We start from the raw sequence: 71,762 nt of genomic DNA on the forward strand, positions 1-71,762 counted from the left end.
TGGTCTGATAGGTTAATACTGAGTGGCTCTCCTCTTGTTCTAAGCCCAAAATAGCGGCACCATTTGATTATGTACATTGTCAGTGAGAGTTATTAATATAAAGGGATCTGGAAAGATGCTTTATAGACAATGAAAACACCTCTTATTATTGTGCCTGGAGAATAGAAAATGCTAAATTCAAGACTAGGATGAGCTGAGGAAGGTGGCATTGCCTTTCTTTGCACTTCATACTGTGCTTCTGTGTAAGCTGCAGATCAGGAGCGCACAAAGTTTGTGACAAAGAGGGCCACATCAGCAACTTGCCAGCCCCCTAAAGGCAGGCCCACGTTTGCACTTATATACCTGTAATACAGCGTGCACAGCCTCAAGGCTGCGAGCTGGATCTCTCTTGGCAGTTGAGTAGCAATTGCCTGCTGCTTGAGTTCCCCTGTCATAAACGCTAGAGATGAACAGCTGTTTCTGTTAAGTCTTCACAGGCTGCATTGAGGCCTCCGGCTGCACTTTGCAAGCCCTCGCTATAGACAGTGAATCTCTTCCATGGTTGTTTCATGAGACTGAAGAGGAGAAAGGAGTAAGGGCAGCAATAGCCCTTCCTAAGACCTGCCTTGCACGTCACCCCATAGACAATGCCTGTGGGGAATGAATGAGGTGGCGAGCTCCTGTTAAATGGTCTAAAACAGGGGCACATTTCACCAAATGTCTCAGTCCCCCTCCAGCCACCCCTCACCCCACAGGGTTAGTTCTACGTCTGTAGCATGAGGGGCAAAGTCAGGGGATCAGAAGAAGCTGGAGATGGGAAAGACCCGTGGGGACCAGTCTCTGAAAATGCCCCAGCAAAATGTGCATGTCTGTCCTTTCGTGCACTCCAAGCCCAGCCCTTGCACACACAAACCAGCAGCTAGACACGATTTGTCACAAAGTTTTCACAGGTGCAAACGTGCACCAGCACATTTTGCACGTGCATCTTGCGTGGGCACAAATTTAGTTCCCCTCAGTGACTGAGCTCATCCTCCCAGCCCATACAGGATTTATTTTATTTTCCCAGACTTGAATCAGTCTAATCTTAAGTGGTGCTTCTAGCACTTTTCTTGGGCGACTGTTTCAGTGGTACAGATGACAGAGCACACTGTCAGGAAACGTTGCCAGATATGAAGCCAAATGGTGAGGCAGCGAGGCCCTGATTTCCAGACCTCTGTGTTCGTTATCATGTGGCCAAAAATATGTGTGAATATGCACAACCAGTCTGTACCTCCACATCCTGTGAATGTAATCAGAGTCAAAATAGTTGCACCTACAGAAGGCCCTTAGATGTCTAGCCAGCCATTTACCTGAGCACTGACTCTGGCTGCATGCACAGTTACAATAATTACATATGAAAGGCATGTTCCCAATTTGAGCCATCAATTCTGTAAATAAAATAATTGTAACCCACATTTGTGAGCTCTTTGGGGCAAGGACTGTCATTTTGTTCTGTGCTGGTACAACACCTAGCACAATGGGATCCTGGTCCGTGACTGGGACCCCCTAGGTATTACCGCAATACAAATAAATCAAAATAATTAATTAATAGTTAATCGGAACATACAGAAACATGAGAACATTTGAAGAGTCCTTGCTTCTTTGTTCCATACAGGGCTGTAGGTAGGAAAGCACCTGCTGTTTTACAGATAGCATTTATTTCTGAATCAGTTTATCCAATATCTATCAAATATAAAGTGATCCAAATGTTAGTATCAATTGCAAAAACATTCCTGATGAGATGTGGACTTTGGAGTTGCATGTGGACTGCTGTGTTGGTAGCACCGGTAGCAGAGACTGTTTCTGATCTGTTCCAATGAAACAATGCATGCCCACTGTAGTATGTTTCAGTGGGAGCTCTGACATGAGTGTAAACAGGTTCTGATTAAACACACACAATCCCCTTCTTTTGTAAACTCAGACCTGATTCTGATTCTGCTCCCCTGCGTTCCCCACCTAATACTGAGGGTGTAATGAAATTCAGTCCACTTGCTTGAGTAATGATGCTGTTTCCATGAGCCCATGTGATGCTTGGATAGTGCAGCTGCCGCTGCTCTCTCCTTCCCCCGTTCTTCCAATCTCAGGCTGTCATGGCGACTCCCAACAATGCTACTCCCACCAACTGCAGCTGGTGGCCCATTTCAGCTCTTGAGAACGATGCAGGGAAATCTGCAGAGGTTGAGGACAGCCAGGACCCAACAGACCCTGCTCTCAGATCCAAGGATAGGCTGGTTTTGTATCACTGGACCCAGTCTTTCAGCTCACAAAAGGTAAATGCTGTGCTGGATTCCCAGGGAAGAATCACCTCCAAAATCCAGGGCATATCCCTGCCTTGGGAAAATGGCTTGGATGGGTGCTTTGTAGGATGAGTAGATTGGCTATTCCTCAGAGGTGAATAGGGGTACAGCTGGCAACCGGAATATTTAAATAGCAGTGTGTTTTGTGCCTGTATTTCTGCATTTTTGACAGAATCTGTCTGGGGTGGCGGTGGGGGGGTTTCTTTGTAATTCTGCCTTTGCTTTGGAGTCAGATTTTGTGCTGGGAGATGTTTCTGATTTATGATTCTGCTCCATCTAACACCTGAATCTTACCTGACAGGGAGAAGTGTAGACAAAGACAATTGCATTGAAATACTGGCTAGCTAGGACTGTCCTGGTGTTGGGGGAGGGGACAGTAGTCATACGTACAGTGGTCACCATTAGTTCCCATACATCCTGGCTCAGCACTGTGCCAAACAAATTTGCTCCTGATGCTGCAGCAATGCTATTGAAATCCTGTTCCCTCAACTCTCTGAGTCAGTTCAGAACTGCCATGCATGGATTTTGGTAACAAAAAACAATCAGTCATATCCTCCAGTCAATAGTAAATGTTCTTTTCTGCAGCTCAGGATAGCAGCCAATGTTCAACAAACCTGACCTTATTTTCATAGTCACCAACAGTCCCAGTTGTTCTCCTTACATTCATTAAATATGTGAGCTGAATTATTCATAGTGGAGAAGGTGAACATAAAGTTTTCAAGCTGCAAGGGCTCTGGGTTTCCATGAGAGCAGAATGTTCTCCCTTCACCCCAAGCACATTCCGGGAGGCTGTGGGGGTGAGGGGACGCAGGGGGAGGACAGGCTTCTGTGTGTGCACAGAGAAATCCTAGGGCACACAGTGCAGCTGGATGTCTACAAATGTTGAGTCCTTTCTTCGCACTCTTCTAACTAAGGTGTTTATTCTGCATTAGCAGAGCTGAGTCTTTAGGGTAAACAATCTGACTCCCATCTTTCCTTCCTTCCCTGCATTGCAATGTCCCTTTTGGGAGGTTGCTATTTGCATCCTTATCTATTGCTTTTCTCATTTGTCTCCCAGCACTGGGAGGGAAACAGTTAACCAGCCACTCACACAGGATTTTCTACAACCAATCCAGGCCTAGCCCTACCTCTGCCAGAACCACTCCATGAACACTATAGGGCACATTTAAAGTCACAGTGCACAATTTCATATTATTTATTGAAATCCCAATTTGATTTTTTTAAAGTCACTTGCAAAGAAATAACACCCTGAAACATGTTCACTGTAACTAGGGATTAACTAGCAAGACAACCTGTACATGTAAGTGTAATGGACACAGCCTGCTGGAGAAAGCAGATCTATGCCAGGTATTGAAATATCCTTCAAAGCCTCTTTCTGATAGGAAATTTCCCTTATGTTAGAAGTGTTGTTAAAAGTCCTCTAGGAGTAAAGCTGTTTCCAAGCCCCTGTCTCCCTGACTAATTGCACAGATCCATCATCTTGCTGCCAAAGTTGTTGAATATTGACTAATTGGGTGGGATTCCAGGGGCAAACCCTAAGACGTGGGGATCATCTGCTGAACCCCTGATTTGGCCCTCACTGCTGCGAAATAGGCTTTTAATTTGAAAAGGTTTCTTCTTTCAATCAAGGTGTCTGGCACAATAAAAGCTTCACATTTCTGTGCAGATGCCTGATGACAGAAGTACCTTGAAGTGCTATGCACAGCCAGGCCACCTGATCTAGCCACCCTGCAAAGAAATACCTGGGGTTCCTTGTTCTAGGTTTGGGCCCAGCCTCCCCATTCAGCACCATGGCCAGAGCATAAGATGGTCTCCTTCAGCCTTCCAGAAACAAGCTGGGGGAGACGGGGAGGGAAGCAGGGTTACCTGCACAAGCCAAAGAACCAGATTCATTCCTGTATAACCCAGTTGGGTTAGTTACCCTAGGTATAAATTTGGCCCAGTGTTTCTTAACCAGGCCTTGGACCTTCTTCCATTAATTGATGGTCCCCCTCAGACCTTGGGGGTGAGTTTGTGACCTACTGATGTCAATGGCAAAGCTCCCCTGGACTTCAGTAGAGCCAGGATTTCACCCTAGGTCTCTGGGATTCAGACGTATTGTCAGTGGCTCTCATACGCTGTGCACATCTGGAACCCAGACCAGTGATTTTTTTGTAAAGAAATAGTCTAGCTAAGCAAGGTCGCTGGATCTGGTGGCAGAATCCCTTGCAGTCTATTACCAGAGGTTTCTCAGAGGCTGACATGGAGATTCAGGGGACTGCTTTGATTAGTGAGCACTTCACAGCTTGGTTATCAGTTTGAATCCAGCCCAGGTCAGTTGTGACCCAAAGTAATTACCTTCCGGCAGCTCTTTGGAATCTCTTGTATGAAATGAGTTGGTGGGTCTTAGTCCAGTTCCTAGCAGATCAGCTTTCTATGTGATAAAAATTGCCATAGCAATTGGTCTGAACACCCTCCTTCTTGGCAGCCTCAAATGAGAGTTCAAGAAGTGAATAAGCCTGATAGAATGAATTCTTCTCTTAGCCTAGATGCAGTTCCTGACCTGTAGTCAGGGTGGAACTACACTGATGAAGGGTGCTGTGTGTGGGAAGGCTGCCCTGCTACTATGCTTGCTGTACGTGTTCTGTGACTAGAGGAGATCCGTCTCCAGGGCTGTCGAGCTTGCTGCTTCCATCAGAACCAAAATGCACCAAAGGTTATTTTGTAGAGAGAGGCTTGCCCCGGCATGCCAGTGCTTATTATCATAAGAATCCTCTTCTACTCCAGGCTCTGAAATGGAGTCTGAGCTCAAGGTGGCTCTGTCTTAGCTTGAGTGGAAACCTCTTCCACATCCAGGTAGGAAGCATGGTCTAGTGGTTAAAGGACAACTCCAGGAGGAGAATCCTTAGAGTCCATTTGTGGTTTTGGCATTTATTCACTGTGTGACCTTGGGCAAGTCACTTCCCCATTCCATGCCTCAATTCCCCACCTGCAAAACGAGGATAATCGCACCCACCGACCTACCTCACAGTGGGGCTGTGAGATTTCATTTCTTAATGTTTAGAAGATGCTGTGAGAGGTTGGGATGGGAGGTGCTACAGAAACACAAAGCACCTGATGACTATTGTCAGGCAATGTGGGTAGCAAATTGCTGTGCCAGGGATACACCGTACCATGCTGTACCTGCTGGACACGTGTGGTGACCCCTGCTGCAAGCTCTGCTTCTCCTGTCAGTTCTAGAACAGGCCACTGGCTCCTTAATGGCTCACTGATTAGAAAAGGGGACTGGGGCAATCGTCCTCAGTGGCAGGATCGGTTATCCCAGCACTGTCCCTTCTGGGATTTAATTCCCTTTCAGCAACACAGGGGCAGAACGAGAGGAGTCTGAAAACAAGGGGCACAGGCTTTGACTTGTTTTATGTTAAAAGGAAAAAATAAATTGTCGAGCCTATAAATAATGAATTGCTAGTTCTGCAAACTCTTTGTTTGGAGGCTCTAATAAAAAAAATGCTTATTTTTTAAAGTTTTATTTTTAGCAAATTCTAGTTGTAAGAAAACAATTGCTTGTTTGTTTTTAATTCAGAAGTTGTGTGTTAAGCACCTGTTAGGTGTCACACCAGTGTTTTTGTTTTTAGTCGTGTGCCCTACTTAAGTGATAGTGATGAACATTTTCAAAACCTATATGTCTAAAATTAGACTCCTAAGTTCGTGTTATGGATTCTAAATTAAGTGGCCTGATTTTTAGAGGTGCTGAGCACCCACAGCTCTTCTAGAAGTCAATGGGATTTGTGACTGTTCAGCACCTTTGAAAATCAGAACCTTAAATATGGGCTTGGAGGTCTAATATTGAACATGTGGGTTTGAAAATGTTAGCCAATGCATTTTATACGCTTTATACTTGCACTTCTCTAACGTTTTCCATGTGAGGATCTGGAAGCACTTTGTAAGTGTTACTAATTCTATCTCAAATCCTCCTGCCCCTGTGTGGTTGCTACCATTGTTCCAATTTTACAGACGGGGAAATTGAGGCACAGAGGTTTAGTTATTTACCCAAGTTCACATGGAAAGTCTGTCTCAGAGTCAGGGACAGAACTCACAACTCCCAGTCCCATGTCACAGCAAACCTGTCACTCCTGGAGTTATTTTTATTTAGAACAAGTAGAAAACAAACATCCTGGTATTAATACCATCCATCTGGACAATTTGTTGAGTGTCTGGAAAAATATAACTGGTTCATGTTCCATGTGCCTAGGAAGATCTGACAAATAACAACAAAAATCAAAGCTCAGTGCAATTTTGTATGTGAGGGTGCAAATGAAACAGGACTGGGTGCCTCTAAAAGAGCTGGATGGGCAGTGTGATGGGCCACGCTTTTGTGGTTGGTACTCCAGGCTCCCTGACTGTTCCCTACCCTAAGGATGAGGCCCTCACTGCCTGCCTCCCATTCAGCTGTACACAGTTCAACCTGCCTGATGCGTGTGCTGCTCACTGCATTGGGAGTCAATTTTGTAGCAGCCCAACCCCTCTGGCAGGTTAGAGCGCACACAGCTGAATGGGAGGCAATGGGCATTACTGGTACTGCCAAGGGCCTAGACTGGAAAATTGGCACAGCTGCCCAAAGAAGCTGGGATACTCACTGATCTAAACCCCTGATCTCCCTGACTCAGAAGAAGAAGCCAAGCCTGGTGCTCAAAAGCCATGTAAAGGGTGGGATACAGATATAAAGGAGGCATATACAGAACAGCTCAGGACAGGGAGTGCAAAGGTGCTTTAAGCCACCTATGTGTCTCCATAGTCCTCCTGGGTCAGGTGTGTTCTGGGATGGACCCTTTGGCTGATCCCTATACCACTTGCCAATGGCCTCATGGGGGTGATGTAGCGTTTGGGGGTCACTCACACACAGGTGGCATTGGCTGTTTCCCTTTTTCCAGGCCACACCTCCTCCATTGGCAGAAAGGCAGGATTTGGCATAGGAGCTATTAAGCCAGCTCAGAGGTGTCAGAGGATGACTCTAAACTGCACTGATCCTCCTAAGGCTTTGTATTCATGCAGAAGGACTCCATAGTTAGGGCACTGGCTTAGGACTCAGAAGAGCTGGCTTCTGTTCCCTGGTCTGCTGGGCTTCTTTCTGCCTCAGTTTCCACATCTGTAAAATGGGGATAATGATTCTGCCTTTCCTTTCTAAGGTGACTTGAGATCTCTGGCTGAAAAGTGCTGTGTAAGACCTAGGTGATATTATTTTTTATGATGCTGGGTTTAGAGCTGCTCAGCCCATGAAACTGGGAACTGGGGTCATACAGCAAGAATTTGGGAGCCTCCCTAAATGAGATCCACTGCGTGGCCAATAGCTCTGTATGTGCACCAGCTGGGCAGATGGAAGTAATATGGTGCCTACCATCATCCTAAAACAGACGTATGAACTGTATTAGGTATGGCAGTTTTTTCTCTCTGGCAGCTTTAGGAAGATTTCTAGAGGTGACTATCTGTAGATACACATAAGGAGCAGCGAAAGATGGAGAAGCCAGACAGAGTGCCTGAGTCGTGCTCCCCACTACTGCTGAGTAGTGAAACTGTGGGTGGTGTAGAAATGCACAGTATGTCTTTCTGTCTCAGCAGATCCCCGTGTTGGAAGGGAGTGGGGACTAGATTGGCTGATCAAAACACCACTCTCACAATGCGACTGGTAATCGGGTGATAAAACCATAAATCCAATCACACAGAAGCTTAAGGGCTTTATAAGCATTCACTGGCCTTTACCAGCTGATAGTGATAAGTCAGGGGACAGCCTGAGCTAAAGCACAGAGATCTGATTAGTCCAAACCTTTTGGTCCAAGAAGGAGTGCAAGTAGTGATGCTTTGCTTTAACACACACGGTATCTGCCATCCTCACAGAGAAGCACACAGAAATGTGCACACTCACAGAGACAAGCCCTGTTACACGGATACACACACAAGCACACTAATTGCCACACTCACAAACACCCACAAATGCACAGCATTTTGATTAAAAAACTAGAATATAAAATTAACATGGCACACAATAAATGGATTAAAAACTGGCTAACTGATAGGTCTCAAAATATAATTGTAAACAGGGAATTGTAATGAAGCAGATGTGCTTCCAGTGAGGTTCCACAGGGGTCGGGTTTTGGCCCTACTCTATTTAACATTTTTATCAATGACCAGGAAGAAAACGTAAAATCATCAGAACTCAGTACTCTTGGCTCACAGTTCCCTGCTCTAACCATGCAGCAGGAGCATTCAAGAAGCCAGACCCTTCTATAATATCAAATGTCTCCAGCAACAAGGGCCAGGAAAAAGGAAAGAAGGAAGTTACAGGCAACGAGGGACCTTTATGTACAGCATCTTCATCCAAAGTATATCACCCCGAATCTTTCACAGGGATAAACAACAGGAGCCAGGGAGCGAACAGAGGCAAAGGAGGAAAGAGATAGATAGATGGAGACTGTCTCACAGAGCAGGAGCTATGGGGTATAAGGCTGTCTGACCGCATGGAGTGCTAGGAAAACAAAGGGAAAGGGGAGGGGATTGCAAGACGTGGCAGGATTCTCCCTGTTGGACATTTGCATTCTCCTCTCACCATGACACTCCCCTCTGCTTTTGGAACCAGAAATGTTCCCAAGGGAGCACTGACTGGCCGGAGCGAGGAAAACAGCAAGCCTTCCCCTGCTATGGCAACGATACTCCATGTATAAGTGCCGTCAGCCACTTTGGCATGTAAGGGAGGGGCCCAATAATCACCTGATGCTGTCCTGTCCTAGATTTGCAACGTGTGTATCATGGCGTGTCATTGTGTCTCAAGGATATCGCGTTCGGAGGAGCCATTGTGATGAAACATAATGGCACAAGAGGAGGACAGCATGCTGAGATTATGCCTGTCTCTGAGCAGCCCGTGACACCACCTGCCATCACTAACTTGTTAAATTTTCAAACGAGCACCTTCGCACTTTCTCCCAAGCTGCCTCTCGTGCCTGGGAGAAGCTCCCCATAAACATCCGCAAACCCAACTTATTATCCACCTTCAAAACCCTCCTTACAGCTCTCCTTCATTGCCAGGCCTACAAAACACTTAACTGCTGGTGTGCAGAGACCACTGCCTATCATGCTGGCCAATATGGTCTCATTGTTTCCTTGTATTCCCCTATTGATCTGTATTCATCTGTTGTCTGGTCTTATATTGAGGTTGTAAGCTCTTTGGGGAAGGGGCTGTCTGTTCTGTGTTGTGCAGCACCTAGAACAACATGATGGCTGGTCCTAGAAATTATAATATAAATAAAAAGTTTCTGTGATTCTCTGAGACTGGGTAACAAAATATCACCTCTGCCTTCTACCTCCTTCTTGGCTTCTGGGAGAGATGCCAGAGACTCTGGTATGTTGGGGTCAGGGCTCCTCCTGATGTCCTGCTCCATAGGACGTGTCAGGTGGCATGAGGAATAATCCTAGGATGGGCACTCTACTGAATGCCCACTGGGAAGAGGAGCTCCAATCAGCCCTGTGCAGCACTGGGCCCCAAAGAGCCACAAGTGGCTGAGCATCACTGTCCTGTGAACTTTGTGGGTATGGGAGACCATATACAGAGCCTGGTGGGCAGCAATCAGACTTCTCTGCCCTGCTTCCTGCTGTAGGTCCGCCTGGTCATCGCAGAGAAGGGGCTGCCGTGCGAGGAGCGGGATGTCAGCATGCCCCTGACTGAGCACAAAGAGCCCTGGTTCATGCGTCTCAACCTCGGGGAGGAGGTGCCCGTGATTATCCATGGAGACAACATTGTCAGTGACTACAACCAGATCATCGACTACCTGGAGAAGAACTTCACAGGAGGTAAGGAAGGGTGGGTCAAAATTCATCATCAAAATGGGGTTTTGGTGGAAAATTGGGTTTCAGCTCAAGGAAGCTGTTGGTGAAAAGTGTCTGCTCTTCAAGGAAAATTTCAGCTTTTCTTTGACAACAAAACATTCCAAAGCCAAAACATTTTCAGCCAAAACTGAAAACTTTCAGCTGAAAACCAACCATTTCAATTGGGAAATGTCACCACAGTGCCTTATGGGAGTTTTAGTTCATGCTCTTCGTGTCCCCATTCTCCTTTATGAGTCAGGCTCCCCAGCAGGACTACTGTTTTTGTCTTTGGTTTGAGTTCTGGGCTATGTTCCAGGCCACTTCACCGATCCCCAGCTGTGACAACTCTATTCTTTCTATGCATCATCATTATGAGAGTTCATGTGCAGAGATGGGGTGAAACTGGAGCCACTTATTCAACTCTCCACCTCTACAACCTTTATGAGTTTGGATAAAATGAGGCCTAGCTCTGAACCAGCCAGGGCCAGTGAGATTTGGCAAAATCAGTGCCAATTGTGGTTTTTGCTCAACCTCTGCTTAGACCTAATAGTTCTGCAGGGTTTTGCCCCCTAGCAGGACGTCACATTGTCTGACGTGAAGCTTTCATAGCCTGCCAAAAGCAGCTTGCTCTGGCATCCTGGCCAGTAGCACCGGGCTCTGACATTCCTCTCTCTTGACTGTGCCCGGGAAGGGTTTTGCTTGTGCTTTTAGTGCACTGGGGCTGAGCTGGTGAGTGGCTGCAGTCGGAGGGCAGGTTGGTATATTGCCAGTTGGGAGGAAATGAAAGGGGATGGCAGCCGTTAAGGAGGGCTGGAGGGGAGATGTTTACATTTGGTGTTACATGAATGTAGTGCTAGTGAGCGGCACAGAATTGCCATCCCTGAGGAGTGAATCCCATTATTTATCCAGAGCAAATGCAGCCTGGTTAGTGGCAGGGCGAGCTCCCCCACACTGCTCTGCCCTGGTGCTTCACCCTACGGGTGCACAGAGAGAGGGCCCGGGTCTCTCTGCTGAGGCAATGACTCACCAGTGCTTTCCTGAGTTCCCTTCATTTGCCAGAGCAGAGCTGGCCAGTTCAGGGCTGTCAGACTGGGATGAGCAAGCCGGGAGACTTCAAAGGCTTAGGAGGGAGGTTTTAACTCTGTCATCATGACGTTCATCACACAGCCTGTCACCTTAGGAATGGAGAGACTTTAAAAAACATCTTAAAATAGATTCCGAACATAAGGGAGCCTTGGCGGATCAGCGGTTGCCCTCCTCTCCTTGACTCCAGCACTCCCTTCTCACATGGCTCAGAGAAGGCATTCAGCAAAAGCAGGAAGATTCCCCACCCAATTGGAGGCTTTTTTTAGGTTTAGTTGAACTGGCTGGTCTCTGCTGAATGCCCAAAGTTTCAACAAATGCATCTTAAACAAAGCAAAGGACCATTTGTCACCAACCCTCCCAGCTTCCCAGAGGTTCCTGCTTATGGACCAGGCCAGGACCCAGATTTTGTTCAGTCTGAAAGTCTCTTCTCAGACACTTGGCTCAGCGGGCCGTATTCTGCTTTATTAATGCAACCTCACTAATTTCTAATCCCCAGTGAGCTCCCCCTTACAGATGTGACTTTACATTGTCTCTATTAGGGTTGCACACATCTAAATGAGGGCAGAAGATGCACATGTGGTAGCATCCTGTCACCAGCAGAAGGCATTGACCTAGCCAGTGACATGGAACAGCTCCTAGAGTGAAAGATAATTACAGATCTGCCATGGTGCTGGGGAAGGGGATGGGAAGGGGAAAAAAGTGCTCTGACCCTGGTTAGCAGTTCTATTAGTCATATTAACAAGCTCTGGAATCATGTCCAGCCCATTCTGGCTTTACCTGCAATGCCAGTCTTTAGAAGCTGATGCTGGCGAGACAAATCACTCACGCCATAAAAATGTTTCAATCCTGGAAGTGCTCTTTATACTAAGGATAGATATCTGCAAGGCTTCATTTTGTTGCAGGCTTGAAGCAGAGCCTAGCTCTGTTAGTTACCAGCAATACCCTGTGGAGTCACGTATAACAGGGCATCAGCAGCAATCGGCCCAATATGTGGAGTTTGTTCAGTGACCAACAGGGAGAACCGGTGCCATTCCGGTGAGCTAATGCCTCCGACACCAGCTGAAGGGAGTGGGTCTACAGCCGGAGCTGTTGCGTTTCAGTGTGGTTACTGAATAGCCTTGCTTGAAGGGCTGGCTATTCTGAATGTGTTGGGTTCCAACCCGGGAAACCTCGGCATGAACTGGTACGATGCTGGCTGGGAGCCAGCGGAAGGCACATGCGCGCTGGGGATTCTATAGTAGTGTTATTTAATTCCATTGGTGGTTGGTCTCAAATGAAAAGTCCCCATTTGTGGCTGGGATCTTGGCTCTTGTACTTGGTCCAGGGGCAGCATGAAGGTGAACGGCAAACTAGCAGCCCCATGAAGGACTTTGGCTCAACCACATCATGTTTAGAAGCTGTGAAAATCTCTCAGTCTGAAAAATTCAGTGGGAAAGGGTTTAATTTGATAGAATCCCCAAAACTAACAATGGAGACACCTCACTTGGTCCCATGCAGTTCATCCCTGGGGGCCAGGCCAGGAATGTTCCCGATAGTGCATTTACTAGTACTTTATAGACTCTAGATTTATATTATCCTAGGGAATAGCCAGCTCACTTATCTCTCGGGACAAGCCTTTCCCATTGCTGCGGATAGCACTTACTTACCCACCTCAGAGGGAGGTGATGAGGTTTAATTAGGGTTTAAACAGGGCTTGAAGATGCAGAGCACTACATACCAACTACCAGGGATTATTTCCCTCCCAAGTCTGATGTGCTTTTCAGTGTGAGGATGTACCACGGCTATAGCTATAACCCAAATCTTGGGGCTCATGCTCAAACACCCATAGAAGTCAGTGAGAGTTTGCCAGAGTACAGGCTGAGTAAAACTGAGGACTTCCTGGTTTGACTCCATGCTTGGTGCAAGGAAATGGAAGTCCTGGGACCAGTGGAAGATTTCATCCAATCACAGCTGAGAAGAAATCAGATGTTCTCCAGGAACTGTTTAAATCCTCAGTGATTTTTTGGGGCCACATTTTCACTGGGTTTCCAGGAAGCACCTGCAAAATCCCCTGGTATGTACAAAACCCTGTATTGGTGGTACAAAGCCATTCAGATGCCATAACTAGCTTTCAGCGAGAAAAGGCAGGCACGATCCCAGACCTTTATTTAGCTATTGAAGATCCCTGAAGCAGGAATAGTAAGGTTTGCAACACAAAAACCAGCACTGTTGATTTACATATGTCTAAATGAAGCATTACTCTGTGAGTATTGGCGGCTGCTATGTGGCCTGTACCTGAACTGACTGGCAAAATGTACATCTGCAGTGAAAACACAGATCAGGTCGGATTCTGCAGCATGCCAGTGAGTAAGTCCTACTGACTTCAGAGGAGGCTGCATGCCATTGGAAGGGCTGTCAGCTCAGGTCCTTAATTAAGACGCAATGCGAGCCAATGTCTACAAAATGTCTCCCTAGAACTTTAATTTCTTTATCCCAGATCAAGAGCCAGGCCCCTTGAAGAGAACTCAGGAAGAGAGCACTGCACTGCAGACAGCAGACAGGCAGTATGGCTAACTGAGCCCCCGTGGTAAATTTACTTCACTGGCCATTAAAAGCGATCTATAAAATCCATAAAAATGGCCCAGAAAAATAATGTTTCCCTCATTCCAGTGTCATCCCCTCTGTATTTTCAGCAGTGAGTCTAATAAAAAGAATGCTACCAACTGGCCCCTATAGCTCATACTACCAGCGTGAAGCGAACCAGGAAAAATAAGCCTAGAAACAGCAAAGCCATAAAACATTGAAAGTTACAGAAGCTGAATGATTCAAAACAGACTGAGAAACTACATGTCCCGACTAGAGAAGAGAGGTGATCTTGTGGGTAATGCATTGAATTGGGCCTCAACAGAGCTGGACTCAATTCCTCACACCCCCACAGTCCTTCTGTGGGACCTCGGACCAGTCACTTAGGCTGAGATTTTCAAAGACATCCGAGGGAATTAGGTACCCAACCCCCACTGATTCAAGAGGTGCCTAACTCCACTAAGCTCTTTTTGGAAATCCCAGCCTTAATCACTCTGTGTCTCAATTCAGGAATATTTCCTACCTCGTAGGGATACGAAGATGAACGTTCACAGTTGTGAGGTGCTCTGGTGCTGTACTCAAACAGAAAGAAGCTTTCAGACATCGTGAGCCTCCTTTCTTAGAAACCCCGCAGCCAAGGGCTGTTGCCAAAGATGTAGGTGCCACAGTGTGCCTAATTTGTGTGCATAATTACTGAGACTGCTTGAAGATGATCAGAAGGGTCCGTTTGCATGTGATTTGCATGTGAACTCACAGTAATTACATGGATATATTAGACTTGCCATTGTAAACAACCCTGGTGGGCTGTGGCTTTGAAAATCAGGCCACTAACTCACACTTTTTGGCAAGAAGAGAAGGAACTGAATGTTGTTAGCCAGGAAGAGAAAGCTCTCACACAAATGTGATTGTGTCAGTGAGTGTGGGCTGATGACGCGCTGCATAACGCAGCCAGGGTTGACCTTACGGTAGTTAATATTAGAGCAGAACTATGAAGATGTAAAGTGCCATATAAGTACTAAGTATTGCTGTTATTATTGAGTGTTATGATTGTGGGTGCTTGGCAGTGCCCCAATTGGCATCCAGGAATTAGCATACAGCTAAAGCAGACGTGGTGGATCTGGTTTATAGAGAGGTGCTGTGGCTGTGCACTGATTGGCCAAGAGACCGCACTTGGAATAAAGAGTATCATAAAATAGTTCTGTTGCCCTAGAACTCCATACACAGGGCATTCAGAAAATGTCATCAATCCCAGATACAGAGGATTGGTGCCAGTTTGCTTTCCTGGGAACAGAACTCAGCACCTGATGTTTAGAGATGCAGAGAATTTGCAACCACCACTAAATTCAATAGGAGCTGCAGATACTCACTGACTGTGAGACCCAGGTCCTGAACATTTACGCTCAATGGGTGCGGGGGGAGGGCATACTGTACATGATCAACCTAATCAACCAGTGCACAGGAGGGACCTGTCCAACCAAACCAGGAAAGCTTAGCTCCAGGGTTAACTTCACTTGAGCCCCCAACATTCTGAAGGAAGGTGTTTCAATTAATGGTTTGATTCCATCTCTAATCAGAACTAGCACAAGCTAAACACAAACCGGTGTCGCAAAACAGGAAGTAATGAGCCACCCTAAATCAATCTCTGATCATCCCTGTGGCCTGGGGATAGTCAAGTCACATGGGAACAAGTTGACGTATGGTAGTTGTAACCAATGCCAACTTTTTGTTCCACGTTTCAGAAAACGTTACCCAGCTGATCCCCGATGCCGGGAGCATTCTTCATACAAGAGTGGTGCAGTACAGAGAGCTCCTGGACTCACTGCCCATGGACGCCTACACTCACGGCTGCATCCTCCATCCCGAGCTCACCACTGACTCCATGATTCCAAAGTACGCTACAGCTGAAATCCGCAGTAAGTTGCCTCCTTAGCAGGGCTGCCTATCACTAGTGAACAGTGGGATGGTGGGGGATGTTTATTTCTTTCTATCTTGGCCCTATGCAAACTCCACGCCGACAGGTGCTGTTGACACACCTTTCAAAACACAAGGGCATAGGAGATGCAGCGTAAGCAGCATCACTTCTTTCCCCTGTGCTACTGCACATCATTTGGGCATGTGACTACATTTCACCTTCTGTGACTTCAGCCCTCTGTCGGGGCCTGCTCAAACAGATGGGTTCAGCAGGGTGCCCAGGAGACAAAGCAGAACTCTTCCTTGAAGAACAGGAGACTGTCCAGTGGCTTTCTGACCCAATACGCTGGCTTCTCTGGAAGCAAACGTCGGGTGTCACTCAGACTCCTGTATGCTCTTTACTTCAGTTGCCTTCTCCGGGAGCTTCACTCCAGATATTTATTCTCTCTGGTTCAAAGCCATTCTGCACGAGTTCCCCATTTACTCCAAATCACTCACCTTTTACACCGTGCCCCTCCCCAGCGTGGAAAATAGACCTGAAACAATGGAAATCCTGCCACTTTGGAAATCTCAGTCTCCTTTTCTCATGGTGGATCAACCCTTAACCATTCCCCAGAGCTTACAGCTACAGCTGGTAGAAACATTTTGGACAGGAAGTTTTTCCATTGGAAAATGCCATTTAGTTGAACCTGCTATTTCCCAGGGGGGATCATGTCAAAATTTTGTTTCAATAATGTTGGAACATTCCATTCTGGCATTTTTTAAATGGAACGTTGTGATTTTTCATTTCACAAAATGGAAATTCTGGTTCCCGCACAACTCTACTCACAGTCAACTGCTGAGTGGCAAGGAGCATCCCTGGGTCCCTGTGAGACAGTGAGGTAGAGCCTCCGGACATAGTATCACCCTTGCTTCCTTCTGGGTCCCCTTCTCTAGGACAATAATCTTCCTGCAGGGTGTTGCCCAGGGCACTGCTCGCAGGATCCCAGATGGGGCTTATCATCCTCTCCAAGACGATTGTCTCTTTCCTGTTGGATATTTGTACCCTGTGACCAGAGAGGCAGATGGGGATTTTGTACCTGCTACAATAGGAGCTGCAGGACTGCTCTCATGACCAGGCACTGAGCATGCAATGGGGTGCAATTTCAGCATCAAGAAGAGCTGCTGTCAAAGCCTTGTCATCATAATAGATACAGACATAAAAACCCAGAGGGCCAGCTCTAGCCCTGGCACAAGCAGGTGCCAGTCCGTCGGGCTTCAGTGGAGTTGTATTATTTTAAGTCAGAACTGAACCTGATCCAGAGTGGCTAACATCCGGGCACTACGTTCTGCCAGAGTCATGACTAAGATGCTCAGCCAGTGAGTAGCCTCTTTACGGCTTTCTATGGCATTGTAATTCACTTGAGAGAATTATGGCTTGGTGGTTCTGATTCCAAACAACTAAGGTAGCAGATGATCTGGAAAGGAGACAGAGAAATCGACTGCAGCCTTTGGGGCAGAGGGTAGGAGTCCATCTAGTCATGGTTCAGAAGGATCAGCCTCCATGCAACCAGGACCAACATTATCTCTCTCAGTTACTGGGCCCTTTGCAGATGTTTTATTCATACATGCAGGTGGAGGACATGCTGCACCCTTCATTATTTTATAAAGCATATTGCATTTGGATGCATTAGCTGTTATTGCTGAGGGGGCGCTGGTAGGAGAGATTGTTGTCCTGCACATTACAGCTCAGAGACTGCGTCAAACAGGGCACGTGCTGCATACGCTTAGGGCCCAGGTTTACGTGATTGCCGAGCGCATTCCATTCTAACATGTGCTGTCGGTTCATGAGGACTGAGAAAGCCCTCTGAACCACTGACGCCCAGTGGGGCTGTGCATTTTGGCGAGTACAGACTTTGGAGTCCTGGCCACAAAGGGGTTATCTACGCCCTTCACACCATGGAGGGGGATCCACACCAGTACTAAACAGGCCAGCATGGGTGCAGGGCTTTGCATGGAAGAGGCCTGTGTGGATCCAGTGGCCCCCAAGGCCCAGGTAGGTGGAGTAGCAGCCATGGGTATGTGAGTGAGGTGGTGGAGGATATATTAGCCCTGTGGCCTGCCTGTGGGTTGGGGGAGGGACTCTACCCCCAAAGACTGCCAAGTGCCTTCCCTGAAACCCAAGTACTTTTGTTTTGAGCAGGAGGAGGAATATCACAACAGACCACATCAGGTGTCCAAATAACAGCCTCTCTTTCCTCCCTCTCCTTGTCTCTCTTTTTCTCCATCTCTTTCATGCATGCTTTCTCCTTGCTGCTCTGCTCTTTTTCATGTGTGCTCTCTCCTGCTCTCCTTCTTCCTCTCCTTCCCCACACCTCCAGTGGGTTATTTCATTATTATTTTCAATCATTTAAAGGTCATACGGGGAGACTGCACAGGGATTCAATTACAGACACTGGATGAAGCGACATAAGACTGTGTACTTGACCTTCAAGCAATCATGAAACATTGACAATACTTAATATAACTCAGCTGCAAGGACTACTCTTAAAGCACTGTTCTCCTCCGGAAAGTGACATTGTCAAAATGACACTGGAGGGCCCCACCGTTATTGCCTCTCAAGGACTCTGGATCAGAATGGCTCATGGATCACAGTTTACAAGTACAAAGATTTTTTACCTTTGACAAGCCCATCCTAGGACCTGGAATTCAAGCTCGGCTCATGCATCACAGACAATCAAACTTCTACTGTTGATAAGGTCCTTCTCGGCCAGATTTTCTTCAGGGTCTTTTGCTGTTTCATTTTCTCTTTCCCCATTTTACTTATCCTCTCCCTATGTACCTCAGGTTAAGCACCACCTCCCTTTCTATCTCATTCCCTTCTCAAGTCTTCCTATTGGTCAGTGCGTATGGTGGGCTCTTTCTTGACATCAGTAGGTTTCTTATGTCGAGATGGTTGCACTCCATCACACGTGTGTGTGTCTATGTGCACACGCACACTATTGCTTTCTAATGGGTGGGAGCAGATCTGCTCATGTGGATAGTAGACCCTTCTACTGGTGAAGTTAGTGCCACTACTTCAATTTACTGAGTACCACCTTGAGGTTTTGGAGCACAGTGATGATTATCAGTATCTGTTTATATTGCGGTAGCCCCGAGGAGCTAGGCACTGGACAAACACAGACTACAAAGACGGTCCTTGCTCCAAAGAGCGTACCGTCTAAGCAAGCATAAGAGTGTGGGTTCTTTTCCCTATGCTGCATGCCTATGAAGACTTGATGACAACGCTGTTGTGAAGTAAAAGGCTTCAAGCTGTATGCCTAAAAGAAGTTCTCTAGGGTCAGGATTATGCCAGTCCATTGGATCAGTGGAACCAAGAAGCCAGGGTGCATTTCGGACTGGAGCTGCTGGGCAGCCACCTTGTCAGAGGATCTAGTGCCAGTGGGTGAGAGATGCAGAACAGAGAGAGAGGGATGTAGGATGAAAGAACATACCATTAAAGCCATTTATTATTTACTATTGTAATCCTGAACTCCTCAGCTCCTGGGACGGCACATTCATTAGAGGGAGAAAGTGCCCTGGCAGGACTGACTGAGTACTCCTTGCTTGGGAGGTAAATGTTGGGATGCTTTCTCGGGGTGACCAGAACTCCAGCTGACCTTGTTACCCCTTTGCCTTAGCAAAAGAGAGATTTGCGGGTGTCACCCCAGGTTGCTAGCCAGCCAACCAAGTTCCCTAGGACTCTGCCAGCCCTCTTTGCCTGGCAGGTAACGCTTGATACACCCTAGTCCCCAACCCCCCCGCCGTCCCCCCCCCAGAAGTGCATTCCTCTGCAGTGTCCAGCCCCTGCCACTGGACACTCCCAGAGATTACCAAGTCTGCTGTCTCCAAGACAGTGTACACACCAGCCCGTTGGCTCGGCAGAAGTTTCGCACTTTACGTAACCACACTGCACTGGGATGAACTTATAGTAAAATGAATAACAGGTTTATTAATAGTGGACAGAGATCTAAGTGATAATGGGCAAGGATAATAGGAACAAACTGGTTACAAACAAAACAAAAGTATAATGAGCTTTTGAGTGACTAAATTTGGCAGGCTACAAACCTTGTATTAAGGCAGTTTTCTCACCTACCACTACTTCTTAGCATCACCAACCCACATGGTGGGGAATCCAGAGTTCATGGATGCAAAGAGCACTGACCTCTTTGTTCCCTCAGTGGTGGATTACCAAAATTTCTTTTTGCTTCTCCTTATATTCCCGCCAAGTTTATTGTCTGTGTCACCACTGTCATGATGAACCCCTGGCATTCAGACTCCAGCATCTTCCCATGCTGAGTTCACATCCTCATATTAATTTGTTCCTCCTGTTTACCTCTGATGCAAATGAACTGCCTGTTGTCTCTGGCATCACTCTGCTCAATTTACATTAGAGACAGGGAGATAACTATCCTGCCTCTTGACTGGAAGAAAACCTGTTTCTCCCTTTCTCTGGTCACAGACTTTAAAGCATAATATCGGTAGTTCCTCATACAGTGTTAATACGTACACTTCAAAGTGATATTAATGACTAGTGTGTCACTGACTTTCATTTGATATCTCACACAACATTCTTTGTGATAAATATCATGACAGCAATGTGTTAGGTGTAGTGAGTTTGTCAGGCTTGATAGGAGTTGCTGTTACATAACAGTGGCATTGAAGGGCTCGTAGGGGAACAGATATACAGAATTTCAAAGGTAGAGTTTGTAATTAATAAACCATTTGCTCAGCTCTTATAAAGGTCCCAGCAATGTCTATTTTGTATGCACAAGGCAAATGAGAGTTAAAAGAACACAACACAAACTGCTGATCTGATGGGGATAAAGCTGCGACAGCAAGGTATGCCACAGCAAGTGTTCAGAAAGCTTTAAAAAGTACATATGCTGGCAGCTCTAATAGGAATCCAGAAGAGGAAATGAAGAGCTGAAAATCATTTGAACCCCACTGGGGTTGGGATGAACCTGCTGGGGGATGACATGGCATTTAGCTTTTATTATTATAGTGGGACTGTGCCACCACTATTGTTAAGGTTGAGACCAGCTTACTGTTTACCAGCTGGTAAGTGCTTGAAATGTGCTGCAAGTATGTTTCAGCAAGGGCTGCCCTTGGGCTGCAGGTAAGAGGCATGACTTGGTGAATGTGGCATTTTCTGCAGCGTGTTGTGTCCCACAGAATTGCATTCTCTCATTCTTTGGTATGCACTCCAGCTGCCCTGCACTGTGTTAGGGACAGTGTATTGCCTGGTGCAAGGACTGCTTGCAGCAGAAAGAAAAGGAGTACTTGTGGCACCTTAGAGACTAACCAATTTATTTGAGCATGAGCTTTCGTGAGCTACAGCTCACTTCATCAGATGCATGCCGTGGAAACTGCAAGCAGACTTGCAGCAGGTTGCTCTGTGGTATTAGGAGAGGTGCGTCTGAATCCAGAGAGATCACAGACTCCTTAATTCTGGGCTGAGTCATGGTGGTTGTTCAAGAGGAGCAAAATGGTCTATTCTTGCCATGGGGATTTGTACCAGTGTAAGAACATAAGAACGGCCATACTGGGCAGACCAATAGAATCCTGTCTTCAGACAGTGGCCAGTGCCAGATGCTTCAGAGAGAATGAACATAAAAGGGCAATTATCAAGAGATCTATCCCTTGTCATCCAGTCTCAGCTTCTGGCAGTTGGAAGTCAGGACACCTAGAGGTCAGGTTGCACCCCTGACCATGTTTGCTTATACCCATTGTTGGACCTATCCTCCATGAATTCCTCTAGTTCTTTTTTGAACCAAGTTATACTTTTGACTTTCACAACATCCCTGGCAACAAGTTCCACAGGTTGATTGTGCATTGTGGGAAGAAATACTTCCTTTTGTTTGTTTTAAACCTGCTGCCTATTGATTTCATTGGGTGATCCTAGTTCTTTTGTTGCGTGAAGGGGTAAATAACACGTCTTTATTCACTTTCTCCACACCATTCATGATTTTATAGACCTCTATCATATTTCCCCTTAGTAGTCTCTTTTCTAAAATGAACAGTCCCAGTGTTCTTAATCTCCTTGTATGGAAGCTGCTCCGTACCCCTTGTCATTTTTGTTGCCCTTCTCTGCACCTTTTAGAATTCTAATAGATCTTCTTGGAGATATGGTGACCAGACCTGATGCACTATTCAATGTCTGAGAGTACCATGGATTTACATAGTGGCATTATGATATTTTCAGTTGTCTTATCTATCCCTTTCCTAATGGTTCCTAACAGTCTGTTCGCTTTTTTGATTGCCACTGCACTTTGAATAGATGTTTTCAGATAACTATCCACAATGACTCCAATATCTCTTTCTGGAGCTAATTTAGATCCCATCATTTTGTATGTATATTTAAGATAATTTTTTCCATTTCATCTGCCATTCTGTTGCCCCATCACCCAGTTTAGTGAGATCCTTTTGTAACTCTTTGCAGTCAGCTTTGGACTTGACTATCTTGAGTAATTTTTATCATCTGCACATTTTGCCACTTCACTGTTCATCCTCTTTTCCAGATCATTTATGAATATGTTGAACAGCACTGGTCCCTGTACAGATTCTTGGGGGACCCTGTTATTTACTTCTCTCAGTTGTGAAAACTAACCATTTATTCCTACGCTTTGCTTCCTGTCTTTTAACCAGTTACTGACCATGAGAGGACCTTCCCTCTTATCCCATGACTGATTAATTTTCTTAAGAGCCTTGTGAGGAACCTTTTCAAAAGCTTTTTGAAAGTCCAATACACTGAATCGACTGGATCACCCTTGTCCAAATGCTTGTTGACACCCTCAAAGAATTCTAACAGATTGGTGAGGCGTGGTTTCCCTTTACAAAAGCAGTGTTGACTCTTCCCAACCTTTCATGATTATCTATGTGTCTGATAATTTTGTTCTTTACTATAGTTTCAACCAATCTGCCTGGTACTGAAATTAAGCTTACCAGCCTGTAATTGCCAGGATCACCTCTGGAGCCTTTTAAAAAATTGATATTACATTACCTACTCTCCAGTCATCTGGTACAGAGGCCGATTTAAGCGATAGGTTACATACCAGTTAGTAGTTCTGTAATTTCGTATTTGAGTCCCTTCAGAACTCTTGGGTGAATAACATCTGGTCCTGGAGATGTATTATTGTTTAACTTACCAATATGTTCCAAAATGTCCTCTACTGACATCTCCATCTAGGACATTTCCTCAGATTTGTCACCAAAAAAGAATGGCTCGGGTGTGGGGATCTCCCCCACATTCTCTCAGTGAAGCCTGAGGCAAGGAATTAATTTAGCTTTTCCACACTGTCCTTGTCTTCCTAGAGTGCTCCTTTAGCACCTCGATTGTCCAGTGGTCGCACTGACTGTTTGGCATCTTTCCTGCTTTTTGGCGTACTCACAAAAATATTTGCTGTTAGTTTTTGTGTCTTTAGTTAGTTGCTCTTTAGATTCTTCTGATAGCAAACATAACCATATGGGCAGGGATAAGTGTAGGTGATGTCCTAGAGAGAATCCTTAGGACAAGCGACAAATGGTAGAAACATCTGGCATCTCTGGGATGGTTTGTGCAGAGCAGGTGAAGTGGTTTGGTCTAGGCCGGGTAGAGACAGTTGGTGATCCCTAAGCCCACCTTAAATGTGACTTTTGCCTTAGCACGGACATGGACTGACAGTTTTTGTCTCGTGCTCCATGTCGCTCCCACAGTGCTCCATATCATCCAGAAGGATAGCGAGCTGTGATGTCTGCCAGGGGCGCTTTATGGCATCCCTTATAGAGGGCAGAGTTAAGATTCTGGGGGCGGGACTGGCATGGGCCTTAACTCTGCATTTCCTGGTTTTCAGAGGTTTACGTCTAAGTGCACTCAACTTTCATGCACTCACGAAACCCTGATGGTCAACCTGGACTCTCGTTAAAGAAGTTTTGGGTGATGAATAAAGAACTCTCTTTCTCTGAGTTGTTTATGATCCACAGTAGGATGCATGTGTAAATCACAGAGTAAAAGAACGGAACTGAGCCAGGTATAGGGGAAATGTGGGGCAGACTCCATCCCTCTCTTCCCCAATCGCCAAGGCTCCTGATCTAGCAACAGAGTTAGAGAGAAGGAGGATGGGGGGCTTTGCTGATCATCTCAATCCTGACCCACAGCATGCACTGCTATTCTGGGTCCTAGGCTCCGCAGACACAGCTCTGCCCATGCCCCAAAGCTGCCTGCAACTCACTCTGTATTCCACTGCTGGGTTCTTCTTGCATGGAAACTACTGACTCTACCAAATGGCATAACTATTCTTTAAAATCAGTCCCGTGACCTGGATAAACAGCCAGGTCCAACTTTCACTTGCAGCAGAGTGAGGGGGGTGGATGAGGAAATATCTGTATCGTACTCGCAACCCTCTCCCCAACCCTAGGCCGCTATGCCAGGTACACCTCGCCCCTCTCAAGGAGATGAGCAGTGGGCTGGCTGTGATACTGTACAGACATTAATCACTCTGGCTGTGCTGGGGAATGAAGGGAAAGCCAGAGGCTGATTTATAGTCTAGCTCTGCATCTTGCTGAGCCACTGATGTTGTCATAATTACCAGTGATCATTTAAGGGAGGCACAGGAAAGCGAGGGGGAAGAGAGTCATTACTGGGCTATCTTATCCATTGAAGAGTCTGCAGAGGTGTCTGTTTCTAATCTAGTAACCTGTTCACCGCTTCATCTGCTACCAAAAGCAAAGTGTCCTGGACAGGTGATTCTCAGAGGAAGGGTGAACGTGCACTGCATACCTTGCTGTACATCTAGCTATACTTAAGGTGTTGTTATTATAGGCCAAGTCCTGCATTCCTGCCACATCCCCAAATCCCAGTAACTTCACTGGGAGTTTGGGATCCCAAAGAAATGCAGGGTCAGGCTTAGGCCATAGAAGTGCCCAGGGAGGCTATTCGTACTCCTTGTTGCTGGGGTAGTATGTATCTACCTGGTATAATGGCGCTAGCCATGCCTCTTGCTCACAGTGGAAAGTGTTCTCATCTCTAGCTTAAATCAGGCTGTTGCTTATTAATGATCCGTTATTATTATTAATAAACCAGATTCAGATCCCAGTTACACTTCTGTAAAATCTGGAGTAACTGCATTGAAACCACCAGTGGGACTGAGAACAGAATTTTGCTCGACATGGCCCAGATTGAGAAAAGCACCAGTTTCAATGGGATTTAAGCATGTGCTGACGTGCTTTCTGGTACTGTAAGTTCTTGCATATTCAAGTAGCACTTTTTACACAAATGAACTGCACCTCAAGGTGATTTATAGATGAACGGCCTTGTTTTCAAACTGTTCTCTAGATGATGCTCACAAATCCCTATCAGTTACACTCTCCAAGGATAAACCCGCCAGAGCTGAACTAAATGGCTCAGCAAATATTTGCTGTGAAAGTTAATGGGTCAGATCCTTAGTTGGTGTACACTGATTTCAAGAGAACCTCACCAATTTACCTGAGGATCTACCTTCATGTTTTTAGCAGGATTTGCACAATCACAAGGTTCATGGGCAGCTGCAGTTTTTGGCTGCAAGTAGATCTGGATTCTGCCCACCACCCAGGGGTAAAATATTGACTCATCCTCAGCTGGACATGTACCATTTCCACAGAAGAATGGCTTCAAAAGGAAGTCACCAAGGCTGAATGAGGCCACTATACAGACAGGTGTGCAGTAGAAACCATTTTTCGTGGCGTAATGAATGGTGGGAGAATGACAGTTTCGTAGCCAAGAGGCTCTTTTCACACAGTGCCAGGTCGGCATCACCACTGCTGAAACTCGCCTTCCGTCTGCAGTGCAAGAGGATGCAACAGCTCCCCCAAACTGTCCTTCTGTCTCTCCCCAGGACACTTAGCTAATGCCAGCACGGAGCTGATGAAGCTGGACTACGAAGGGGAGCCCCAGCTGACCGAGCCATACCTTTCCAAACAGAAGAAACTCATGGTAAGACGTCTACAGCAACACCTGGGACTTTATTTCTAGGAGGGAGAGGGAGGATGGGTCCCTGATACTGGTCCATTGCTGGGTCCCTGATACTACTGAGAGCCCGGGGAAGCATTTGGGTCCATTCTAAAGTGCTGAATATTTCCTCCCAAGTCACCCTCATGTTGTGTCTGTACCACTTGGGGACCAGACTCCCAAGTGAGCTGAAACCACTAGTAGAGCCTTTCTTTCCCCCCACCCCTCTCAGGGGCTGGGCTCCCTATGGGGCATCCTGAATTTTACTGCAACTGAGATGCCAGCTGGGGCTTGTGTGGTCTCCAGGAAGCAGCTCCGTTATGTGAGCCCAAAGGGTGCCTCTCTCTGGCTGATCCAGTCGGATCTGTGCCGAGCTGCTCTTACCAGGGAGTTGCTTCCACTGGCCAAAGTGGCAAGAGCTCAGCTGTGCTCATCTCACCTAGGAGTCCTCCACCCCTTGCTGAGCCGTGAGCAGCTGTGCTGGTCTCGGCTGGAAGCCACCTTGGGCTAGGAGTTGCTTTCTCTTAGCCAAAGCTAGTAGGAACTGTGCTGAGCTGGGCTAAAATGGAAGTCGCCTCCCCATGGTTGAGTAGGTCTCAGCAGGGAGTCACTTTTACATAGGTGAATCTCCTCTCCAGAGTCTGGTGAACTCCTCCTACAGCTGTTGGATAAGTAGAATGACGAAGGGGTTTAGAAGGTGCTGTGTACGTTCTGCATTGCACCCAGTCTAGTGCCAAGAGCACCTGTGCAAGGAACGTATGGTCTTAGGGCCACCCATTCAGGGTAAACCTTTGGCTTTTATTTAGGCCAAGATCCTGGAACACGACAATGTGAGCTATTTGAAGAAAATCCTTGGCGAGCTGGGAATGGTACTAGACCAGATTGAGGCCGAGCTGGAGAAGAGGAAACTCGAGTATCAAGGTAGGCAGCTTTGTGAGGTGTTTTGTAAGGCACTGCTGATGCACTGGCCCAGTACAGAGCAGTAGCTTTGCAGCACCACGACAGTCACACCCTCTCATCCAGTGGTTATTGTGAGGCATTTCCTTCTCTTTACCATAGTCACCCTTATCCCTGGGGTGACACTGTTTTGATGCCTTGGGAGGAACCACTTGGGAAGTAACACCTGTGTGGTGCAGCACACAAGGGGTTACGGGTTCCCTGCTGATCTCAGATGCTCAGGTTACATGGTTCCACACATCCCTCTCTCCCTGTTTTCACTCCCCTCTGCTGGCTGCGTGATGACACGTCATAATGAGCCACCCAAGAAACCAGATGAAAGTTCAGAGGCAGAGGAGTAATTGCACTCAACTGCTATGGTGAAATGTCAGTGGTGTGACTTGTTATTCGCCATTCAGATCGACTGCTCCACCCACCTCCCATCGAATATGCCTACACGGGAAGCCAGGTTGTGGCGAGAGCTGCTTTGACATTACACAGTGACCCCAGAAAACGTCAGAGCTGGGGTGGGGCAGAGGAACTTCCTCTGCTCCCATTGTGGCCAAGTCCATTGCAAAGTAACAATAGTTTGTGTGTGAAGCCCAAGCAAGCTTGTGAGGAACTACAATCAGTAATGCAACTTCAGGGAGGCCAGGAGTATAACTGAAAACCTGGAATGGTACCACTTCTCATGCAGCAGGAGGGGAGCAAGGAATTCTGCTCAGATGCATTGAGTAGGGTTTGGAAATACACAGCTGCGTTAGAAAGAGTTAAATAAACCAGTGCTCATGGGTTACACAGCAGGGCACTCTCTGTAGAGAGAGATTGAGCAGCCTTCGCTGCTCAGGCAGTGGGGTGGATTAAAGACTGGCCTTTTCTGCATAAACATGTCTTTTCTAATAAGTGGCCTTGTCAGTGCATTTTAGCACTGGCCTGTGCAGGCTTTGGTTTATGGCTTTGTAAATCATCGGCGTTTGTTTAATTCAAGAAGCTTCTATTCACTCCCAGCGACTCATTTGTGAAATTCCTTGGGAATGGGGGAGTCATACAAAAGGTCCAAAGTGATAGCATATTATAAGATAATCAGGGCAAGTCAACACCACAAAATTAAGTCGACCTAAGTTACATTGACGTACAGCGACCGCAGTAATTGAATCTCTTTTGCATGTCCACACTGCACTCCTTGAGTCAGCAGTGCATGTCCTCATTGGGAGCGCTTGCGTCGATTTCTCAGTGTGGGGCATTGTGGGGACAGCTTCTGAAAGGCAGCAACAGTCAAGGTAAGCAGCGCAGTGTCTCCACTGACACTCCATCAACCTAACTACATCGATCTAAGCGCTACACCTCTTGCGGAGGTGGAGTTATTACGTCAGCGTAGTGGGCAAGTTTACACTGATGGGAGCTACATTTTAGTGTGGATGATTACAGATCTAGGTCGACTTAAGCTGCCTTACATCGACCTAACTCTGTAGTGTGAACCAGGCTTCAGTGATTATGGATGCAAACTGCAAAAAAAAATGTAGAAAAATATTCCCACTAACTGTGGTTTGTAACCTATCACTTAAATCAGCCTCTGTATCAATGAGTGGAGGGTAGCTAATGTAATGCCAATTTTTAAAAAAGGCTCCAGAGGCTATCCTCACAGTTACAGGCCTGTAAACCTAACTTCAGTACTGGACAAAATGGTTGAACTATAGAACAAAATGATCAGAAAAAGATAAATATGGTATGTCAGGGAAGAGTCAACACAGCCTGTATAAAGGGAAATCATGCTTCACCAATCTATTAGAATTCTTTGAGGGGGTCAACAAGCCTGTGGAAAAGGGTGATCCAATGGATGTAATGTGCTTGGACGTTCAGAAAGCCTTTGACAAGATCCCTCACCAAAGGCTCTGGAGCAAACTAAGCAGTCATGGGATAAGAGGGAAGGTTCTTTCATGTATCAATAACTGGTTAAAAGGAAACAAAAGGTAGGAATAAAAGGTCAGTTTTCACAATGGAGAGAGGTAAATAGTGGGGTCCTCCAAGGATCTATACTGGGACCAGTTCTGTTCAACATATTGGTAAATGATCTGGAAAAGAGGGTGAACAGTGAGGTGGCAAAATTTGCAGACGATACAAATTACTCAGGATAGTCAAGTCCAAAGCTGACTACAAAGAGTTACAAAAGGATCTCACTAAACAGGGTGACTGGGCAGCAGAATGGCAGCTGAAATACAGATACTGGGTTAGATGGACCATTGGTTGACCCAGTGTGGCCGTTCTTCTGTTCTTAATGCATTTGCAATTGTACACCTAATACGCATGCAAAGTTTTTGTAAATGCACATTTATAACCTGGATTTTTGGGTGCACAATTGACCATTTATAAATCTCACTAATTATTTACATATACATATGGACAACTTTTGCATGCAGTCAAGGAAATTGATTGTGCAAATTAGGCCTGCAGTTGCTCACCGGTATTTCTGATCATCTATCACTGAATGTTTAGGGCCAGGGAAAACAGACTGATGGGGTGACATTTCCATTAAGAATAACCCTAAATCTTTGTACTTCTCTAGCGCTTTCCATTTAAAGATCCTAAAGTGCTTCACAAATACCAATTGACTAAGGCTCATACTATCCCTTCACCTGTCAGGTAGATCAGTAGCCTTTTAGACAGGGACCCATGGAGAGATTAAGTGACTTTCCCAGAGTCATACAGCAAGTCAGTGTCAGAGCTGGGGCTAGAACTCAGGCCTCGTGATTGCACATCCCATGCTCTGACCATCAGAAAGTACACGTCACAATTCATATACATCACTGGTCACACTGAAGTTCCTGTGCTTTCCTTCTCTTCCATTTTGTCATTCCTCTCCCCTTGTGTTCTATTATCGACGTAGCAGCCCAGTCTCCGGTGTCTGGGTTTCCGGAGGAGGCTGTGCTGATGCCTGTCATCAAGCATCAGCCTTCCTGAAAAGCAGGGTTATTCCCAAGGACATGACTGGTTCAGCTGTCCCTCAGTAAATGCTTTGTGATGCGCACACAGGCCACAGCAGGAACCACCAGCATCTGCCCAGTCCCAGAGACTTTGGGAATGGGGGTGTTATGGTCCCCCAGCTGTGCTGAAACCGACAGGAGTGTGAATGGAAAACCCAGAGTGTGTTTGTGCTGCTCATGGACGGCAGGTATTTTATGGATACTACATAAAATGCCTGCAGAAGCCTGAAAGATTCAATTAACTCCCAATTACAGAGAGTGAAAGCCTGATGAAAAGAAAGCTATCAATTACCAGACAAGAGCAAAGAAGCCCAACAGGGCTTCCCCCCCCCCCCCACCCGCAGGAAGCCTGGCATGTGAACAGAGAAAGATTCCATCTGGAACTGGGCTGCTGTACAACAGACAGGGAAACGGCTTGCCAGGAATATGGGAAGCCCCTGGGGATTGCTGCTCTGAACAGAGTCATCCCAAAGGCCAATGCTGCCAATGAAAGGAACAGATCTTCACTGATACTTAATAAAGGATTCATAGGAATCACCCTTCTCTTAATAACCTTTAATCTTTTGTTTCCTTGTCCTGCCCCCTTCATTCTGTTAGCCACCCTCTTTCATTGTCATGAGTACAATGGAGGCTATAAGCTCTTTGAGTCAGAGACTGTCACTTCTGTGAACACCCAGCACGCTCTCAGACACTATGCAATGAAAGTGGTTCTAAGCAGTGTGACAAGCAGGACTGAGGGGGCTTGAAAATCGTGGGTGGCAGGTTTGGAACAGATCTTGGAACTGGTTCGTCAAGCAACGATTCCTGCAGCCATCTCACTCTCCAGGGCAAGATAACTGGTCCTGAGTGTGATAGGAGTTGTGTCATTCCCAGTCAAAAGCAACATGGAGTCTTAATAGCTATCAAGTTCAGTCCCAGCAAATCCCACAGGTGCGGGGATTATGGAAAGCCATGTAGTCACTGGAGTGAGTCTGTGTCTACACCTGCTAATCATGGCAGATAATACTCTCATTATCAGATACGCTCACGCTTAGTACTAATTATGGTGCCCTCCGATGGGAGATTTCTGGGGCATGAAGCCAAGGGCCACAGCTAAGGTCTCTCAAAGGCACTTTGTTTCCTTCCCACTTAGACAGGGCCACAAGCTGCACTGCAGCAGCCCTCATCTTCAGTCCAGAGCTCCAGTCACTGAGGCTACAGGGCCTGAAGCGCAGTGCTCCAGCTACCCAGCTGCTTGGAGCCAGAGGGGGCTTATTGGGCTGGGACCTGCCACCCTTTGGCCTGCCTCTCTAACAGAGGGCAGGGATGCATTGTAGAACAAACTGGGCGACGTGTGACTCACATGCTGGGCTACGGCCACCCTGCTTTGCACTAGAGATGGACCCCCATTGTGAAAAACCTCAATCTGAACTTCCGCGCTATCTAGGGGTGTTCAGGTTTGGCCCGTTATAGACATGGGCCTGAGTCCTGGGGTGAGATTGTCTCCCCCATGGCGCCTACCAGTGCTGTAAAACCCCTTCCACCAGTAGGCACCAGTGCTGTCACCTGCTGTGTGTGTCTGGCAGTATTAGGACAGCTGCCAAGCCAATAAAAACCAGGCCTTGCCATTAACATTAGCTCCATTGCTGCAGCCTCTCAAAGCAGGCAGACACCACTTGTTTGCAGCTCCCCGCCTGGGCAGTGCCAAAAATTGTCTGTTTCTGCTCCACTTGCCTAATAACGAGCTTTCCGGAACAGGGACCGTGTCTTCCCTACTCTCTGTAAAGTGCATGGACATTTGCAAGGCTAGAGATTGGGTTAATAATGCAATAACTAACAGCAATAATAAACAACAAATAAGGTTTGATTCAGTGCATGCATGTTTTTACACTACAGCAGAGGGGGCAGCATCTTCATCCCCAGATAGGGGAGCATACGCCAGCGGAGGAGGACTTTCCCTTTCATGGTTGGAACAAGGGGACAGGCTCAGGAAGGGTAAAGAGGGCAGAGATCAGGTTTCCTCAGAAGGGAAATGCTAGGCTTCCCTTTGGTCCACAGGAGTTCTCTCTCTGTCGTTAGTTCCACAGCTCTAATTTATTCGGAGGGTGGAATTGGGCTGAGAGCTGCCCCCATTTAAATGTTTACCACAGAATCAGGACAGTGCAGGAATAATTCAGGACACAGTCCTTGCCTGGAGTGCTGGCAGGGCAGGGAAGAACAAGCTGGGGGGAAGAGGGGTTCATGCCAAAGTAGGTTGGTTTTCTGACAAACAGAGCTGTTTGTTAATGAGCAGATTGGACGTCACCCTATGCCACTGCCCTGCATGAACCCAGAGCTCTAGGAATCCACCACTATCCCCCTGCAGGCCCCCAAACGTGGCCTGTTCGGGGTTGGGTCTGCTCTTCTACTTAGCCTTTCCCTTTCTCCTCTAGCTATCGTCAACCCTCTGGTATCTCCTCAGATTAGTGAGGTGTCCTTCAGAGAAGGACATGAAGGGTTTGTGGTATTTCAGAGATGACTGAGGCAGGTTTTAGGATAACTTACTTATTTACCTAACAACAACAAATGGCTTGCAAGTCAACACAGCACAGATGCTGCTGTAATCTAGCCTGGCTTTATTCTCTTGTCTCCCTCTTCCTAAAAAAGATCATCCCTGCGTCTGTGGGAGAGTCCATAGGAAGTGTGGTCTAGCATCATATCCTGCAGGGTGTGTGACAACTTTTAACCTCATACTAAAGCGTAACCTTTTATAGCAGAGGGTAGCTCCCCACATTACAGGCTAGGCTCACAGGTCTGTCATTGCAGGTCTGTTCATGAGCACTCGCACCCTGCACATCCTGGTTGGATATTGTAGGGTTGCTCTTAAGTGCTCTGCTACACACACTAGTGTATTATTGTAGAGAGGCTCCCTGGCTCTGTACTGCACCCAATGATTTATTATTGGAAAGTTACTCATGTCCCAGCACTCAGAAGCACTAGAGATTTTGCCTGTTTATTGATTTTAGAAAAATGTATGAAGGGCATTTAACTTCCAAACATTTTCTCCCATGGGTCAAACAATAAAGCTTCCTACAGCTACAGAACATAGCAAGGGATTCAGGGGGGTCTAAAATCCTAAAGGGAGAGACAGAAACCCTGCCTAGCCAGCCTGCCACCTCCTTTTCCCTTCTCTCAGCTCTAATCCTTGCTCCGCTGTGAGTTTATGTAACCCCACTCTTAAGGGAATCAGCTGCTGTCACTAACAAGACTCACCTGCTACTCTGCCACTGCCCCTGCCGGTTAACATGGTACAGGGATAGAAGGATGTTTGGGGAAGTGTTTTAACCCCCTCCTGGCCAGTGCCGATGCAGGAGTCCCTCCACCCCATCACAGACTCTCTTTGAGACCACTTCTCCTGTGACATTATGGCTTAGGGTAGCCTGTGACTGGGAGCCTTTAACCCTGTGGTATCTGTTCTCATAGCCCCTGTCAGCATTAAATATTGCCTCCCCCTGCAATCTGATTCCCATCACAGAAGTGCTGATAATTCTGGTGTCTTGGAATAGAGTTTCCACCAGAGGTCATGAGGGTGCTTGTTAGTGGCAGCAGGAAGAGCTGGAGGCGCGGGACCAGCAGCTATGCTGAGTCCCACACTCTGTAGGAAATTTATTGGATTCCCAAGTATTTCTAGCATCCCTAATATAGAAAATGGGGAACAGTACTGGCCGAGACACTGGGGCCTCCTTCATTTCTGAAACACTGCACTATGTTCAACCAGCAGCCAAGGACAAAGGTAATTGCTCTCCCTGAGTGCATAGGACAGCTGTTCATTTGGCACTGGGACACTTACTAGGTCCCACTGAAGCCAAAGGGTGTTTTGACGTTAACCTCACTGGAAGCAGGATAAGGAACCACCATCTATAATGAGCCCACAGAGGAGGTTCACAACTAGTTCTAAATTCAGCAAGTTCTCACAGCCCAGCTTTTTAAAACTCCCCAGGGCCCAATTCAACTCCCTAGGAACTCATTGCAGAAGACCAGTTCCTTCATGAGCTCGAACTCTGCAGCGTTACTTAGAGCCTAATCCAAAGCCTGCTGGAATCAGTGGAAAGACTCCCCATTGCTTTCAGTGGGCTTTGGGCCAGGCCCCAATTTTCTAAACAGCAGCTTGTTCTCATCTTGTCTGTTTTTGTGGCTTAATTCTCCAGGGCAGAAGTGCGAACTCTGGCTCTGCGGATGCGTTTTTACCTTGGCCGACATCCTGCTGGGAGCCACCTTGCACCGCCTCAAGTTTCTAGGACTGTCTAAAAAATACTGGGAAGATGGCAGCAGACCTAACCTACGGTCCTTCTTTGACAGGGTACAAAACCGCTTTGCCTTCAGGAAAGTTTTGGGAGACATACACACCACCCTTCTCTCGGCCGTGGTACCCAATGCCTTCCGGCTTGTCAAACGGAAACCCCCCTCCTTCTTTGGAGCCTCCTTCCTTATGGGATCTTTGGGGGGAATGGGATATTTTGCTTATTGGTATTTAAAGAAAAAATACATCTAATGCTGGCTGTTTGGTGTTTAGTTTGGTGTCTCTGTGCTGTGTGAAATCACGATGAATCTTCAAAGTAACTGTAATGAAATTTAAAACAAGGTATGAATAATTATATTGTTGATGTAACATTCCCTAGTCTAGAAGTAGAAACTTGTACTGCAAGGAAATAAGACACAAAAATAAGTCAACTTATAAATGGCTTTTTTTAGGTTTAAGTATTAAACAGTAGCAACCGGTGAGTGTCATACTCGGGCACTTACTGGGCTTACACACCTGCCATGGAGTGAAACTGCCTCCGGAGCAGGCAAATTCCGGTGGAAGAGAGATGGCAACCCTGGAAAGTTTTCAAAACACCAGGTTACACTATGGGATTTGGATACTCTGTGCTGTACCTTTATGTTTTCAAAATGTACATTGGCTGCATCACACATTTCACAAGTGCAAGTAGAGGGGATGTTCTTCTTCTAGAAATGGTTACACTCTTCTGATCTGGGGTCTTTCCTGGAAGCAGAGAGGACACAGCCAGTTGGGAGGTACAGTAGCCAGTCAAGATCAAGGTGGAGTTGAATGATTTAATTATTCATTTTCTTAATTATTTCCATTAAATCAAATATTTTTAATGAGCTGCTCTTAGAATGTATCCACCTTCTACATCTGCTTTCTTTTTTTTTTAATGTTTAACATGTGTCTGTTATTAAGAGCCACATTTATTTCTCAGTGATATCATTTTGACTTCCAGGCTGAATTCTGTCAGACACAGATTTTTTTTTTTAGCCTCGCAGCTCTTTGCCTTGATTTTCCTTTCCTGGATTTGCAAAGCACCTTTCACCGACGGAGTTCTCGGGACTCTGAAAAATGCAAGCGTTCTCAGAACTTTTCTGCACTTGCCTAAAGATGCTTTTGTTTTCTCTTTTGTTGGGGGCTCCTCTCAGTAATTTTCTCCCTGTGTATTTTCTTAGAGACTCTTTGCACAGAATCACGTTTATCACTTTCTTGTGCCTTTTGCATGTTGGAAAGAATAATGGGTGTCACTGCTACTCATGCTTAGAAAACTACGAGATCCGGAATAAACCAGATGGGAGACGTAACTGCTTTACATTTCTAAATGTGTTTAACATCAGTTGACTCTTATTTCAAAGGGGGTCAGTATTTGGAGGGACTGTCAGGTGGTTTGTGCTGTTTCCTTGCACAGTAAGGATTGAAATAAAGCCCAAGTGGAAGCAATATACCCTCCTTTTCAATCAAATCTTTCTAGCGAGATCTGAGCCTGTTAGAATTTCCTCTACCTAGTTTTCAGAGCTCCAAGTGATCACTGGCAAATAGCACGGCATCTCTAGGTTTGGTAGCTAACAATGAGCACTGCACAAGAGCTAGGAATCACATTGTGCCTCGCCTCTGATACGAAGAGGCAAAAGTAGTTTCTTTATGCGTTTGTGAGACGTAGGATTTCACAGCAACATCCATGGTCCCCCACCCTGCGAGTCATGAAATTATGGAAAAATTCACCAGAAATAACATGAGGGACCAATGTGTACATTTTTGGACAAATGTGCAGGCAAAAATGCACAAACTTACTCTATATTTTCACGATCAGTTACACATACAGTAGAGCATGCAGTCAGTTTGAGTGTGCAATCATTTGCACACAGATGAGGTACCCAATTCATGCACACATTTTTCTTAGGACTTAGACCCATATTTTTCAAAATGTGGGTGTGTGCATGTACACATGCCTCCATTGGTACATGCAAAACCCTCAAACCAGTATTTGTATATGCAAACTGGGCAATTGTACATAAGTGTCTATTTACATGACCAAATGGGTGCAATGTTACATGGGTAAATGTATTCCCACAAATATTGTTGGTGTATTTGTGGAAACTTGGTGGTAATTTGGCCCGAAGTTTCCAAAATAGGAGACCACAGAATTTGGTACATTATAAGGGGGGCGTGAGACTGAAGAGTCTCCCAATTTCCTCCCCTTGTTTAAAAGCTTGAAAGGAAAAGACAAATATAGAAATGTAGGGTTGCCACCCTAGAGCGGGCCAATGGTCCTTATAAAGCAGTGGCTCTCAACCTTTCCAGACTACTGTACCCCTTTTAGGAGTCTGATTTGTCTCACGTAACCCCAAGTTCCACCTCACTTAAAAACTTCTTGCTTACAAAATCAGACATAAAATACAAAAATGTCACAGCACACTGTTGCTGAAAAATTGCTGACTTTCTCATTTTTACCATATAATTATAAAATAAATCAATTGGAATACAAATATCGTACTTACATTTCAGTGTATAGAATATAGAGCAGTATAACAAAGTCATTTTCGGCATGAAATTTTAGTTTGTACTGCCTTCGCTAGTGCTTTTTATGTAGTCTATTGTAAAACTAGGCAAATATCTAGATGAGTTGATGTACCCTCTTGAAGGTGTCTATGTAACCCCAGGGATACGTGAGAACCACTGATCTAGAGCAACGGTCTATATCAGATACCTAGGAGGCAGCTGCAAAGACACTCCCAGGTGATATCCTTGCCCCACTGAAGTCATTGTAGTTTTGCCATGGACTTCAATGGGGCCAGGATTTCACCCTCCGATGAACAATGAAATGCACAAGCCAGATGCAGAATGTAGCCATTGCTGTTGGTGGAGCCACAAGAGCAGAAGTCCCAGGAGTGATGGGAATAACAAGACCCAACTGAATCTGCTTAGAGATGACAGTGAGACCAGAGTTCCTAGGATTCTGGCTTGAGGTCTATGCAGAAGAAAGTCACTAGTGGGATGCTGGGAGGTAGGGCAGATAAGCAGGTGGCTGCTTTTTACCAACAGGAGAGTCAAATGACAGAGCAATTGAGAACTTTAAGTGACAGGGAAAACAGAATGTTCCTGTTGTTCTAGGACATGTTGTTTCAGTAAGAAAGTCCTATGGACACTGGACAGGAGACAAAGGAAAGTGCAGCCCAGTTCAGTTCAACAAATACACGGAAGATGTGTGGTTGTGTTGCTTAATGCACTGCTGGAGGCACCTAAGTACAACGGTGATGATCACAGTGAAAGAATCTATCTGGACTAGAATAGAAGCATACCCGACAGCGAGCACTAGCTGGTAATGCTTACCAGAGGAGTCCTTTTCAGAGATTTTGATGTAGATTAAATAAACAATTCAGAAAAGGTGGAAGAGGCCAACAACCCTGGCATGTTTCCAGGGTCAGTGAGTCTGGTTTCCCTGGTAATTCGCTCAACAATGAAATCAGCTGGAGACTCTGGCTAAAGTAAGTACTCCAGGGAAAGACCATGACAGTAAAAAACAGCAATCAGAAGGACTGTTGTGGAGGTTAGGTGGATAGCAAAGGCACTGCCGAAATGAACTACGGATGAGCATTACCATTCCGACCAACCTATATTAATGCACACACTTCATTACGGTGCAGTCCTGCTATAGTTAGAGGCAGTTACGATCAAATGTAATTCCAGATCTACGAGTTGGCCTTTGTCTGCCAGCCTCTTCTATGCATTCAGGTGACAAGTGGTTCTCTCCCTATCACTGTAACCTTAACGTGGAACCAGGCAACAGCTGCAACAGAACCCTCCTAGACAAGGGTTTCCCCACCTGAGGTGCTCTCGCTAGGCAGAACTGGTGACCCACTGCAGACGTGGCATCCCAGCCCTTAGAGTTAGATGGGGACTTCAGGCACAGCCCTGAACAAGGGGTGGTGCATAAATTGCAACACCCCATGAGTGCTGCTGGGCAACGTGCCTGAGACATCGAGTGAATTCCCACTCTGCTTCTGGGCGTAGCAACTGACAGCTATCCTAGGCAGCAGTAGTTGCTACCCCCACCATGCTGGCTTAGCTACAAAGGCTGGTAAGCTGGGGATGGGGGTTCAGGCCAGGGATCTACCCATTCCCTGCCCCTGCCCATTTACAGCCTCCTGGGAGGGAGTAAGCAGACAAGTAGCCCCACTTACTCCTTTGAACTAAGGCCCCCATAAGTGTGTAAGGAGAATTCTTCTTCCTTTATATGGGGGCATAGTCTGAGCCACAATCTAGCGCTAAGTGTTTTAACTTTCATTTTAAAAGGGCCTCAACCTGGCTTTTGATTTTGCTCCTGCAGTCCCTCCCGCCCCGGATATATTTTCAGCATTTAAAAGTCTAACTACGTGATTTGTGGATGCAATCAAGTTTTTAGACATCTAAGTGCCTTCAAAAAAAAATTTTGCGCTCCAACACTGAACCTGCAATTATTTGGGGACAGAAAATCAGAGGCCACTTTCAAAACTTTTGGTCTTTTAGGATTGATCAGAGATCTATGTTTTCTGTGGCAAGGAGTGAGCTGTGGATACATTGTGTCCTTCGGGTAATCAAGACTTTCACTTTCAGCTGGAGACTCCAGTCAATTTGATCTCTACTCCCAGCTACTGTTCCAGTTTAAATGGCTCCCACTGTTCAGATTTTTAAAAACACAACGGTTTTTAAATCTCTTTTTTTCTGGGGTTTTGTTTGAAAGCTTCAATAATGAAAAATGTAAGTACGTCATTTTATCTAGCAATTGATTTTGTCCTGTCACACCTTACTCGTCTCCTTCATTTTTCAAGGCAGAGCGGAAACTCCCCCATCAAAATGGCGCATTCAGGAATAAAACTGATCAGATGATCAGCAGAGCGAGAACACGATACAGAGCCTTCCCTTTCTAGATTGCCAATAGGAGCCCCGCCCAGGTTCGTAGCGTTCAAAGAACATTTGGTGACTGCTCGTGAAATTAGTGGCAGGATCATAGTCTGTTTCTGAACAGACAAGTGTCCACATGACACAATTGTTGGCAGCCTGAACAGCTCAGGTACGGAGTGCAGGGCCATGGAGCTAGAATTATCCTCTCAGATTGCTCATCTAAGGTCAGGCTTGGTCAAGGCCCATAGATGGGGCAGGGTGGGGGAAGCTTGCAGGGGCGCTGCACGTGTTGTGCCTGTTTGAGACTAAATAGATACAGGACTTTGCATCCGGGACATCAGTTAAAAGGAAAAAAAAAAAAACATAGCAAATGATAGTGTTTGTGAAACTACTTAACATTAGGCCATGTTTTAAACTTATGCTAAAAGAAACTCTACAGCATTGGTCAACACCATCAAGAGTTAAGTCAAACCACTCCAGGTTGCTCCAAAATCCTGTTTTAGGACACTACAATAATGCACCAAATTTATCAGATATTACTAAAGGCCTTTAGGTATTGATAAGTCACTGAATGAATAATCCAAGGATAAGGAAACTGCTCTGAATATCAGAAATTAAATATCGCAGTTTTGCATCTGCAGGTATTCATAGGATAGAAGAGAATAAAGTTCTGACCCAACACTGAAGTCAATGACAAAAGCTTTCCTTGACTCAGTGAGGCAGAATCAAGCCCCGTAGCCCCATTTCAGCAAACCAGTGCTTTTGTTATCCAACAAGGCACTTAATCACATGCTTAACTTCAAGCACATGTTTAACTCCCATTGACTTTAATGTGGTGTAAACACATGCATAAGCACTTGTGTGAACAGGGTTAGACCTCAGCATGTGCTTAAGGGTTTAGCTGAATTGGGGCCTAAATGACCAAGAACTAGGGAATCCAGACCAATCCATTTCCAGTACTGAATAAAACTAAGGCCAGGGTTTTTAGCTGGTTGAGGCCAAAAATGATGGATCTTTTGTTCAGTCTGAAATAAACAGCCATGAGTGCATTTCACATCCTTTGTTCTTACTTTGGTTTCCTAGCATGTCCACGTGACTTTACTTTTTGCTAGTATATTGTCCTTTATCGTACAGAGACATTTACAAGAGTTTCCCATCCTTCACTATGAAGAATTACACATTATGAACACAGTCTGTCGGTTTTTTAAAATGACTTGTATATTGGAAATATTATAATCTTGTTTTAAGAAAATAAAATAGATGGGTAATTGGTTCATCACAGATTTATTTTTGTAGATTTCTTTACCACTTATTGCACTTAGCAAGAATATCAGGGAACTCAATCTGTAGCAACCAGGGAAAGTGGAAGTGAATGGAAGCCAGAGCCTGGACCTTGTCTGTACACTGAGGTTTAGCATTGTAGGTACATACAGCTTTGGTTGTAGCTCTCAAACACTCTAAAACGGATTGCTTTGCCTTCCATTTCACCTTAACACTGACCAATTCTTGTTTCCTAGACAGCAGCTTCAATATAAACAATAAACTAAACTACTTGTCGGTTCATGTTTTGGCTGAGAATGAAATGCTCCTGCATTTGTCAGAATAGCAGACTCACGGTTTAGTGTATGCGGAGTGGAACTGGGTTCTGGCCCTGGGAGACCTTTGGCAAATCATTTTACTCCTCCGTGCCTCAGTTTACCCATCTGTAGCTTGGGGAGAAGAACCCTCAGCTACCTCACAGGGCTATAGGGACTGTCCAAATAATGTAATTTATTAGGTGGGAAGTGCCACATAGTTTCAAGAAAAACTTGTTCCTTTAGCCCCGTGCCGCACCAAGGGCCAAATCCTCCCTTGAGGTAACCACTGAAATCAATTAGAGGAACATCAGGGATACAATTGGCTCAAAGATTCAGTTCTGTCTTGATAACCCAGGGCCATACACTGGTGTGATCAGCCAACTTGGATAAAGTCATGTGAATAAGGAAAGATGAGTGTAGCTTGATGAATGAAGAGTTAAATCACTTCAGGATTTCAACGCTAGAGAAAAGCGCTAGGTTTACAGGTGAGACTAAGAAAGCTGCCTGCAAATGAGAGATGGGATCATCCTGAGCGCTCTCCAGAGACCCATCGTGCTTCTCAGGACATAAGATCAAAGCTCAACAGTATTTACCCAGGCCCAAGTGACATATATAATGGGAAGTGAGTAAAGACATACTAAAGCTATTTCACATGCAGATACAGCCCATGGACTGTAGCAGCAGCTATAGCCTTGCGTGATTCCTTACATGGGGCTTTTGACAGTGGATCCATGCACAGTAGTTTGTAGATGCACCGGCTACATGCCCACTCTTCCCCTGGCCTGCTCACACGCACCAGTTCCTTGGCATGATTCTGCACCCCTTCTTATCTGCCAGGGTCAGGTGTACTTGGTCCTGCCTCCCCACAAGGGACTGGCCTAAATGATCCTTCGTGGGCCCTTTCAGCCCTACATTTCTATGATTCCATGCCAGACTCAAAAAAGCCTGATGCCCAAAATATATCTAGTTTAAAAGGTGGGCCTGTCGTGAGCTGCTAGTGCCACTTGGCATCACAGACACTAGAGAGAAAAGTCCGTTCACCGCCCAGCCATCTGATCTATATCCTGCTGCCCCGGTCCTTTAACTAGCGCAGGATTATTTCCTGCGGTTTATTCTCCAGTCCTTTACACACCATAGGGGACAGCCAGCTGTGGTCTTTATCATGAACCTCTTCTTCTGTCCTGCTTTTTATTAAAGATGTTCCTAAGAGTTGTAGGAGATCTTACTGGGACCCATGTCAAGATCTACACAGAGCTTCACAGCATTGTGTCTCTCCTACGACAGGGGATTTCAAACACTGCTTTGAGAAACCAGGGAGCAGAGACTAGCTCACTCCAGAAACAGGTAACATTTTTGAAAGTGTCATCCCAATTCCATGTGTGTAAGTCCCCACCTCTAGGAGAATATATCCCCTAGCCTGTACCATTGGCAGAGTGAAAACACTTGGATAAGAGGTCACTATTTTGGAGGCGAGCCGGTGTCTGCAGAGCTGTTCTCTGGTAACTACCGCTTTGCCAATTCTTTCCCTTTCCTCACTGGATAGTAGAAAGAGTCACCAAGACAATAACAGGCAAATTTTTACCTGAATGACAATAGTTATATTTAAACAAGTGATCTCATAGGCATTTTATTGTTCTCAGCAGCTCACCATTAGTGGATTTATCCTCACAATACGCCTGTGTTGCGGGGAAATACTGTCATCCCCAGTTTGATGGGTGACAAACACAAAGCGTGATATTCTGGCTCTAGTGAACGAAGTCAATGGGAATTTTGCCATTGCTTGCAACAGGGCCAGAGCTTCACCCTAACTGACTTGCCTAAAATCAGTTGGGAAATCTGTGACAGAGCCAGGAACTGAAGTCAGATCTGCCGAGGCTCAGGCCAGGGCCTTAAATCTAAGGCCAGCCTTGTCATCTGTTGCAATAAAAGGAAACTGTCACACGTAACTTGTGCTAATATTTCACATGCTTTGAATCGGTTTACAATAACCAGATTTTTGCACTATGTCAAGCTACTAACCTTGACAAAAGTACCAGCAGGGAGGAACCTTGCCCCTAAAACACTTCTGCCCCTCCCCACTTTATACCATTGGAACTACCTATAATCTTAAAAAATGAGATCAATTTGATTAGATAAAAAATAGCATTCCACACTGCTCCACAAACCAAACCAGAAAGAACAGGCTCTGACCACAGGCTGCTGGGAGCCTGGAATGCAGGAGACTTTGAAGAGCCACTGTCTATAAATACAAACTAAACTAAACTACTAACAAATGTGAAACATGAACAAACAGGTGCTTGTTTCTGTGATCTATAAATAGAGACCATCCCAAAACCTGGAGGCTGCACTTTGAGTATCACTCCAAAGTAACACAGTGCATAATACTATTGCAGGTGAAACAGACCACAAATTTGGGGTCAGAGCATGGGGCCCAAGGGGAAATGAGCTTATTTGACAACAAGGCTGGAGCTTATTTGAAAACAAAAAGACAGCAAGTTTCATGGATTCAGTCTCACCTCTAAGATGAATCTGGTGCAGAGCTCAGTCGAGCCCCACACCAGGAAGACAAGTTTCAAAGCACTGTCCTTTCTATAGTTCCATGGTTTCCCTCTTTAATGATGTAGCTAACCCCAGACACAGCCCACACGTTCTAAGACATGGTCTGCTGAGCCCATCACAGGCACCCTCACATCACCTGCAATTCTCGTAAATGTATCCTCTCTCTTGAAAGGCGGGAATACTTCAGGGGAAGGCTGTACAGACATGTAGCAGCATGAGGTTCAGGTAGGTTTGACTTCAACATGACAAACATTATGGAATAGGGATTAAATCTATAGCTGGTGTAAACAGTCATCGCTCCATTGAATTCCACAGAACTATGACAGTTTACCCCAGCTAAGAATCTGCCCTCTGATCTCTAAAATTCATTACATTGTAGGACATGGTTTGAAACACACCCCCTATACATGCAGAGATGCACCTAGATTGGACATCTAAATAGAGGGTCTTAGAAACAGGGTAGATCAATTAGACTGTTATTCATATTTACCTTCTCTTGTTTAACAGTTCAAGGCTCTTTCCATGCATCAGAGAGGTATACAGTACAATTGGGGTCTCACCTCATATTATGGCTCAATATCCATAGGGTTGCAGTGACCCTTAAACATTACATGTTTTTCTGTATATTTTTGATCCTGGATATTCAATCCTCCGTTCCCCAACTTTAATCTCATTGTATCCTTGTTGTGCATTCAGTTTTAGCTCCAAAACATCCTTCCTGGGTCTAAGCAGCAACTAAATTTCCTGCTGAGCATGTCACCAATGCCCCTCTTTATGCCAGTTACTGCAGCGTACAATGCCCATTCTCCAAGACAACCACAGCGTCAGCCTCACCTAGTCCACCAAGAGACACTAGGTTTACCAATGAGTACAGGGATCAGCCTAACAGAACACACAGCTGTGCAGGGATGCTGGAACAATTTGTATAGCATGGATGCTGAGAGCCACTAAACCAAACTGTAAACCCTGTATATTATGGAAACCACTTTAAGCTAGGGGTGCGGTAGCACCCCCAGCACCTGTAGTTCCCGGACCTATGCAGCTGTGTGACCACGATAGGGGCCATCTGCAAGTGACATTCACCCTTTCTGCCAGGAACCCAGTGCATTTGTGGTTCAGCTCTGCACAGCGCAGAACAGACCCATGGAATATCAGTACATTTCCATCACATGCTAGCCCTGGGGTATTTTAGTCCAACTTTACAATTGCTACCCCAGCTGTTCATAAGGAGGACTGTCATCATAGTTCAGAGCTGCAGAGGCTTTTCACAAATGCTAACAAACTTCCACCTGATAGGCTGACAAAATGCTTTAAGAATATGAACAGAAAAAACAACCACCCTTTTTTAATAAATGGAGCTCTAAGAGGTCAGGAGAAGCTATAAAAAGAGGAAGAGGCGTGTGAGTGAACAGAGTCTGACTAGGTAACTGATGGCAAAGAACTGAAAAAAAAAGATGACCTCAGACAAGGTACAGGAACACCATCACCTGCTGCTGCACAGTCAGAAGCCACATATTTCACTGAAAACGCTCACACCCAACTGGTTTTTAACAGGAATGGCCTCGGTTTTTCAGAAAAGTTGGATGCACCCAATTTGCCCATAAAAATGCACCCAGGGTCACAATCTGGCATCACCATGAATTGTAATGCAGACGAATTACACCCGAGGTACGATTCTGTTATCACAGCCTCACTCCAGAAATAGAGGTGGACTCAAAATGTTCGGCAGTTTGAGAGGGGAGGTGTCCTAACTGCACTACTCTTACACAGACATCACTAAAAGGTTTTACGGTTGTGGTATCAATAAATGGTCAAATCAAAAGTAGGGGGTAAACCCCAGTGTGCGAGGTCAGAGAGCAAAGCTTAATTTACGGGCAGAAATGAGACTTAGGGGAAAAAAGAGAAAGCATCGAAACCCAGGCAGTTTCAGTTTTGTTTAAAACCTGACCTTTCACCCTATTCTTATGAAAGACCTAAACTCTCCTCTGCCCCATGCTGGGATTCTGTTCCTACCCATTAGGATATAAATAGATAAAACATGTTATAGGAAATGGTAATATGAAGTTAAATTAATCCCAAATCTTTTTAAAACTTCCTACTTTGCTATTCCTCTTGTCCCTCCGTTCCTTAACAGGCAGGCCCTTGGCTAGGTGAAAGCTCTGAGATCTGAAATGCCAAAAAATCCGAAGTTATTTCTTTTAATGGTGTCATTATATAGAACACCCAAAAATAAGCCACAACCTTAAATATACAGAGCTAGGAATAAGCAAAAAGCTACTTTTAAAAATGTATTTTGTTTACTTTTTTTGTGTATTGTAGTGGGATGATGACGAAAAAAATTCTCTAAATTTCAAAGACACCGGGGACACAATACTGAATGTAGGCAAGAGACTTTAATTCAGGAAGTCAAACAAGGCTGTTATGAGTTATAATTTCATGATTACAATTGCTTCATATCACCATCCACTGCAAGATTTGAATATTGTCCTCTCAAATACTTTTTCCAGTTTTTAGTTTTTAAAACTCATGCAAATTCCAGATGTATTTCCAGCAAGTTCAAAGAAAAGATCTGTCCACTTGGCAACAATCCACACCAAATCCAGCTGTTTAGAGTGGAGTTTTCTTCTCTGCTGCAAATTTACCCTTGATGTGGAGGGACTGGATTTTCATTCCAGTGGTAAATATAAGCTACCCGCCCTCCCTCTCCCAAATAAAGAGAAAAAAATACACATGGAGAGAAGATTTCCTGCCGTTGAATTCCACAGACAGCTATTAGATTAACATTGAAAACGAAAAGGACGAGATCATCTGCCTGTGGTAGGATCAAAAGGCACAAAAGTTCCAATGTCTGAACGCAGCAAGCGAAATCTAAACGTGTGGCCTCTGTACTGAGGCTGGACACCTACCCCCGAGATTTTCAAACACATTAGGAACGAAATCCAGGCCACACAGTGGGAGTTTTGCCATTGACTTCAATGGGGCAAAGTTTTCACTCTAGGAGCACAAAGCGCAGGTGTATTACTAAGATAGTTTGCTCAGATGGGTATTTATATAGACAATTACACAATCAGTCTGCACAGTGGACACACGTTAGAACACTCGTTTTGCTCATACATTTTCGTGCCTCATATTTTCGAAAATTTGGGCCCTACTGATGTGTCCAAATACCATAGGAATTCTCAATGACAAACTTAAAAGTCTCATCCTGCAATACTTACTCACCAGAGTAGTCTTTACTCATGCAAGTAGTCCCATTAACTACATGGGCACAAGTAGCAGCAGCAGGCCCTTAATTTATCTTTAGAGGCTCCAGAAATTGAACCTCAACCACACAACCCCTTGTAAGTCCTCTAGGTAAATTTGATCAGTTACATTTGTCTAACATACTAGCATTGAGGTTACAGTAAAGTTTCAAGCATTTTCATATTCTATGCTATTAATTTTAATAATCATAATAAACAGTTACTATGACACACTGGTTAAGTGAATGGAAGTATTTGTAAACATATTGCACAAAAACAGTGTTTTCCAGAGGGGAAGCTAATTTTAACTTAAGCTTTAAAAGCCTGTCAGTTTAACTGCATAGTTTTTAATAATACTGGGGTTCTACTCAGGCCTTATCTACATGGGAATGTGGCACCGGCATAATTTAAACAGATACAGTAAAACTGATATAACCCGTGTGTGGCCTCTCATGTCACTATAAAGGAGTATAAATATCAGTTCAGGAAAGAGTGGGATCTTGGGGTGTCTGCGCCGAGGAGTCTGGGCTTTTAGCAGTTTTGTTTAAATCTACTGGGAACAGGTTTAAGCTAAACCAAAATAAGAGTGTCCGCATATAGTTAAACTAATGTGAAACCCTATCAGTTTAAATGCTGATTTAAATTAAACTGATGAAACTTTCTCATGTAGACAAGGTGTCCAATAAAGCAGCTGAAAGGTGGTTTGACACAATGGATCCGACTACAGTTCGAACTGGAGCTGTAATTTCCAGTTTGAAGAGATTATCTCAGATTGCCGTGTAGCCGTGGCAGCATGTTGAGCGAGCCACCTGAGTATGTTCTTAGAGAGGCCTGGACAGCATCGTACTCGGGGTGGCTGCCACCTCCTGCCACCATGCCTACACTTTTTAGTGTGATAACTTGAACAGAGCTAGTGCAGGTATGTCTCCTTGAGCTGAACATTACACCTCTGGCTCAAAGCGTAGACATACCCAAAGAACAACCCAAAACACAAAGCTGTATTTTTCATCTACTCACAGGAATCTCATGAGACAGCCTGATCCTGAGATCTGCTTTGTGCCTTCTGGGAGCTCCCGAGGACCCTCAACCATCACTTGATTCAATGGGAACAGAGGGAAGTCAGCATTTCAAAGGATCAGGCCCCAAATGAGAAATTAACCTGTTTGTATTTGCAGGACGGTCTCCCTCTCTGGCTAGGAAAGAAGTGTTAAGGTGGCAACATGAGCATATTAAGATCAGGGTATGGAACCCCTTGTCCTAAAGACAGCAAAACACAACTCAAAATCAAGTGATGTAGAAAATTAGGTCCATCACTGTGCTACTAGAACTAGCTACAGTTTAGAAGACATACAGATGAGCTACCAAAAGCTTTTGATAGCCTGCTGGACTCACTAGTACTGTTGTGAAACTGATTTTGGTTTGTCTACTCATGACATGAATAAGGCTTTTGTAAAACAGATAAAATTTTTAAACTAAAAATTATGCTAAATGTCCATCTCACATGAAGGACAGAACATAGACATCCCAATTTGTACATAATAGGGTTTTACTGGCTACCACTTTTTGCCACAACTTAGTATGCAGTTAAAATAGCTTATTGATGCCAACAAAAAGATAAGAATAAGTATTTCTTTAAACATATTGCTACAATACCCTTGGCAGAAATGCTATATTACATACAACCCCTAACAAACAGAATGATTCAAGATATAATGGGTCCAGCCAATGCACTTGTTACATGAGGCCAGAAATCCGCTGGGCGTCCGTCTGAAAGGAACACATCAAACAGAGCTTTTTTATTGCAAATACAAAATTTGCAACTTATAACATCTGAAAAAAAAAATCTTTTAAATCATTAACATTTTTGTACAAGCCAATTAACAGAGAACTGGGAGGAGTCATCTTATTATTACATTTTAACAAAACATACCATCTTGCTATTTTTACAATTAGTGTTAAGAATAAAGGGGCAAATCAAATTTTTTATCATCATATGAAGCAATAAAATTTATTTTTTAGGAATTTCATTTCCAAAGATCGAGAGGAGGAGTCAATTTAAAGCTGTGACCTAACATTAGGCTCTGGGTCGCAAAAAGCAAAGTCTCTCTTCTTGCTGCTGAATATACAGATGGCCAATTAAAATTTATGGGAAGTGAAAGTATTTAACAGTCTGAGAATGTGAGGTGCTCCAGTTTCACAACCCAGCTACATTCTGCTTTAATAAGTGCATTTTGATTGCCAATTAAAAGTCTGCTGCAATAGTTAGCACCATTACACTGCCCCAGGCACATTTGTAAAGATCACAACTAGAGTATTCAAAAAGTCAGAATTAAAACCGAGCACAAGGTTTGGACCATGTGAAATATTTTATCTTAAAAAAAGATGATGGGGATGGGGAAGAGAATGATGAATTTCAGATCAGTGAAAGGTGTTGGGTTGATAGCCCTAAAGACTGAAGATCTCTGCCAATTCTGGATCCTCTGTTTATCAACAGAACAGGTAGAGAGAGCATAGGTAGTAGCAGTGCAGGCTTTCTTTACAGCACCTCGCCAATGGGCCTCAAGCTTGCCCCAGCAGGACCCCCAGAAAGGGAGAAGAGAATTCAGTCTCCAGGCTGGATCCAACCCTTGGCCTCTTTGCTCAGATTTCAGTTAGGTAGCCAATTACACCCAATCACGGTAGGCAGTTCTGTGATATCAACATTTTCTCACCAGGAACTAGACCATAGCCACAAGCCAGGCATCAGACTGTAAAGACTATTGGCCTTTCTTCCCATCCCCTTAAATATGCTCTTTTAAAAAAAAAAAAAAAAAATGGAGCATTGGACAAACTCATATTCCTGTACTTAAAACAAAATCTGAATTACAGAAATTTTTATCTGCTACAATTAGGCTTCTTTGAACTCAAGCTAGCGTTTTGGGGAGGAAGTCCAGGAGAAAAGGATTTCAAGTACCAGAACCTGTATGTTCCATACCAGGCTGACAGACCCACTAGGGTGCCGAACAATTTTTGGGAGAAGTCATGGAAATATACAGCAGTGCAAAAAAACATCCAGACCCAGATCAGGGTCAGAAAGCTCAAGGCAACGAACAGGGCATTGACCACTGCATGTAATCTTGGGCTCCGGTCAGTGTTCAGGACGTGCAGCACAGCCATCTCCTCCACAATCATCAGGGCACAGTATGTTAGGAGGAAGGAGTGCCCTGAGATGTCGAAGCCATTCCAGAAGCCACCACCCTGGCGGCATTGCCACTTGCTGGGGTGCTCCTGGAACAGCACATCAAGTGCTGGCGATTTGTAGCAGTTGCCAGTGAAATCCTCTATGCGCAAGAAGAGACTAGTGCAGACGTACCAAACCACAGTGCCCACCAGCAAGGTGCCGAGACGCCGCAGCACCCCCAGGACATTTCGGCTGAGATAGTAGTTGGTGATAGCAATGAAGGGTAGCAGCAGCCAGAACGTCCAGGCCCAGGCCAATTTGACAAAATAGCTGCCAGGGAGAAGCCAAAGGAAACATATAAATATATTAACCTCCGAGACAGCAAGGAAGGGGTAGGGATTAGGGGTGTACATAGAAGAGGTTTCTAAATTACATCACTCACAACTGTTTACCTTGGTTACTTACACAGCACCCAACACCACAGCATCTAATCTAGAAACCTGGAGAACAGGGGGTCCTTAAGCTTTCAAGTGACCGCCAAATAGATGGTCTTGCGGACACATCCCTCCCTCTTCATGAGTGTCTGGAGTATCTGGTCTCCCCTGCCCTCCAATCCACAATGGATTTACATCCCCATAGCAACTACAATTGGTAACATGAAAAAGTAATATCAACATCATGGGAATGGGGGTGGGGAGATGTTGCACACTTTGCCGCTGCTGTAGGCTCTGCTCATTTGCATACACCAGAGGCTCTTTGCATCCTTCCATTCTCCCCTACAAGTTCCCTCTCAACTCCAGGGATTCTCTGCAACCTCCCACGCTCATGTCGGGGCTTCTCTGTGCCTCCCGCTCCTCACTTCCCCCCTGGGTTTGTGTGATTCCCCATTCCTCCCAAACCAAGAGCTCTGTTTACTCCCCCTTCCCCTCATCCCAGGGGCTGCCCACTATCATTATTTCACTTCTTTCTGTCTGGAGAAAAATCATTCAGGGTGTCAACACATTATATAAACAGAGATGAGACAGGATATTGTTATCCTGGAAGGTATTAATTGTTGCCATAAACCAGTTCTTTGATCTACTGACAATTGCAGAGGTACTTGAAAATACGGCAGGGGCTTCAAGTGTCCTCCAATTTTCCAACATTCAAAAGTTATTGCATTATACCAGAGGTCTCAAACACGCAGCTCGTGGGCCGCATGTTATTTTCTGCGACCCACCAGCTCCCCATGGACCCCCCACAACGTTTACCTAAAGTGGCTCCAGCCTGGTGCACACCGGGGGCAGGGCAGGCTCCCTCCCTGCCTGCCTGCCCTGCCCCGGCACCGCTCTGGGAAGCGGCCAGGACCTGGTGGGTGCAAAGGGGTCTGTGTGTTGTCCTGGCCGCTCCTCTAGGTACCTCCCCCGAAGCTCCCATTGGCCACGGTTCCCAGTTCCCGACCAATGGGAACTTCGAGGGAGGTACCTGAAGGCGCGGCCAGGGCAACCACAGACCCCTGTGCCCCTCCCCCAGGTCCTGGTCGCCTCCCGGAACAGTGCGGGGGCGGGGCAGGGCAGGCAGGCAGCCTGTCCTGCCCCCAGTGTGCACTGGGCCGGACCCGCCCCCCGAACCCCTCCTGCAGCCGAACCCCCTGCCCTAAGCCCCGTGCCGCACCCACACCCCTCCTGCACCCAAACCCCTGCCCTGAGTCCCCTGCACCCCTCCTGCATCCCCGAGGGCACGGAGGAGGCAGAGTTGGGGTGGGGGTTTCAGGGAAGGGGTGGGAAGAGGCGGGGCAGGGGTGGGGCCTCATGAAAGGGGTGGAGTGGGGGCAGGGCCAGGACAGCAGGTCGGGGGGTGGTCAGTGGTGCGGCCCTTGGGCCAATGTACTAGTCCTCATGTGGCCCTCATGGTCATTTGAGTTTGAGACCCCTGTATTATACAGTATAACCAGACATATGCCATCAAACTGAGCGTAAGACCTTACAAGCTTGGCCAAATATTTAATGTGTTTTAGGAGCCAGAAGAAAGAAAGAGTCAGCACCATCTGATCTAATCGCTCTTAGATCCTGTCCCCAAGTCTCCCTGCCAATTTCTGGGGCTTTACAACTGCTATAGACCACCGGACCAGGGGGATGAGGTAGATGAGGCTTTCTTCTGGCAGCTCACGGAAGCTACTAGATCACATGCCCTGATTCTCATGGGTGACTTTAATTTTCCTGATATCTGCTGGGAGAGCAATACGGCGGTGCATAGACAATCCAGGAAGTTTTTGGAAAGCGTAGGGGACAATTTCCTGGCGCAAGTGCTAGAGGAGCCAACTGGGGGGGGGCGCTTTTCTTGACCTGCTACTCACAAACCGGGTAGAATTAGTGGGGGAAGCAAAAGTGGATGGGAATCTGGGAGGCAGTGACCATGAGTTGGTTGAGTTCAGGATCCTGACGCAGGGAAGAAAGGTAAGCAGCAGGATACGGACCCTGGACTTCAGAAAAGCAGACTTCGACTCCCTCAGGGAACGGATGGCCAGGATCCCCTGGGGGACTAACTTGAAGGGGAAAGGAGTCCAGGAGAGCTGGCTGTATTTCAAGGAATCCCTGTTGAGGTTACAGGGACAAACAATCCCGATGAGTCGAAAGAATAGTAAATATGGCAGGCGACCAGCTTGGCTTAATGGTGAAATCCTAGCGGATCTTAAACATAAAAAAGAAGCTTACAAGAAGTGGAAGGTTGGACATATGACCAGGGAAGAGTATAAAAATATTGCTCGGGCATGTAGGAATGATATCAGGAGGGCCAAATCGCATCTGGAGCTGCAGCTAGCCAGAGATGTTAAGAGTAACAAGAAGGGTTTCTTCAGGTATGTTGGCAACAAGAAGAAAGCCAAGGAAAGTGTGGGCCCCTTAATGAATGAGGGAGGCAACCTAGTGACAGAGGATGTGGAAAAAGCTAATGTACTCAATGCTTTTTTTGCCTCTGTTTTCACTAACAAGGTCAGCTCCCAGACTGCTGCGCTGGGCATCACAAAATGGGGAAGAGATGGCCAGCCCTCTGTGGAGATAGAGGTGGTTAGGGACTATTTAGAAAAGCTGGACGTGCACAAGTCCATGGGGCCGGACGAGTTGCATCCGAGAGTGCTGAAGGAATTGGCGGCTGTGACTGCAGAGCCATTGGCCATTATCTTTGAAAACTCGTGGCGAACCGGGGAAGTCCCGGATGACTGGAAAAAGGCTAATGTAGTGCCAATCTTTAAAAAAGGGAAGAAGGAGGATCCTGGGAACTACAGGCCAGTCAGCCTCACCTCAGTCCCTGGAAAAATCATGGAGCAGGTCCTCAAAGAATCAATCCTGAAGCACTTGCATGAGAGGAAAGTGATCAGGAACAGCCAGCATGGATTCACCAAGGGAAGGTCATGCCTGACTAATCTAATCGCCTTTTATGATGAGATTACTGGTTCTGTGGATGAAGGGAAAGCAGTGGATGTATTGTTTCTTGACTTTAGCAAAGCTTTTGACACGGTCTCCCACAGTATTCTTGTCAGCAAGTTAAGGAAGTATGGGCTGGATGAATGCACTATAAGGTGGGTAGAAAGCTGGCTAGATTGTCGGGCTCAACGGGTAGTGATCAATGGCTCCATGTCTAGTTGGCAGCCGGTATCAAGTGGAGTGCCCCAAGGGTCGGTCCTGGGGCCGGTTTTGTTCAATATCTTCATAAATGATCTGGAGGATGGTGTGGATTGCACTCTCAGCAAATTTGCGGATGATACTAAACTGGGAGGAGTGGTAGATACGCTGGAGGGGAGGGATAGGATACAGAAGGACCTAGACAAATTGGAGGATTGGGCCAAAAGAAATCTGATGAGGTTCAATAAGGATAAGTGCAGGGTCCTGCACTTAGGACGGAAGAACCCAATGCACAGCTACAGACTAGGGACCGAATGGCTAGGCAGCAGTTCTGCGGAAAAGGACCTAGGGGTGACAGTGGACGAGAAGCTGGATATGAGTCAGCAGTGTGCCCTTGTTGCCAAGAAGACCAATGGCATTTTGGGATGTATAAGTAGGGGGATAGCGAGCAGATCGAGGGACGTGATCGTTCCCCTCTATTCGACATTGGTGAGGCCTCATCTGGAGAACTGTGTCCAGTTTTGGGCCCCACACTACAAGAAGGATGTGGATAAATTGGAGAGAGTCCAGCGAAGGGCAACAAAAATGATCAGGGGTCTGGAACACATGACTTATGAGGAGAGGCTGAGGGAGCTGGGATTGTTTAGTCTGCAGAAGAGAAGAATGAGGGGGGATTTGATAGCTGCTTTCAACTACCTGAAAGGGGGTTCCAAAGAGGATGGCTCTAGACTGTTCTCAATGGTAGCAGATGACAGAACGAGGAGTAATGGTCTCAAGTTGCAGTGGGGGAGGTTTAGATTGGATATTAGGAAAAACTTTTTCACTAAGAGGGTGGTGAAACACTGGAATGCGTTACCTAGGGAGGTGGTAGAATCTCCTTTCTTAGAGGTTTTTAAGGTCAGGCTTGACAAAGCCCTGGCTGGGATGATTTAACTGGGAATTGGTCCTGCTTCGAGCAGGGGGTTGGACTAGATGACCTTCTGGGGTCCCTTCCAACCCTGATATTCTATGATTCTATGATTCATTTTTCGATTTAGTGAGCTTTAGCTCACGAAAGCTCATGCTCAAATAAATTGGTTAGTCTCTCAGGTGCCACAAGTCCTCCTTTTCTTTTTGCGAATACAGAGTAACATGGCTGCTACTCTGAAACCTGTTTCTGAGTAGAAGATCCAAATAGACAAAACTGATTTACCACACAGAGGAAAGACTAACAGAGCAGCAAAATGACTGCACACAAAAGGCTGCCAGATGCACAGTGTAAAACTAATCTCTCATCTCTGTCTTTCGCAGGAACCTCAGGGATCACAGGAACACGAGCCGGCACAGCACAGGCAGGCTGGTGCAGGACTGTCAGGTCCACAGGCCCCTTGAATGCTGCTGCTCACAGATGGAAGGTGCTAGCCGGCCACCTGCATAGGGCTCCCCTGCCCCTCCGTGTCCTACAAGCAACCAGGCCCAGCCGCAGGAGCGTGGCATGGGTGTCCTGACTCTCTAGGATCCTTCCGCAGCCCTGCATGGAGGGAGGGACGTGCGCCCGGCTGGTGCTGGATCAGGGCTCAAACAGCCCCAGCCCCCCCGAGCCATACACCACCCAGCAGGGTCACTCACCCCCCCAGCACGGTCCTCCTCGACCACCCCCGCCCCCGCCCCCCCAGGTCCCGCCCCCGCCCCCTCACATGTTGAGCAGGTTGCGCTTGCTGCTCAGGTAGGAGTCGGGCAGCGGCGCCAGCGCCTTCAGGAGGGAGCCGCCCAGCATGAGGCCCAGCAGGCCCCAGGGCAGCCACAGCCGCATCGAGCTCCGCACCAGGACGGCGCGCAGCGGCCGGGCGCAGCGATCCAGCGGCTCCATCCCGGGTGCGGTCGCGCCCAAAGTCACTCCCGCCGGACGAGACGGTCACGCTGCCCCGGCGGCGCCTGCCTGCCTGCCTGCCGGCCTCTCCCGGCCGCCGTACTGCGTCACCGCACGTGCGTGCGTCACGACGCACCGCTCCCACGGGAGTCCAAGGGCAGCGGCGCCCTCTAGCGGCCGCCGAGGGCCAGGCCCGGCTGGCCCGGGGGAAGCGCCGGTCGCCGCGGACTTCTTGTTCGGGGTCGCGTTTGTGTCTCGTGAGACTGGGCAACTTTGCCAGGCGGGTCTGCTCAGGGCCCGCGCGTGCGCCCCCAGCAGGGCCCGCGCGAGTCTCGGGGGTTGCTCCCGCCCCCCGGACCGGCTCCCATCGGTAGGCCTCAGGGCGAACAGGCCGGGCTCTGGCGGGCGGCTGGCTGCGGCTCCCTGTCCGGCGGGCGGGGCCGCGCGTCCCGTCCGTCAGGCCCAGGGAGGCGCCGTTATCTTCGTCGCAGGACAGACTGGGCTGCCGGAGGCGGCTGCCAGAGCCAAGCGGTGGCTGGGCCCCACCCGGCCCGGCCCCCCTGCTGCTCCGCCACCCGCCAGGGGAGCCCGGCCCAGCCCCCCGGGCGCCTTCCCGAGTCTCCCCGGCAGCGCCCTCCGCTGGTGGGGGCGAGCAAGTCCCTGCAAGGCCTGGGGGCAAAGGCTCTGGGCAGCCCCGCAGGCAGAGCGGAGCGGTAGCACCTGCCTCGGGAACGGGGCTGTTCAAAGCCAGCGTGAGCCCTGCTCCCCCTTCGCTAGCACCGGCCCTGGCTCCTTTGCTGATATAATTCAATAAACTCGGAGTTTTTTTCACAGCTTTCCACTAAGTGGCACCACGTGCCTGAGGAAAGGAAGGAACTGGGCTACTCCTGCCAGCCATGGGATAGCACCAGATCCTGGGGGTTGGGGGGTGTTTGCATCAGTTTACCTGCTTCATTTCTGCTTATCCCTCTGAAATGCTCCGTGTGGCCTCAAGTGACTAGACCCCTCGGCCCACATCCCCAAAGAGATTTAGACACCACTGCCCTGCTCCGATCTGGTGCCATCTAACTCCCCGGGCCAGGGCCTAAACTCACTTGCCACCTATTTTTGCTCTAAAAGTTCTTTACCCACCTAAATTTCTGCCTTTTGTTATTCCCACTGCTGCCTTACTCCAGATACTGTAGTCCCTCTGCTCTCCCACCTCCCAGGTGGGTTGCCTAACCACCATGCTATGGAGTCATTCTTACTGGCCCCAAAAACAGCCTCAGTAGGGGAGATTCAGGGACACCCACTCGGAACATCCCATAGCCCAGTGGGTAGGGCACTCTCAGGAGAGGTGGGAGTCTGTTCAAATCTTTTTTCCCCATCAGGCTGAGTGGGGAATTGAGTCTGGGTCTCCAGCATCCCAGGTGAGTGTGCTAACCTCTGGGCTAAAAGTTACAGGGGTAGTAGTACCACATCACCACCTTCTCTTCTAGCCATTTTGTTTCAAATTAGGCAGGTGCCTAACTCAGTCCCAAGAACCATCTTAAGCGCCTAAGGTGCCTTACTCCAGGAAGGTGGTCCTGGTTATGGATCACAAACAAAAGGGTACCTGCCTTCAGCCTGTACGTAGGTGCCTACCTCTGCGAGAGGGGTGGGGCTTAGGATACACCCTCGGGTTGGCATCTCCTACTGGCTAACTTAGGCAGCTCTCCATGCAGGCTTTTGGGGATCCCATTTTTAGGTGCCTCTCTCTCCTGCACTGCATATGGAGCCTATGTGCCTATTGTTATTGTAGGACCCAGGACACCATTGTGCTAGGTGCTGTACAAACAGAGCAGAAAGACAGACTGTAAGATCTTTGGGACAGGGACTAAGTACATGCTTATGAATCTCAAGTTCTCGGGAGGGTATTTTTGGCTGAGAAGTGCTTGATAGGTCCCTTTCAGGGTCCATCAATGCTACTCTTCTTTGGGACACACAAAGTACTGTAGAGCAACAAGGCACCATGTTCCCCCATGCTAGTGGCTAAATAGTTTTTTGTTTTTTAATTCTGCCAGACACCAGTGGCTCCTGGCACTGGAGACCAGGTTTGGGTAATGAAGCGGGGTCTGTCACAGTGGTTTGGGGAGTATGGCTTGCTACAAGGTAACCGCACAGAAAGCCTCTTCTCCCTTCCTTTGTCCAAGTAATTTATAACTCTTAGCTACAGACCCATATAGAGGTTTGTCCTACTGCTGAGAACTGTATGGCAGAACCTCTTTTGGTAAACACATCAGCTGCTACAGCTGAGTAAATCTCTGGACACCCCCCCTCAAATTTAAGGAATTGCTCTGCCAAGTACAATCATATTATGTGGCTGTCAGAGGCCCCACTCTGAGGAGAGCGTTCCCAGTGTCAGACGAGAACCATTTGTCAACGGGTTGAACAATTCCTCTGTCTCCTTGGAAACCGCCTTAGATACGCAAAAGGTTAATTGGAAAAAGAAAAAACAGCACACCCAACCCAAACATCCATGTGTTTGTCTCTGTCTGCCTTTCCATCCAATATTAAAGTGATTGATTGTTTTACACTGGGGAACACACAGCTTTTGTGTGAGCTGACCAGATGTAGGGGAGTTCAGGACTGACTCTTACTGAAACAATTAAGGAGAGTCCACAGTCTGAGAATCAGAGAATTCAGGTACCCTGTAGGAATTTGTATCATATTATTGATTGTCCTGTGTTGATCAGGAGGCCCACACCAACCCTGTTAAAGCGGATGAAGGACTCCTATGGAGACAGTTCTGTAAGCTGCCACAGAAACCTCTCACCTGCTATATTAAGACTGGTAAATAGGATATGGTAGAAATGGCTGCAATAGCTACTCCTGCAATAGAAAAAGATACACTTCAGCTGGTGAAGGGTATGGTCGCAAACTGGAGATTTACAAAGAAAGAATAAAAAGCTAATTATATCTTGATGGACTATATAATGACGGGGGGACATGATAAGAATCCACAGATATCTGAAAAGTATATGCAAACCTCAAAGCTGTAGAAGAACTGTAGAAAGTAGCTAAAGAGGCAGCTGGTCTGATTGATTGAGTAGGCCTTTTTCCATTTCTAATTTATCTGATTTAAAGAAGGCCCAGAGATGAAGCTGGCTGGGTCCAACTGAGGAAATACGAATCATTCCCAGATCTTTCATCATCATCCAAATTAATATGAACCTTTCTTGATATTCCTACACTGGAAAAAGTGACAGATAATAATATGCATCACTGTCCAGATGTTTGGAAAAATCCTCCATTGTGTATACAAATGCCAAGAAATGGAGCAGAATGGTATTGCACACCTGGGAATTTCAGCTTTGAATCCAGCCTCATTTAGAAAAATGAATTGCTCCATAGATTGTTACTGTCTCACTAGTTAGCAGACCTATGTGAGGCTTTAATAATGAACCAGAAACTGGGCACAAAATTCACCTGCTCTGGGGTTTTATTACAGACCCAAAGCTTACCTGACTTTTACTAAGCTTCATGAATCTTTCAGTGTACCTGGGTCAAGTTTCAAGCAAGAACATGTGAATCAGGTTTTGAATAAACCCCAGGAACTTTTGTGGTTTTGAATGGAAACCAGATAAAACTTGATGGTTTTGACTGAGGTTTGAGGTTTTGGGTTCAAATTCAGAACTCAGAGGGAAGGGTGGTGAACTTAACATAGGCCAGAAACTTTACAAAGTTTTTATAGCCCCCTGTCATCATGCCTCTCACCTCCAGATCACTTCCCTGAGTCTGGGTGTGGTGTTGCAGGGCTATTTTCAGTCTGGTGCCCTCCTGTAGTCATTCTGGTGTCACAACATCTTTATACGTAGCCTAGCCCTCCAGCCAGGTCACTGCCCAATCTGTTCCTCTTCCAGGTTAACAGAAAAGTCCCAGATAGGAAATCCCAAAGTCTGAGGGCTTCTGAGCTCAGTCCTCAACCTGCATCTGGGGCCCACAATACTTGACCTCTTCTCTTTCTGATGCCCTTATCATTCCCCAGATCAAGAGGGAAGGGAACCTAGGCCCCCCCCCCTCTACTTTGGGTTCCAGCTCCAGGACTTGTTTAGGTAGCCAAGGACTGTTCCTTCAATCCCTCTGCCATTTTTCCTGGGCTGCTCCTATCTTTTACTTATCTTGTCAACATCTTTCCCCACATCTCCGGATTCTAATATCCCTAATTGGGATCTCTGGTTCCTCACCACTGTCTCTACCCCCTCAAGGTTACTCCCAGCAGCTGGGAGATGACAAGTAACTCCTAGCTCTTTAGCTTAGATGAGCCAATCCTACCCTCACCTGAGTAGAAGGTCCCTGTCAGCCCTCTGTCTGGAGCTTGGGTTCTCTCCCAGGCCTCTTTGCCTTAGGTTAATCACTCCTACCTTCCCTTAAGCAGGGATTACCTCCCCAGCCCTTTTCCTGGAGCTGTGATTGTGACTTAAATTCCCAGTTTTCTTTAGCTGAACACCCTTACCAATTAGCCTTCCACTCTGGGGCATTCTGCAGAGTAGCCTTCTGTCAGGGACTGCCTGCTCTGAAGGCGGAGGCAGCCTTTATGCTGCTCCCAAGGTCCCAACTCCTTCCCAGTTGTTTGGGTGAGAGGGGTGTAGGGTCCAGATTCTTTCCTCAAGTACCATTAATTCCATGGAGCCTTAGGTCTCATATATATCTATTGGACCCTCTGAAGCCTTAAAGGGCCATGCCGGGGGGTAGGGTGGGCTAACCACTCTGTGCTACCATCCTCAATAGCAGACTACCTTGGCACACTCCACACAAACAGAAACTGCTGTATCACACAGCTCTGTCACTGAGCCCCTGAGATATATTAAGGTAGCAGAATATAGTAGGTGGTAGTGTGACACATATGTTTCCTTTGGCTTGATCTAGATAGGAACTTCTTGAGAATCTCAGAGGCCAGATCTACCAGGCTTGCAGTGATGGACACGTCTGGCTGAGTCTGACCACAGAGCTGAGCTCTTTTCTCAACAGCAGAGTCAAAGAGGCAGTCCCAGAACATCCCATTTGCTAGCCTTTTCAAGGTCTCTTCATTTTTTATGTGGTGATATAGAAGTGAATTGGCAATTAATTCTAGTGAAATGCCATGTTTCCTAGGGCTAGGAAAGGCTGTCCAGCTGCACTCTGTAGACAGAAGGAGCCTGAATACTAGACCTGTGTGGAGTTTGAAAAGGCAAAGTCTTTAATAAAAATAAACATTTTGTCCTAAGATCCTTATGTAGGTCTACATCCATGGTAATCTCCAAAGTTTGAGATTTCCTTGTCTTGTTCACCTCTTCATGTAGTACTCTGCACTTGGAAATATCAGGAGCTGCTAGCAGGGTCTAAGACCTGTCCACACATCTTCTGATAGTCATAGTATCTCTGGTCAGCCTTGGGTTAGTAGTTCATGTCCTGGGCAGATGGCATGTATAATGCTGTTTGTACAGAGTTTTTGTTTGGTTTCAGAGGGGATCACGCACTGGGACACTCCATTGAAATATAGTGGGCTCCTTGATGTACATCAAATAATAAAGTGCATTGTACATCGAAAAATTCTTGTCTACCTCAGCTTCCTAATCTAACCTGTTAAACTGACAAAGATGACTCTTTCACTTCTCTAACCAGTCAGAGAGGTCCCTTTAGAATGTAAAATAGATTACTAGTCACCTCAAAAACAAAAACCAAGAGTGAGACTAAGAGATATATTATGCAACCATTAGCATGAATTCCAACTCCCCTGTGTCCCTTCTAACATAATGTGCATGCCTTTCATCCATTCAGTGAATTTTTGGAGCTCAAAGGATTGTCGATCTTATGACTACACACACACACACACACAATACCAAATGGCTTGCTGTGGAACTACACTGAAAGCAATGGAATTCCACCAGTAATGAATTTGGCCCCCTGTGATTTTATCCTATTTATGAGCGATTTAATTTGTCAAACAGCTGTTGTGGAAGTAATTTCAAATCAATTTTTTTAAAATTAAAAAGCAGCATGGAGCAGAGATACTGCTATGGAACAAATATCTTGGTTTTCAAACAAATGTCCTTAGTAATAAAAACAAGGGGGGGAGGGGACGACACCCAGTAGGAGACAGAAGGAGAAAGGGTTTCTCATCAAGGCAGTTTTCAAAGTCATCACCAGTAGATCTGTGACATTGTGCAGTCTGAAAGAAGAGACGGATACATTGGAGTTCGCTTACATTGCAGAGACATTCTTCATTTGGTACTGAGAATTTCAGCTAAGAAGGCAATCCAGGATAATGGCATTTGACAATTAATTATCTGTTGTTTCTGGCAATGCTGCCATGACCATGTCTAGCGTTACTAGTCACAACATCATATCCCTGGATTAAAAAAAGACATCTGCACTCACGCAAATGATTGAGGATAATAGGAGCTGGGAATGGGTTTCACAGAGTTAAGTATTGTCTGCTTAAACCCCTTATGCTAGGGCACAGCTGTCTTTGAAACTTTTCCTTCTTTGCTTCCTAGATTTGTAGTGCTGTCTTCAGATTGTTTTTCAAAGAGGTGCACTGTAAGCTGAAGTTCACTGGTGGCTTGATTGGTTGCTAATGGAACATATTGTGGCATCTGAATAGACTTTCATAAGGTTGGCGCTAGTTTTAGATGAGTGGAGCTGATGTCACGGGCTCGAGATCTCTTATCTTCACTCCAAACTGAAACACGAGAATTATCTCTGAGGTCATGAGTTCTAGAATGTTCAGTGAGAAAAATCTGATGGTTTCCAGGGATGCAGATTTGGAGCAATTCCCCCTCCTTATTTGGAGTCCTTTTGTAGATGGGGTATTCCACGTCTCACCTGTGTCTGCTGCCAGGGGCCACCAGCTCATGCCAATACTCCTTTAGAAGAGCCAATCACTGTTCCTTTATAGGGACTCAGAGAGGAGGTTTCAGTTTAGCTAAACATGGAGAAATCTGATTTTGCATCTGAGAAGGCCACGTCGTTTCCTCTATGGGGATTGCCTATGGAAGATTTGTAAGGGAACAGTTCCCCCACAGCTGGTGGAACTGTGACAGACCAAATCTATATTTATGTGAATTGATTTTGGGGGGAAAGCAGATATAGCCTACTGCTCTTCCTTCTTTTGTATATTTTAACATGCATCCTCCTTGTGTTTGCAGAGGGGAGCCAGATTTTGCACTGTACTGCAGTGCCATTGATTTCAAGGGTATAAATCTGTAAAGAATTTGGCCCATGGACTGTAAAATAAAAACCTGGGAAGCATCTTGACTCTGTGGAAAATAAAATGCATTGTATTGTAATGAGGAAAGTTAATGTGTCAAAGAATGTGCTTGTTACACTGTATTTGGCCTGTTAACCGCTTTGGGACTCTATTGGATTCTCAGTAAGTGTCAGTATCTCTGTTGCTGCTCCTATATGTGCATATGGTGCAGGTATACTCTAAGTCGGGGGTGGGCAAACTTTTTGGCCCGACGGCCACATCGGAGTTGCGAAACAGTATGGAGGGTCGGGTAGGGAACCGCAAACAGCCTGGCCCCTGCCCCCTATCCGCCCCCTCCCACTTACCGCCCCCTGATTGCCTCCCTCAGAACCCCTGACCCGTCCAACCCCCCCTGCTCCTTGTCCCCTGATCGCCCCCTCCCAGGACCAACTGCCCCAACGGGACCTCAACCCCTATCCAACTCCCCCTGCTCCCTGTCCCCTGACTACTCCACCCCCTATCCACATCCCTGCCCCCTGACAGGCCCCCGGAGACCCCAACCCATCCAACCCCCCCACCCACTCCTTGTCCCCTGACCACCCCCTCCCAGGACTCCCATCCCTAACTGCCCCCCCAGGACCTCACACCCATCCAACTGCCCCTATCCCCTGACTGCTCCCCGGGACCTCCTGCCCCTTATCTACCCCCCCCTTACCATGCCACTCAGAGCAGCAGGACAGGCTTATTGGAAAGCCTGGGAGGTGGGCAGGCGCAAGCCACGGTGACCTGGTGGTGGTGTGAATGTGGGGAAGGGGGGACAGCAGGGGTGGGGCCGGGGGCTAGCTTCCCCGACCAGGAGCTCAGGGGCCGGGCAGGACAGTCCCGCAGGCCAGATGTGGCCCGCAGGCCATAGTTTGCCCACCTCTGCTCTAGTGGTCATGGTTATGCAGAAAGTTTCTCACTGCTTCTTTACCTTCTGTGCTTCTCTAGCATTTGCTTCTTTGACTCTGAACTAGAAGTCAGAAAAACATATGAAGTCAGGATTGGCAATCTGGTTCAGATAAAATAGGATCCCCATCATACAAGCCTTCATCTATTATTAGAACCAGTGTTGGTTCTAGTTTGATTTGAGTTTGGGGGAAAGGTACAGGCAGATTCTTATTGTTTCCAAGCACAGTCTATCCATAGTTTTCACACCAAAGTACAAAGGCTTGGAAGGACTAGATTTTTAATCACTAAAGGTTGGTAAATGTCAGTTTCACCATACATACAGAAGCCGATGAAAAAACATTTCCATCTGTAATAATCAAAATTGTCAAAGGCAAAGTAAGAAAACTGCTGCTTGAGAACTTTGACTTAGGGATATTTACTTTCTATATTTTGATGTGATATTGACAACGTGGGTTTTAATGTTTACAGATCTTTAAATTTTTGAATCTCAACATCTACTGTCATTAAATAATTGTCTGATTCTCCCATAATTTCCTGCAATTGTGAAAATTTAATAGAAAATGCTTAAGACCCATAATTTTGCACAATTGAAAATTTACATGGATAAAAATTTAAAACAGCTTAAAAATATCAATATTATTAATCAATTATTTTAAAAATAAGTTTTGCCAAGTCTACATATATCCTATCCTTGTTTAGACTTCTGTTCAAGTCACCTGTGAAATGTTCTATTGTTTCTCTCCCCAGTTTGCAGATCTTTCCCAGAAGGACACCTGCAACCCAGATGGATCTGCTTATTACTCATTATCTGCCAGCTCCTTCCCCTGGGGAGGTTCTCCATGGCTGCTTCTCTTCACCGCCCCCCCGCCCCCCCCAGTGTTTTTAAAATGATAATCATTTGGACATCATGTGCTTTTAGTGGCTGAGCTGCTTGTACTGGGAATTCATTCTTGCAGGAGCTTGGCCAAGTCCTTCTTGCTCTTTGTTTTCCTTAGTTCACGCTGCTTACATCTCGGTGATTGATTCTGTTTGATTTTGATTGTTAAGTGTGCTGGGATGTTTGCATAAGAGGTGCTACATAAGCATAATTTGCACAGTATTTTCTTTGCTTAATGGGAGCTTATCCCTGAAGTTCTGGGGTACTGGACCTTCCCTGGGACACTGCCTTTGATTTCCAGTGCCTCAAGCAATGTAGCATGCCCCACTCACCATAAGCTTGGCAGAGTGTGTTTAGCTGGACAGTTGTGATCACTTTTGAGTCTCTCAGGGCTTTAAACTTCTGTCTGGGGAGGGATGTGACAATCTTTCCATGACACGGGACCAGGTGTTTTGCCTGTCCCTTGTTACAACAGATGCTTTTAGATCCTGATTTGCCTCTGTACCATGCGGACCTATGGATCTCACTTCTGTGAGTGGATGGTACATTATGTACAGCAGAAATACTGAATCCAGTAACTGAGGTGACAGAAAATGCTATTTCGCAACCAGAGTGGCTGTTCAAACAAGTGGTAGGCTTTCCCCACAACGTAAACCAAGAATTTTGGAACCAAGTGTGGAAACTTACCCCAGATAATTTGTACAAACTGAACTATCTCTGTTCTCAGCATCAAACCCTCTGCAGCTCATACATTTCCGTGGCAGACTGTTCAAATGAATAAAAAGGATACGATTCTAGCTAAAGGGAATTTTCAGCAAATTTGGTGGTTATATCCAAAGATCAAAATAATGTGGGATATGGGGCAGCTACAGATTCAAAGAGTAATAAAGAGACCAATTCATTTTTCAGTGGCAACAAAACAACAAATTAATACCGAAGGCTACAAAACATTTAGACTTCTTGTTCTGTAAAGCCAGACTTCAGCAGTGTAGCCCAATGGCAGATTTTAATTTTAAAAGGAGAATGGTATTGTGGTTAGGTCACGGGACTGGGATTCAGAGGCTCTGGGTTCAATTTGAGGCTCTGCCGCAGAGTTCCATTGTGACCTTGGGAAGCGTCACAGATTGGGTCGGTCTCCCCCTGCCCTCGAGTCACCCACCGGACTGCTGTGAGGAGGTCCAGACAGTGAATCCCCCAAGTGCTGCCAGCTTCCCTGAGTCTCAGCAGGCTGTAGCACTGCTGCTTTCCTTGGCCTCTCCTGAACATTTCTTGGGCACCAACTCGATCTGTCACCCCTTCAGAGAGATGGACCCCTGCAGCCCACCTGCCCTTAGACCCCCAGGACCAGCACATACCCCTTTGCTGAAAAACACACCCTCCTCCAGAACTCCAGCTAAAAGTGTGAATCTTCTGCTCTACCTCCTCAAGGATCACAAGGTATAACACATAAAAGGTGCACACACTTTGCACGGGAGCCTACAGCACTCTTGCGCTTTACTTAATTGCCTGAGACATACAGATTGTGTAGACAAACATCAAACCTCCTCCGAGTAATACCCCTCACTCTAGCTCCCCCTTCTCCATGGGAGACAATCTGAATTCAGGTAGCCAGAGTTTCCCCTGCCTCATCAGGCTCCTGCAGCAGCTTCCTTCATTGTGAGCAGGTGAAAATGGCCAAAGACACTGAATGGATCAGCTCCTGCCCTCTTATAAACTTCCTGCCCCTGTCAGATGACTCCCAGGTCAGCCTCTTCAGGTAATCTTAGACCCTGAGCAGGCAAACTCTCCCTTGATAAAACAGTTCTCCTGGGTGGGAGCTGACCTATTGGTTTTTAGAACAATTCCATTTCCGTGAGAGCCATTAAATCAATGGCCCTCTATTGTCAGTCCTTTACCACCAGCCTTTGGAATTGCAGTCCGACATAGAGGTAACAGGAGAACAAAGAAGGTAAAGAACCCCCCCATCCACAATGGAGTCCTTAGTCTGATAAAGATACAGAGAGTTCATACTCTCACACAGAATTCATAAATTGTCCAGACAGACAGATTCGCCCAATGGTCACAGCAAGTCACTTAATCTCTCGGTTACCTCAATATCCTACCTGTAAAATGGGGATAGCAAGACTTCTCTATCTCACTGCAGTCTTTCAAGAGTAAAGTCATTATTGTTCATGAGGTGCTCAGACAGAATGGTGATACAGTCCAGAAAAGCCTAAACATAAAAGTATTTATCCCAAATACAAAGCTGTGAGCAAGTCTCATTATAGAGCAAATTACCTCTAAAAAATATGACTGCGACTTATTTTTAAATAAAATAGGCATGCAACTTAATATAAAAATGGACACCTAATTTGCATGCATAGTGTGGGGGAAAATATTGCTGACCTGACTGCAGCATTCTGATCATTCTGCGGCAAGATCTATGCACTTCATGAACATAGGCAAGAGTGGTAATGCAAGAGGCCTACTGGCCTGCATCCTGTAAGATTTAGCTTAAGCTAAGCATTTGCTTATGCTGGGCCGTGGCATTTGACCCAGATAACGGACTAGGCCAACCTCTAGCTACAAAAGAGCTAAAGGGGCAAAAGTCCCTAGCTGTCCATTATATGCAACTCACCCCCCCCCCCCAACCCTGCAAAAGTCCCTAAACAAAAATGCTGTCACAAGCAAACCGCAGATCTTGATAATAACAAAATGTGTGAGCACAGTACTAGTTATGAAACAGTTTTGTTTTATCTCCTTATAAGGCTTTACTAACAATGCTTGATAAAAATGTGAGATAAAATAAGGAAATGTATCATTTGGCTTGGATTTGTAACCTATGGATATTATAGGGGCAGGACAGAAGGAGACCAGGGTGGCACCTGCGTGTGACCATCTCTGTCTCCCTCTCCCTGCATCCTTGTATTCAATAAAAGACCTCAGACTGTTTGAACCAAACAGATGGCGTGACTCGTTTTCCACAACAATAGTCATTATTGTTGCCAGCTCTGAATTCAGGTTGCGGCAGGTAAATGGAGGAAAAGCTTATTTTGAAACACCTTATTGGATCACATGCTTTTCTATAATATTTACCTCTGGGCAGGAATTTCATTACTGATTTGGGATAATAAATAATGCAAAAATAATGTGAACTCTGCTGTTCTCTTAAGGGGCAAGAGTTTATAGGTACAGCAATAATAAGCCACCATCAGCAATAAGAACAGAAGATGAGTCCTGATATGGGGCATTTCAGCCACATGCAGATTGCTCCAGCTCCATGAAAGCTGGTTTACCAAAATATAGACTAAACTACAGGGATTTATTTAGTTTCACACAATTACCTCAGAGTCTCCCTCATATAACGAATGATTTCCAGCTGCCTACTGAGTCTCCCTCCTCCTCCTTGCAAGGTGGGTCAATGTCTGTTCCCTCTGCTGTCAATAGCTGTCAGGAAATATTTTACCAACAATTCTCAGGGGAACAGGAGCTTGCTGTCCGAGTACGGCCCTGGGGGAGCTTGCATGAGCCAAGACCTAACAAAGCTCAGAGGAGCTGAAACCAAGCTTGGGACACAGAGTGGTGAGCTCCTGAGAGCAGATTCATTACATTATGGGACTATATTGTGATGGTGCAGTATCCAAAATAAATCAAGGATTCTGGGGTGTGAGCATAGGCTTTTTGGCTAGACTTGGGACCCAGGATTCTGGGATTCTGTTCCCAGCTCTGGAAAGGTTTGTGGGCTAGTGGTTAGAGTTCTGAGAGTTCTGTTACTTATATTTTTCCCTGATACTTCTCTAGCAACTTTCCTTTTGCACAGTCCTAAAGCACTTTACGTATGTTATAACAGCAGTATTTATCTCCATCACCAATATGTAGCCACCTTGGGCACAGAACTCAGCAGTTGTCCTATCTGAAGGACGCTGCACTACTGGGCTTTTAAGAGAAGAACTGAATGCTTTTTCTGGATCTAAACTAATGGGGAAATTTTGATAGGCGGAACTTTGAGGGCTTGAGTTGGAATGTGGCTCAGATGCCAGGGAAAACAGTGACAGTTTGAAACCTTTCCCCAGACTCTGCTCTGGGGTACACTTCACTTTATCTGGTCTTGGTTCTTTTTATTCCCTGCCCCTATCTTTTTCAGAACTAAATGGGCAGTATTTAGTTGGATTTTTAGCATTTTAGGTGACACTCAGCTGCCACCCTATCCCCCGTACCTGGCACCTCCACTCCAGCTAATCCTTGTATTTTGGCATCGAACATTTTCCCCTTCATTCACTGTTTAGCTAAAAAGATAGCAGCTACCAGTCAGAATGAGCAGTGCTGGGTCTGCTGCTAAAATTGAAATTCATGGCTTCCAGGAGCTCCTGGTGCCAGTGCCGACCAACAGTGGCTGCATTTGGGTCAGGAGCAATGCCCAAACTCCAGCTGAGGCGTCTCAGAGCTGTGCCGGCTAGAAGCGAGTAACAAAATCACGACTGTTCAGCTGAAAGAGGAGATAAATGATAAAGGGACATAGAATAGTTAATAGTGCACAGAAGGTTGTTGGGACATTGCTATTTACCCACTCATAATACCACAAACACAGGGACGCTGAGTGAAGTTGAAAGGTAACGCATTTCAAACAGATAAAAAGAAAATATTTTCACACCGCACAGTGTGAACCTGCAGAAATCACTGCTACACAATATAATGAAAGCCAAGAATTTAGCAATATTTTTTTTTTAAGGAAAAGGACTAGTCATAGATAATGAGAACATTCATAATTACGCTAGATATGATACAAAACATAAGGGACCAAACCCCTCATTATTTCAGGTAAAAGACAACTACTAACGTTAGGACTAAGTATCCCCTATGAGCTAGTTATTCCAAAAGTATTTATTAAGGAGTTTCATTCAACTTCTTTTGAAGCATCAGGTGCTGCCCACTGTCAGAGACGAGAGACTGGACTAGACAGACCACTGGCCTGATATGGTTTGGCAATTCCCATGCAACACACTGACAAAATGGAGTAGACTATGGCTACTTTTCAGGTTTGCTCTAGGCAAGGCCTCCCATTCTGCAAGGAATACGGAGCCCCAGAATATGATGGTCCCTCTTGCTACACACAAGGTTAGGACTGAGATATGGAACCTTTCACCATTCAGTCAGCAATTTAAATCAAATCCAGACTACGCTGTGATTAGGTGACTGTTCAATGGCCTACGTGAAATAAGTAGTTGGGCCTCAGCCAAGATTCCTAGTGGACAGATGGACGTGGACCCGTATGCATAATATCTCTAGGATATGGCCTTTCTTATTCATCCACACAGCTAAACCTCTTCTCTAAGCTCTCCTCATCTCAGATACTGCAACAGCCTTCTCTCTGGCCTTGACAAAAGCAATCTTGTCTTGCTCACACCCATTCAGAATGCTGCTGTAAAGAGTTTTCCTAGTCACCACTCTTTGCATCCCTCCACTGGCTTCCCCTTGTCTAGCGCATCAAACATAAGCAGATTTTATTCACTTTCAAGGCCCTTCACAGTCAATCCCCACCCTGTCCTTTCTCATTAGCTTGCTTTCCTCTGATCAGCCCATGATCCCAGCCTTCACTGCCCACTTATTAATGTTTCAAACAAGCACCTTTGTGTTTTCTCCCATGTTGCCCCACCTGCCTGGGGAGTGCTTCCCATAAACATCCATAAAGCTCCTCATTGTCCACCTTCAAATCCCTCCTCAAAACTCTCCTTTACCATAAGGCCTACAAAAAACTTGATAACAGCTAGACAGCGGGTGTGCTGAGGTGTGCCTATCATGCTGGCCCGTATTGTCTCATTCTTCATTTGTACTCCTCCATCTGTCTTATTAGTTTATAAATCGCTTGGAGTAAGGGCCTGTCCTTTGGTCTGTGTTTGTACAGCACCTAGCACGGTGAGACCAAGGTCCATGACTAGGACTCCCAGGTGCTGTGATAACACAAATAATAAAACCACCAAATTATAAGTGTCTCCTCTGATGGCAGCCTCAGCCTGAATGGACATGGAGAGTCTCTGCCTGGATGAATCCAATTGGCAATATGGGGAGGGGCATAGGGAAAGCTCACATTGCTACGGCCTGGACTGTACTTGTTTTGAGAATAAACAGATTTCTAGGGCTGGAAACTTTCACCAGCATTTAGCTCAGTAAAAAATATGAAGCCAAATCCTAGTGCTGGGATTAATCAGAGCATTAACCAGCTTCCCTAAGAGAACAGGATTCTTTTCAGTTGTATTTGTCTGTACAATTTAAAAAAAAATAAATCTATTTTATATGAATACACCACAGATGTGTGACTTGACCTAATCTCTGTTGACACAATTCAGATGTTAGGAAAAATACATGAGATGTATGTTCTGCTGAAAAAGGTCTTTCTTCAGTATGTTCCTTTAATGTAGGCCCCAAACAATTGGCAGGGCATTTCTAACTCCAGTGTGGGGAGATCAGCAGGACCCTGCGAAGGATAATGCAGGATTCCAGCACAATTGCTGATGCTTAGATGAGGAGAGTTGGTGGCTCTGTTCCCACCTTTGCAGAGTGGCATTTTTGTATGCCTGTGAGAGCTTGCTCCACCAGCGATCTCACAGGTGCTGGGCCTTTGAACTCCACTTCAAAGCTGGGGGCTAGAGAGAAGTTTTTCTAAACTCAAAAGAACATGTAAATATTTGCAGGCACCGATGAACCCTCCTCGTCATTTCAATGATCAACTGTATAAGATGGCTGGACAGAGAGTTCAGCAGGCTTTGAAGTGTATCCTGCTAGTTCACTGAACCCCTCCAAGAGCTGCAGAGATGGGTGCACACAAAATGCAATGACAGAGGGATTTGTACCTGAACTGGAATTTTCCCCTCCTATATTCTCCATATAAACTCAAGAGGACAAATCAACTTTTTGCTCAGCTTGATGCCTCGAATAGTAAGAAACGCCTTTTTCTGGTCAGGAATACGTGGTGAAAGTAAAGGGCTGAATTCTGATGTCATTGCCACTAGTATAAATCCAGAGTCACTCCAGTGAATCAGCAGGGTTATTCCAGAGTCACACCACTTGCTGTATTCCTTGAGAGCAGAATATGCCTTACAGCTGTTATTTTCAGACATGACTGATTATGGGTCTCCTGATCCTGGAGTTTTGGGGTGACCCATTATAAAGTCAGACCAATTGTTAAATCTAGATTCAGGTTTAGTTTCTATCCAGACCCACCCACCAAAGTTTAAAGGTCTTTGGACTGGAGAGTTGAGATTCAGGGGCCCATTCACGTCCCAGCCTTTATGCTGAGGCAGTCAGTCGAGGAGCTGATTAATGCCAGCTGTGTGCTGTTTTTTGCCATGTGGGCACTTGTTCACTAACAAGATGGACTTAGACCCACCAGCTAATTTCACCCATCATACCACCATCAGATGATCATGAACTTCACTTAACCTGGACTGGATTTGACCCAGTTTCCCAGGGGTGGAAGTTTTCCCCATTCCAATCTGCCTCCCCATCAGCTGGTGTCTTTAACATAAGGATGCTGAAGCTTTTAAAACTATATTAAATATGAAGTTTAGTGTTTATTGGACCTTTTGGTCTAAGGCTATGTCCACACTGGGAGCATTTCACTGGTACCTAACCACCTTCTGCTTAAAGTGCAAAGTGCACTTCACCCTCCCTTCTCGAATATAAAAAGAACGACATTTACTTTTTAAAAAAAAAAAAACTTCAAAACCTAACAAACCCCCGCTCATTGCACATACAATTTCCCTCTGAGCAGAGGACAAGAAAAAGAATGACCCACGCATGACAGATGTTAGTCACATTTAGGGTGACCATGGCTCCCTTATTTTAAGGGACCACCCCTTGTTTCAGTGACCTGTCTCATTTTTAAGATATATTGAAATGTTTTACAATTGAGCATAGGTACCATTATAAACATCACATTGACGTTTATGATAATTGCATTGTTTGCATGAGGGCAGAAGAAATGCACACTTTAAAGAAAAATATGCTAAGG

At 46.0% G+C, this 71,762-nt stretch overlaps 2 protein-coding genes across 2 annotated transcripts; one reads left to right on the forward strand and one right to left on the reverse strand.

The window, feature by feature from the left end:
* Nucleotides 1-2,068: 2,068 nt before the first annotated feature.
* Nucleotides 2,069-35,331, forward strand: GDAP1L1 (ganglioside induced differentiation associated protein 1 like 1). Its single transcript, XM_073309574.1, has 6 exons — nucleotides 2,069-2,288; nucleotides 9,941-10,133; nucleotides 15,536-15,709; nucleotides 25,577-25,674; nucleotides 26,496-26,610; nucleotides 33,773-35,331. The coding sequence occupies exons 1-6, from the start codon at nucleotides 2,109-2,111 to the stop codon at nucleotides 34,114-34,116; spliced, it is 1,104 nt and encodes a 367-aa protein (XP_073165675.1). The 5' UTR covers nucleotides 2,069-2,108; the 3' UTR covers nucleotides 34,117-35,331.
* Nucleotides 35,332-48,271: 12,940 nt separating this feature from the next.
* On the reverse strand, nucleotides 48,272-54,864 carry FITM2 (fat storage inducing transmembrane protein 2). The gene is made up of 2 exons (XM_073309575.1): nucleotides 54,586-54,864; nucleotides 48,272-49,640 (listed from the first exon to the last, which is right to left on the reverse strand). Exons 1-2 carry the CDS (start codon nucleotides 54,756-54,758, stop codon nucleotides 49,025-49,027), a joined length of 789 nt encoding a protein of 262 aa, XP_073165676.1. The 5' UTR covers nucleotides 54,759-54,864; the 3' UTR covers nucleotides 48,272-49,024.
* Between the last annotated feature and the right edge of the window lie 16,898 nt (nucleotides 54,865-71,762).

The sequence above is a fragment of the Lepidochelys kempii genome, chromosome 13, assembly GCF_965140285.1.
Source record: "Lepidochelys kempii isolate rLepKem1 chromosome 13, rLepKem1.hap1, whole genome shotgun sequence".
In the NCBI taxonomy this organism is placed as follows: Eukaryota; Metazoa; Chordata; order Testudines; family Cheloniidae; genus Lepidochelys; species Lepidochelys kempii.

Coding starts and splice junctions, on each gene's coding strand:
- FITM2 (XM_073309575.1), bottom strand. CDS start 54,758: ATGGAGCCGCTGGATCGCTGCGCCCGGCCGCTGCGCGCCGTCCTGGTG. Junction 49,641..54,585: donor AAGCGCAACCTGCTCAACAT/GTGAGGGGGCGG, acceptor TCTCCCTGGCAG/CTATTTTGTCAAATTGGCCT.
- GDAP1L1 (XM_073309574.1), top strand. CDS start 2,109: ATGGCGACTCCCAACAATGCTACTCCCACCAACTGCAGCTGGTGGCCC. Junction 2,289..9,940: donor AGTCTTTCAGCTCACAAAAG/GTAAATGCTGTG, acceptor TTCCTGCTGTAG/GTCCGCCTGGTCATCGCAGA. Junction 25,675..26,495: donor CCAAACAGAAGAAACTCATG/GTAAGACGTCTA, acceptor GCTTTTATTTAG/GCCAAGATCCTGGAACACGA.